This window comes from Apteryx mantelli, chromosome 13 (genome assembly GCF_036417845.1).
Source record: "Apteryx mantelli isolate bAptMan1 chromosome 13, bAptMan1.hap1, whole genome shotgun sequence".
In the NCBI taxonomy this organism is placed as follows: Eukaryota; Metazoa; Chordata; class Aves; order Apterygiformes; family Apterygidae; genus Apteryx; species Apteryx mantelli.
The window spans coordinates 25,036,963-25,106,263 of NC_089990.1; the positions used below are offsets into that span (position 1 = coordinate 25,036,963).

Genomic DNA, 69,301 nt, shown 5'->3' on the forward strand with positions numbered 1-69,301 from the left:
CTGAGACAAGTGGGAGGGTGGGAAGAGAAGGGAGAATAGCAACCTCCTGGTGAGTTATTGACCGCAGCATCTCTGAAGAGGAAGGCTGGGAACCAGAATGAATTTGCAAAGCAGAAAAGTTTAAAGACACTGTCAAAGGAAGGGTCTGGGGCAGAGCCTCCAGCAGTTTTTATGACATTTTTTTGCTACAGGAACATGGATCTGGTCCCCTGACCCTGCACAGACATCAGTATGAGCCATATCAGAGGATGGTGTGAGACTCCTTTAGATCTAAGATAATCCCTCCCTTCTCTCCCCATATGTGGTTTCTGGTAGTGAGCGGCTGCCCTGGAACATGGGGTTTGACATCCCTCCTGCAGTGCTGTCCTGACAGCTCACGCTGTCCCCACTGTCGCTGCTGTTTCTGTTAGTCCTCAGCTGTTACCTGTGACAACTAGCTCAAGTCTGATCACAGCTCCTATTAATTGGCATTTTGGATTGTTTTTATTCCTGCTCTCAGTTTGAATCTGCCACCTTTTAATCCCTGGAACGTCCTTAGGGTCCTGTCCTAAAACATGGGGACAGAAGCAGCTCCCAAGAGTCCCATTCTCCGCTCTGATTTTAGAGGCTTTCAGCATGTCCTCTCCCATGACAGCTGATACCACCAAGGATCTGGACAATGAGACACATTTCTGTGAGAAGCAGTTTTCTCTGTTGCTAACACCAACTGAACCTGCTCTGAGAGTCTTAGTCACCTGTTGCAGATATCCACCTTGGGGAAGCCCTCATCCCTATCAGTCTCAGCAAATCACTTATAATTTCTCATTGTTTTCCCCTTCTACTTCTCCTGCAGATCCCCAACATCACAAAAGGGTGGGGAGTTAGTTGTCTTCCTTCCCCTCCTCAAAAAAGTGTTTTCATAGATGCGTACAAACACACACACACAAATGTTAACACAAACAAAATAGCTAAATCTGGAGCCTGAAGTACTTAGTTAAAAATTTCCATTTTAAAATAACAAGGATAGCCTGGCGCTCTTTTCTAGACATGCTGCCCATCCACCTCCAGGTCTAACCAACTCTGATTCTGCCTTTGCAGACAGTCTAACAATTAACCACTGTGAATCAGTCCGGAAGCAGGCAGTGGAGAGGAGTATATCCCAGAGCAAGGCTGAAGATGTCTGATCTTTTCTGATGCTATTAGCCAAGCTTGGGCACAGGGGGAGGGAAAATTCATCTTCAGTTAAAGATGATGCAGGAGAAAAAAGGGGGATAAAGAGAACATATGATTCCCCTGATTAAATCAGCCAGAATCAATGAGGTGCTGGTGCCTTCTAATTTTTAGATTCACAGATTTTAGGGCCAGAAGGGACCATGATGTTCATCTAGCCTGACAGTCTGTATTATGTAAAAGCCACTTGAAGCCAGACAGTGCCACTAGCTTTTTAGAAGCAACAGCAAGCGCTGGGGAAGTTATTAAAAGACTGTGATTCTCCTAGGGTGGAAGGGAAGTGTGGCCAGCTCCCACACACACACGCTTTGGTAAAGAGCAGACCAGGTACATCCACCCCATTGGTCACAAGCTGAACAGACAGCAGCTCTGGGGGAAAGAAAAGACATAATTTCCCATTTATGTCATGCAGTTCCTTTGCCTTGCAAACAGGGATAAGCAAGCAGAAAAGAAGAAACCCTTTTTTGTGTGTGTTTTCCTTTTGATTCTTCCCTAGCATCTCTGGAAAGAAAACATTGTGCAAGCATTCTGGCCCAAAGACCTCTCTTGGCTGCTTTACTGTAAAACCCCACTCTGCTAACATCGTTTGCGCTGATGCAGTTTCATGGCAGTTGGAGCTGAACCTGACCGGCCATGAGAGCCAGATCCTGAGCTCCTTATTCAGCCTGCAACATGAAGGTGTAGTCATTGACTGCAATGTGAGTTTTTCTCTGAAGATGGAGCCAGGCAGCATAAAACATCAATAAGGAGCTCAGGATGTGTCCCTTTAATGAGCTGAGATTGTAACACACTGATGGAGTTTGCCAGAAGCTGCCCATTCTGTTAGAAGGAGTAGATCCTGCTGGAAAAGTGTTAAGTGGGTCCTGCTGACTCATTGATGCAGATGGCTCCATCCCCGCGCGGATGGCGGGGAGGCAGGAGGTGCTGTCTCAGGGGAGAGCAGCTAGCGCAGGGGCTGAGCAAAGCAGACGAAGGAGCCCTGGCAGCACCCGAGCGGGGCTGAGCTGGGTAACCCTTGCATGTAAACACAGCCAGGGGATGAATGCAAAAGCAACTACATTTTCCCTGTGCCCGGTTGGGTATATCGAGCAGCTGGCCCAAAGCTTTGCCCAAAGCTCAAGGATGTCTTGGTACTCTCTTGGCGCTCTCCTGAATACAAACATCAACAGGCTCCACGTGGTTCTGTGGGGACTGTTCTTCTACAGAAAACATGTTTGGCACTACATGGTCCCCTACCAAAATTCACATTGCCCTCCCAGCAGAGAAGTCAAGGTGCAGCACAAAGACATGACTTGAACAACAAATGCCGAGCCAAATGTGCAGTGCAGAGAACCTCACCCCAGGCCTAAATCAAACACCTAATCAGCCAGGCCTCCAGCTTGCGTTCAAGTACCACGGGTTGGGGAAAGCCAGAAGGTGAGCTGGTTATATGGCTAGAGATATCGGGAGACCTGTATATACAAGTGTTTCCTGCTCAGAAATTGTTAACTCCATCTTCCAGTTTCCTGGCACCGTGGCCAGGACTGGCATATGCCTGGGCATGCATTCTGCTCAAAGTGCGGGCAGCCAGCTCGGGAACTGAAGTCATTGCATCGTATCAGCCTGCTGGCTGTGTGGGGCCCTCCTTTCGGCAGATGAAGAATGCGGAATTGAAGTTAGCCAGCAGCAGGCAGACTCCCCCAACCCGCCATGCCGAGAGGCCTCACGCCTGCTGCGGGGGCTCCACTGCTGGCAGTGAGTGAAGAGATTTGCTCATTCCTCTCCAGAGCTTCTGGGTCACCAATCCAGAAGCCCCGTGGACCTTAGTCTGCTAGGAAAGTTGAGCAGCCACAGCTGTCCTGGATGAGAAAAGCAGAACAGCCAGGATGAGGGACCCAGGAATGTTTCCTAGTCTAGAAAGAGGCTCTCTTTGGTGAGCGATGCTCCTCACATCAAGCAGGCTTGAGGTCTACATGGAGCGCCATAGGTGGATGCCCCTAGTGCTGACGCCCAGCACCCAGCCGCTTTCCACCACTCTAGCTCACTGGGACACCCAGTTCCCCAGCAAGGTGATTCCCCTGTGCCAGCCCTGCTGGGCACTCTGCTCCCTGCTAGCACCCGACACATCAGCAATGTGTCCTTACCCAGCCAACACCCATTGCCAGACCCACTGGGGAACAAAGCACACAAGGACTTCCCCTCTGATCCATCTCCTCACAGCCTCCACTGATCCCCAGGTCCCTAATGTGCTCTCCTGCCCCTAAACACCCCCTGCAAGCCCATGCAACTCTGGTTCTTCCTGCCAGGCCTGAGCTAGCATCCTTAGGACATTTAACCTGTCTCTGTGGGGCACGTTCAACCCTGGGCTCCCTGGGACATGATGCTCCCATGACAGTCTCTTTTCTGTGCTCGTGTGGCCGTGCCCGTACTGCCAGCTCTTTCCCTGGCTCCTAAGCCCCGCAATCCCTGTGACACCTCTCCACCATCCGGATCTTCTCCAGGAACAGTCACCGCCTGCCGTTTCAGGACTTTCCAGAGAGCCACTGCATGTATCAGGCAATCCTCCTGCAGATGCACAGGGACAGCTAGATGTGCTCAGCTCTCTGCACGCATGATGTGGAGCTGGTCCATACACCCATCAGCAGATCTTCCACTTCTTGCTCCCCACCAAGCTCAGAGCAGCACCGAGCTTCCCAGGTACCTGATTGAGCCTCTGCTCCTTGCCTGGTTAATACCCTTCCCACTCCAAATCAAGCCCTCTCTTGCCCGGTTGAGCAAGATTCATTCCCCAGTTACAGTGGGGGGGAGGCAGTTTTCCCCAATTTCTTTGCTTTCAGCACTTTGAGTTCCAGTTTCAATGTCACTTTAACTCGAGTGCGTGTGTGTGCAGGGGAGAAAGGCTTGGTATTAAATTGCCAATCTGGTCACATGTTGCCTGAGATTTGGCCGTAGCTAAGCAGCACCACCCCCGCATTCACTTTTTTGGCTGGTGACTCCTCTGCTCCGCGTAAAGCAGAGCTGGCGAAGAATAGGAGAAACCGGAGGGGGAAAAAAAAAAAAAAGACGAGTCATTGTGAATGTCAGGAGCTCCTCAGCTGCGGGTGTGACAACGATCCTCCCCCTCTAAACTCACTCCGGGTGAGAGCCAAAGAGAGAGGATTTCATGAGGATCTGGTAGCAAGCTATTTTCAGAGCTGACATCCTACCCACTGCTAAAAATAGCTGGTCCCCTCCATACAAACCAGGGTTTCTTTTCTGTTAAACTTTAATAAACCTCAGCAATGCTCAGACCTTGCTTTCTCCCCACATTTTGCTCCCTTGCTTGCTCCGCTCTTCTTTCATCCATTTCTTTCCCCCTTTGCCATCCCTCATTTCCCTCTGCCCATGTTTTCTCTCCATTTTCCTCCCACCCCTCAGCCCTCTCTCCTGGTCACCTCTACCAGCTCCCAGAGAACGGAGTGGAGATATTGCTGCTGCAGGGCTGGGAGGAGAAGAGGGCTCTGGCAGGGCTGGCAGCAAGGGAACGCTCAGGCTGAGTGCCCTGCACCGCACTCCTGACAACTGGTCCAAGTGCCTCGCAACTGGTGTTGGCCGACAGCCTGCCAAGTCCAGGAGAAGGTCCCTGGCCCTCCCGGCCCTGGGACTCAGCACCTTCCAGGGCAGGCAGCCAAGTGAGCAGCAAAGGCAGCTGCCAGTCTCACATCCTGCTCAAAAGTAAGGTCTTATGAGCAGAGATGGGGAGATGGGAGCTTCGGGAGGCAGGGCGGACGGCAAGGACTTCAGACCTGGCTTTGCACTGCCTGTGCTGTCCCCAGCACAAGCTGGGGCTACTGTCCCCAGCTGATCTGCTGCCAGGCAAAAAACAAGGAGCTCAAGCCTCCTTCCAGGAACCTGGCAGCCTGGCACCGCTCCCAGAAACTTGCCCAAGCACCCCAAAAGGAGGCACTAGCTGCAGCTCCACAGAAGGGTGCAAGAGCATAGTTGGAGCCCAGGGCAGAGCCAACCCAGCCCACTTCCCCATCAAGCAGCCCTGCTGTGCTGCACCCCACAGAGCAAGTCTTTGCCACCATACGGAAGTTGCAGGCAGGACCTTTGTTTTGGTCTACGGCACTTTCAGCTCCTAGTTGGGGGTCCTGGCCTCGGAGATGCAAAGCTGGCTGCACCGAGTGGGATGTGCGTGTGTGCCGGGGGCACTGGCAGGGTGCAGGAGGCAGGGGCCCAGGCCCTGCAGCAGGTGTATGGTGTTGAGAGCACCTGGCCATAGACATTGGAGAACTGGCCAGCGACAGCAAACAGCCCACTCATCCCACCGCAGCCTTATCGGTGCTCAGGGAGCCAAGGGCACCCGGCTGGGCCTGTCTCTGAAGGTTGACAGCAGGAAGTTTTGCCCACCCTTGGAGACCGGAGTCAGCATTTACCCGCAGTCACCTCTAAGAGGACTCCTAAAAACAACACCTAGCCTAAAAAACTTGTCCCTCCCCAAGGCCCTTGAAGTCACTACTGCTGGCCCTTATCTCTCTGGGAACTGTTCATAATTCCCTACCTTCATTAGTACTGCTACCTTGGAGGTATTTATAGCAAGCAAGCCTATACTCACCTCCAGTCTTTTTTAAAGACAATACACATTTAACTCCTTCCAATGTTCTTCCTCCTTGTTACTCCAATCCAGCCTGGCAGTCCAGATCCTCACTGCTGAAGTCCAAGTTGGGGATAACCAAACTGCAGAGCCTTTCCCCATTTGGTGCACATGCCTTCCCTGGCTCATTCTCAGATCTTCTGCCTCTCTTTGGCCCTCAGCAGAGGACACAGCCATTCTGGTCTCCATCACTCCTGTGATGGAGCAGCGGGTTAGTTAACAGCCACCTGTCCCAGCTGAGGAGGACTGGAAGGGCTGGACACTATCACTGCCATGCCATGGGGATGCTTTGGGCTGTATATGGAACTTGCCAGCAAACACACCTGCAGCAGAAAACCTGGATGTGGAAGTACCTAAGGGGGCAGGGTGTGAGATGTTCATTGGATCTGGGTCCATTTAAAATTGCTCTCGTCTGGCATGCAAGCACTGAAATCCCTATGTGACTGTACTGGAGGACTTCACTGCCTTAGTGGGGATTATTAGGTAAACCCATAACCAGTTGAACATAACCAGACGGCCTGCTGGGTTCTCCCCAATCGCACGAAAGAGCCACCCACTGTGCAGGGAATGGATCCATCCCTGCCAGCCCTGAGCATCCCTTGCATTTGGGCACCGCATTGCAGGGCAGCCTTGTACCAGCGAGGGCAGGGCTGAGAGCACTGAACAGTCTGGACTGGAGGGGCACTGGCAGAGCCAAGTCGGGGCCAGGCTGGCATGCCGAAGGGAATGACGGGCAGCAGGGCAGGTACACGGGGCCGGTGCTGCTGAAAGCCCCATGGCAAGTGGGGGCAGGCTCGGAGCAGGTGCAAAGCTGAGGGCAGAGGAAGTTCGCAGGCTGCCTCCCCACTTAGGCAGCTCTCAGGTCCAGCCGCAGGCATAAATATCACCTGAATCCCCAAATCTGTTAATGGAGCAACCCAAAGCATCTTTTCCCTGCTGCTCAGGGCCTGGCTCTGCCTCGCCTCCCCATGCAGGGCTGCATGGGGCTGCCCCTTGCCCGCACCTCCTTGCTGCTCAGCTCCCCTCCCGGCGCAGGGGCTTTACGGTGGCTCAGCACTGTGCCCATTAGAGGGAACAGCTCGCTGCGCTCACCTTCTCCCTCTGCCTTGTGCTGGGTGTGTGCTGGCCTTTAAGAGGCCCTGGCTGCCTGCCAGACAGCCATTTCCTGGTAATCTAATAGCTGCAGCAGATGAACTGAAAATGCATTTCCTGCCACCATGCTGTAAAACTTTTATTAATGTAAGGAGAGAATGCATCGCTGGCTTGCGTTGCACGGGGCTGTGCGGGGCTGCCAGGGCGGAGGGGAGGGTGAGTGATGGCAAAGCAGCCAGGGCCGGGGGGGAGACAGGGAGCGCGGAGCAGCAGCGATGCCCTGGCAGCGCAGGAAGGGCTGGCGCAGGTGGAGGTCAGGGCTTCTGGCGGCAGAGCCGCTTTGGCGGAGGCGACGGCTGCGTCTCCAGCCTGCAGCATCAGGACCTGTGTGCTAGCAGGGAGCATGGGGGGATGTGTGAGCCTCATGACAGCAGAGGGGAGCTGGGGGTCCTAGAGGTGGGGTAAGCAAGACCCATAAGAAACCCCAGCCCACTTGTTTCGATGTGTAGCAGGTAGGCGAAGCAGTGCACCTCAGGTCTGGTGCTGAGTCCACATCTCTCAGGCCAGAGATCCCCTGGGGGCACGTGCCAGAGGGAAATAGAGGCCAGGCTGGGATTACTCTGATATTGAGCCTTTGGTCCAGCTCTGGCTTCAAAGCCTTACTGGAACCCCAGGCCCAGCCTGTCTCAGCAATGCCTTCTTCTGCCACCCACAGCCGTGCGGCAGAGGGAAGCACAGGCAGGACACACTAACTGTTGGGCCCACGGGGCTCGGGACAGGGATGGGTCCAGGCTCCCTCTCAGCCCGTCTCAGGCAGCTCATCGTGCTCCCTCACTGGGCTCAAGGACGTGACCTGGCTGCTCACTGTTGGGACCCCAGGGATAATTCCCTGGCAGTGTCTCACTGCCATCCACAGTCATCTGCCAACTCCCTGCCCATCTCGACAGCTGGTCAGCTGGGCCTCCCCTCTGGCAAGCAAGGGATCGAGGGGACTTGTTTTTATACTTTCTCCCCATGGCTTTCGTCCAGTTTTGCTGATCGTAAGCCATCCTGTGTGGAGAAGCTGGATAGGGCTGTCAGCATCAATAATTTCCCCCTTGCCTTGCTGTTCAAGCCCAGCTGTGCTTGCCAGGCTGCAGCCCACTGGATTCCCTAGCTCCCATTCAAGTGGGGAAAGAAAATCTTGCAGTTAGAGCTTTGCAGCTACAGGATTTGCAAAGCCGGGTATCACTCATAAGGAAACTGAGGCACAATCAAAGGAAGTGCCTCCTCTGGAGGTAAAAGTGGGATGCAGTCCCCCAGCGGTTCCCCAAGGCAAAGGACAGCCACAGGTGGATTTTGCTCAGCACTCCTGACCCCACCTTGATGGCTCTCTCCAGCCACCAGAGAACTGTGTCCTTGAAAGCCACCTGAGACAGGCCCATCTACAGTCACTGCTTGACAGATTGGTCAAGACCCACTTGCTGGGCAGGAGACTCTTTTTTGGGGCATCCTCCCTCTCCCATCTTGCTCTCAGCCCCAGCATAGCACTCACACAGCGTGCTCAAAGCAGTGCCGTGCTGTGGTTTTCCTTGTGCCTGGCCTCCCCACACAGTCAGCCCCAGGATCTGCCATCCCCAGCTGCACCTAGCAGAGGCTAAGTGCACCCTGAATCTCTGCAAGGGACAGCTGGTGGTGTTGGTCCGTCTCCAGCGTGCCCCTTCCCCCAGTGCAGCAGCAAGTTTTATGGTGCGATGAGCTACGTGCTGGAAAGTAGCTCCCCGAGGCATCTGCAGCCACAAGGATCTCAGCCAGCAAACACAGTGCGAAGGGGACTGAGGCAAGGTGAGACGAGCTGGCGTGCCCTAGCAGATGGGCAGATCAGTGGGAGACCTGCCACAGATTCCCTGCCTGCCCTCGATACAGCATTTAATCTACCTTGTGCCTCCACTTACGGTCTGGGTTGACTCCTGCCCATCTGGGAAAGGGACATCCCAGTAAAAATCCCCCATTAACTTTAAGGTGCAATGCTCCCAGGTAAGGAACAGCCTGCACCGAGCGCTAAATCCTTTGACATTGCCTAGAGAGCAACCCTAGCATGAGGCTTCCAAGCCAGCCCAGCACCGTGTGAGATGGGCCAATAGCTGTTAAACACCAGGACAATCACAGCCCTTCTCTGTGATATCAGGAGATATTGCAGCAGAAGTTCCCTGCTCTGGGGCAGGTTCAGAGCACAGCTGCCCCACACCTATGCTGTGGAGGATTCTGGACGTCCAGTTCCCTCTGCCATCAACAGATGAAGGTGTGCTGGGAAAGGGCAGAGGAGGCCATGCTGCCACAGAGATGGGAGGCCATGGGCTCTCCATCCCCAGAAGAGACAGGCGATGAAACCAGCTGGTGAGAAGAGGGCTGTTAAATAGACTCCTAGTCTATTTAACTCTAGGAGTCTATTAGACTCCTAGATGCCTAGTTACGGGCATCATTTTGTCTATTTGTTATCACTGGAGAAGCTTCTTGGCCCCTCTCCTCCTTCTCCCCATTCATGGACACACAAATGCTGAGTTTGCTAGTCAGCACAGCAGAGGAAGCAGAAATCTCTGTTAGGGAGGAGGGCAGGAGCAAGGCACAAGAGCTGGGATGTGCATGTCCTCAAGTTTCTATTTTGGCAGCAGCTGGTTTGTTCAGGAACCCAGATGCTCTTTGCTGCCTCTCACAGCAGAGGTCTGTGCCCCACCTGTGCCAAATGCCCAGGCATGGGTGCGTGGCCACTTGCCAAGGGCAGGTGGCATCCTCTGGCAGCAGGGGATGGGGACAATAGCTCTCTTCATGACTTTTTATAGATTTTTCCAAATCAATTGAGAGTTGTGCCAAGCGGAATCCACAGCCTTCATGGGGCAGGGTTTGGAAAGGATCCACGGGGGCCAGCAGCAGGCTCAGCATCCCCTTCAAGATCCCCCCCAGCACATTGCCCCCATTCACCTAGGCCCAAACAGATCCAGCCTGCCAAAAATCCTGAACCAGCCCTGCATGTTGTCACCAACCCAGAGCATCCACCTTGCAGGTGGGTTGAGGGCATCTGAGCAGCTTTGCTGCTGGGAAGCATCCGTCCAGGGCAACCGCGTCCTGCCTCCTTGTCCCCAGCTCACGAGCAGCCCCTATGCCAGAAGGGAGCCTGGAGCCCTGGGGCCAGGGAGCTGAAGACATATGTGCAGCCCTTTTACCACTTGGAGCCTGCTCCCTGCGCAAAGGCAGAGCTAAATTGGAAAAACACACACAATGACCTCTTGTGGAATGTAGTATGAATATTTGATAGGTCTAATGTAATCATATCCAATCGATAAAGGCAGGAATATCTCTCCCCCCTCCTACGCTCTCACTCTGCCCTGTCCCTTCCTCTCTTTTCCTCTCTCTCCCTCACTCTCTCTTTCATTAATGCATTCTCCATTTTACATTATTTATTAACTTCCTTCCTTTTTTTTATTTAGAAAAAATAAATTAAATAACAGTGGTTATCTGGAGGCTTGGACCCTCCTGCCTAAGCGCTTTCAGGCCAGGCAGAAACTTTTCTGACCTTCCCTCACTTTCTTTCCATTCTCTGTTGAAACAGAGAGGCTCTACCCCATGGCTGTGGCCCCCTGACACCCCTGTCCTCTGCCTGTTCCCCAACACACACTGCCTCTTGGCTGTGCCAGGAACTGGACTGCGGGTGACTGTCTGCAATCCCAGGACAACGCTGGCAGGACTCACCAGGACTGGCTCACCCAGTCCATCTCTCTGTTCCAAAGTTTTTGCTTGAGCTCCTCCGGGCAGATGTTTGTTCAATATGTTCTTAAAACCCTCCAGGTGAGCAGGGCGACCACGGAAGCCCACAGCCTTTGGCACCTGGAGCCAGGACCTCTGAGCGATGCTGGGGGGAGAGGATACAGGCCCTACCCAGAGACATGCCCCAGTTGCCCAGAGCCGTTTCACAAGTCAGGCTCCCAGGGCCAAGCTCAGCTCTGGTTGCAGGTGAAAACAGGTTTCTCCCTCCTGCAGGAGAGAAATTCACCCTGTATTAGCCAGATGGATGCAGCCCATGGAGATGGCCCTTGTCATGCCCTGAGGACAGAGGTGCTGCCCTGCATACAGCCATGCACAAAGCAGGAGCAAGTCCTTCTCCTGGCCTGGATGAATTTGGAGCTTTTCTTGGGGCAGGGTCCAGTGGTAGGAGGTGGCAGTAACTCCTCCCATGCTGGCAAGCATAGCTGGGTGCTATCGCAGTGAAAGGTGACAGCGGGGAGCTGGGTGGCCTCTTTGTGCCATGCAACAGTTTGCTGGAGACATGACAATGCAGGGAGACAGGTTTGAGCACTCACTGGCTCCAGTACCAGTGCTGGTGAACATGAGCTCTGTTCCACAAGGACAGGGACACGCTTGTTTCCAGGGACTCTGCAAATCCCATAAGCAGGGATTCATAGGCAAATAGCCCCCTCTTAGGCATGAATCTCTCCTTTCCTACCAGCCCAATGTGGTCGTGAGAGTGGATTGGCACCTGGGTCTGTCTAATGCAGTGTCTTTGTCAGATCAGTCCCCCTCTGTCTTCCTGGCCTTGCTGCAATGGAGCAGCAGCAGGTCCCCAAGGACAGCATGGAGCTGGATACCTGGTTCTCCTTCCTTAAGAGAACTGGGCTGCGTTTGCGTGATGTGGGGCACTGGGCAGGCTGTAGACAGTGAAGTGGGGAGAGTAGAGGTGGTCAGACCCCTGGTGAGCTAATGGTCTGCTCTAGGATCTCAGGACTGGACTCACAAAGTCAGCTCATCTGTCCCTCACCGTGGAAAAAGCATCTTCTAAGACAGGCTTGGGGCCTGATCTGCAAGATAGGCAGATGCTAGTGTCCCTCAGCCACACATACCCCAGGTCTGGGCTGGGGCTGAGACAGCACAGCAAAACAAGGAGGTGTCTGCCACTGGGAGCTCCCATATCCCACACCACCTGCACCAAAGCCAGGGTTAACTCCATCCCCCCTCAGACTCATATATGGGCAGTGCATCACTTACGTCATTGCCCATGGGATTTAAACCATGGGAACCTTGCCGGGAGGGTCGCCATATCCCCTCTCAGCATGGACATAGGGCCTGGTTGGGGAGCAGGACCTGTGGGGACAGGACTAGGGAAGTCACACAGTGGCGACTGCATTTTGTGATTGCTGATTTGACTGGGGCTGTACTAGGGATTGCAGCAGCCCAGGCACAAGTGGGATGGAGGAGAAATGGGACAACAGCTCTGCAGTGGTGACTGCAACCACAGGCCTTCCTCTGGCCTCATGCCTGGGTGAGCCTTGCACAACCCCCCCCAAGACCACAGTCTCCTTGGGGCAGCTCCCTTGGGGATGGCCATAAAGGCTCTGGAACAGCTGGGAAGTGAACCCAGGCATCAAGCACAGCACACCATGACAGAGCTGCAGAGAGGACTCAGGAGTCCTGACTCCCTGCCCCCTCATGCCCTACCCACTAGGCTCCACTGCCCTCCAAGGTGTCCTTGGTCCCAAGGCATGATGCCCCAACCTCCAGTTCCCCCTCAGCTCCCCTGACTCCCACCTCCTCCAGGCTACTTGCCAGGGTGCTGTGCACCGATGGCCTCTGTGGGGATGAGCATGCCAGCATGTTGGTAGGCCCAAGAACTCATTGCTGGCTTTGCAGCGACAGTGTGGGAGGAGGCAGTGAACAATTTTTGGCTACAAGGCTCACGACAATAATGCAGTGTTATGTTTTCCTTCTTGCATTTCTTCATCACTTGGAGAGAAGGTAAGCAAGAGCAACCCTTGCAAGGGGGCTCCAGCCCCATCATTCTCTTGGCAATGGCTCTCAGGATGTTCACTTCAGCCTGGCATACTGACTGAATCAGGAGCTCCCCATGGTAAGGGCCACAGCCTTAACATTATTTGCTGAAACCCATGGGGTTGTAATGCTGAAACATTTGTGAGGCTCTGAATGCCTTTCAATATGTTAAACTCCCTTTGTTGGAGGCAGCCGAGTGCTTCGACTTACAGATGCTTAGAGTGGAAAGCCCCTAAAGGTGCTGGCAAAGGTAACCAAGACAAAAACACTTGTTAGGAGGAGCCCGAAATTCCCTCTACAGGGCTGTGCTCTCCCCGGGGTTACTTCCAGGGCTTCCCAGAGAAGCTGGGAACATCATGGTGATCTGGAGGATACCCCACCTCTGCTCCTGGCCCATGTTGCCCTAGGAGGGCACGAGCTGAGCATGAGTGCTTGCCTGGACGGAGCAGACTCCTCTTTCTGTCTGCATGCCGGATACCTCATAACACTGAGGCCCCCCCAGGGCCATTTATTAGGACAAAGAGACCCCAAGGAGAAGGACAAGGGGCAACAACAGCCCCGGCACTGAGAGTCTGAGGAACAGACCACTCTCATTCTGTGATGGCTGGGAATGGGCTGCACCTTGATTTCCTCCTGGGCCTGCCCTGAGCCAGCACCAGGAGGCCATCGAAAGGCTGGGGGACAGCCAGGTCCAGCTGCATGGACAGTGGGAAAGTTGTCACGGCCAGGGGGAGGGGGGGCAGTGGAGCCCCTTGGCAGCCAATGCAGCAAACCTGGGGCGAAGGGCATCCCTGGAGAGTGGGGGATCAGGCAGAGGGGTGAACCTAGGGTCACCCAGAGGGGGACTGAGCAAGGGGGCTAGCAGGCAAACTTTTTGGAGTCATGCTCCTTTCAGCACAGGCTGAGAAACCCCTGCCTTGGAATAGCGCAACCAGCTGCAAGGGAAGATCAGGCTGGGCAGCCTCCCCAGCCTGACAACACACCACCCGGTTCATCCCTTGCCAGTCCCTGGTGTTAGAGGTGGAGGGCATCAGGATGTCCCATGCTTGGGAGAGCAGCAGGAGCCCTCTGCCCTGCAGGGGCAGCCTTCAGCCAGCCCCACTGGGTTGCCCAGAGCAGATCGCCCAGATAACGTCTTCTCCTCCACCAGTACCGGACCACAGCAGGACCCAGTGTAGGGACACACGTGGCAGAGCTGGCCACCTTGCAAGGAGAGACCATACTGTTCAGTTGGGTGGTTTTGAGCAGAGGAGCCCCACTACATGAGTGTGTCCTCTCCCAATGGCTGTGCTGCTCTGGGGTCCCAGCTGAGCTGGAGAGCCCCCAGCACAAGGGACCTGGGCCTGGCTGTTGGTAGTGGGGTGCTGCTGCATCCCGTGCAGGAGCCATGGGTCATCTGCTTACCACAAGGACATAGGGCACAGGTCCTAAAGGGGCTCTGACCCTCAGTTTGGTCAGCCAGGCGGGAGCAAAGAGCCCAAGACAGACAGAGTCCCTGAGATGCTGGGTATGACATGTTCAGCCTCTGCACAGCTGCTGCCTGACTCACCCCACCTTCCCCCATTCGCCCCTGCAGGAGGCTGAGCTGCTAATCTCCCCTTCCCCTGTCCTTCCCCAAATATCTGCTCTGAAAGGGCAGGAGGAGCATCTACCCACGGCATGTTGAGCAGCCAGCTGGGGCTATTTTTGCTATATAAACACTCACCTTTCCCCTATCCTTTCCATGGGGCGACACAAGAAGCCTCAGATGCTGTCCCATCCCTGCAGCATAGGTGTTTCCTCCCTCCAGAGACAGCACCTTTCCCCAGAGGTCCCATGTGAGACTCAGAGTTTTATTTCAGGGTCTTTACAACCTCTTTCCTGTCCATCTTTCCTTGGAAGCCCCAGCTGCTGTGTCTGGCTTAAAACCTTTGGTTTACGTGGGTCATCAGAGGTAGGTCAGGATGGATTCTCTCCTCTGCACTGATCAGGTTGATAGGGACTGGTAGAACATTTCGCTGAGCCTCTTCAAATTAAACATCTATTCCGTGCTTCTTTGTGATCAAAGCCCTTGGCTCTGCCTGGCCATCTTCATCCCCAGGCCTGGATAGCCTGCAGCCTTTTCCATGAGAAGAGGCTGTGACAGCATCCTGGAAAATGATCTGCTGCTTCACAGTTCAGGGTGCTCACGTTCCCTGTTGCTGTGCTGGCATCCCATTGCAGCTCAGCTCTCTGTCCCCCAGGCTGCTGGGGACACCCAAGTACCTTCAAACACAGTGTGCAGCCACGCTGCCAGGCCCTGTGGGATCAGGGAGTCACCAGGTTAGCTGAAATCTAGGGAGATAACAGAAAGTTTCTGCCTTAAATAGTGCACTGTCAAATACACAAGTGATACCGGAGCCCGTTCTTGCAAGCAGGTGTAAGTTTTACATTCAAGGAAATGATTTGTCCTTGTCTGTGCTAGTCAGGGCCAGCCACTCCTTCCTTTCTGGTGTACAGCACCATGCACATGTTCACAGCACTCAGGAAATTAAGTTGGTTCATGGAAGTCCCAAACAAATTCCCAGCTGGACTATGTGACCCCTGTCCTGTTTTCCCCTTCCAATAGGCATGTTGGCTTGCTCCTGGTCTGCATCAATTAGGGAAGGATCCTTCCTTCTCCCATGCTGAACAATTTGCTGTGAGACGTGGGAGAACCCCAGGGCATGGGTGCAGAAGGAGTCCAGCTGCAGCTTTCTCCTTGTTGGGGATCTCATGTTGGATGTAGCTTCTCTCCCACCCCTAGTGTCCCTGGGCAACTCAGACATGTGGGATCTCAGCTGGGAATGGGCTTGAGGAATTTATGGGCTCCCTGAGAAAGCATTTCTGGATCAATTTGGGTCCATTTGGAGAGAGCAAAGGACTAGTCTGCCCCTAAGCCAGGGATGCAGGTTTCCTGCTTCCCCTCTGAAGGGGTTCCTAAAGTGCCCCATGGAGAGGGTGCATCCAGCTGCATTTCCCTTCTGCCGTCACTTGTTGATCAGGGGCACTTGGGGCATGGGGAAGGGATGATTTTTCCAGAACTGCCCAGGTGTCCTGGCAGGCTCAGGAAGCTGGACGCAGCACTGATGGAGACCTCAGGGGCCACAACAGCTCTCCCCTGCCCAGCTCTAACATCACCCTCATGCCCAGCTTGTAGACTGGTAGCACTGCCATTGCATGTGTCCCACTGCCTGGCCCTGTCTCTCACTCTCCTCGCAGCCTCGTCTCGCGCCTGGATTTTGCTGAACCAGGAAAATCAATAGTGGCTGTCTGCTGATGGACAGAACAAGGGGGATGAAATGGAGGAGGAGCAGGGGTTGAGGCGAGGGTGAAAACAGAGGAGCACAGCAGCCCAGGGCAGAGGGACTCACTGGGCTCCGAGAGAGATACAGCAGCAGGCACGTGGCAGGCGAAGGCTTGAACAGGGGAGACCTATTGGGATTTGTCTCCCATCTCCAGAGGGTCTGGAGGATTCACCCTCTTGATGCTGCCCCCTCCTCCTCACACTCCCTGGCAGAGACCAGGCTGCCTTAGACACACGGGAACCGACAGACTCTGCTTTAATGCGAATCACTTATTGACCCTGCAGAGCCAAGGGCGGAGGAAGATTGAAAGGAGGAAGTGTAGGGAAAGAGCTCCAATTAGCAGCATCAAAGCTATATATTATCCTCTGGAACGAGTGCCTGGGCCAGCAGGCAGCAAGCCAGCATGGTGGCTGCTGCTCCTCCTGGTACCAGGGGTGACCTGGCCTTGCACAGAACCCAGGGACCCTCAGATCATCCCCACTCAGTCCCCAGGAAAGACACCCATGCCCACCACCCTTCTGCATCCTCCTTCACAGCAAGAGGCTGCTGTGGCTCAGGTAGGCCACCTTGCCAAACACACAGGGCCTTGAGGAGGGAGCCAGAGCTGGGGAAACTCCTGCCTAGTGGCTACTGGGATCATGGAAAAGGCAAGTGACATCATGCTGAAGGACAAGCAGAGAATCCCTGCCTTTCCAGCCCCTCATATTCCCCTTGCTGGATCCAGGTTCTAATGGTGGTGTTCCTGTTTGGGCAATGCCCCCGTCCCCAGTTTCCTGGGCACTGAGAGCTCCTAGGGTACTGGAAGAGATAAGGAAAACAAGTGAAATTTGCTGGGAGCCCAGGGAAAATCTCAGTGGCAGAGGAGTAAGAGCCCCAAGAGTGGTCAGGATGTGGGGCCCAGTGCAGGAGTTTTGGGAACTACCTGCTTTGCCTTTGCTAGGAGGGAGAAGTGCAGGTCCCACCTCTCTTGCACAAAGACATCAGCAGGATTGGGTGGTGACAGGGGACACCCACATTTCCTACCACTCTCTCCCAAGGACGGGACACCAAAGCACCTGGGTATCTTCAGGGCCCCTCTACTGCTGCAGAGAAAAGATCCTTGGAAGCAAATTTTGTATCCCTACCACAGAAACCCCCAGGTTGCATTCTTGCCCCAGCATTTTCCACCTTGCTTGTCACTGCAGTGACAGGTAGTACCTCCAGTGTTTTCCCTCCAAGGGTCCCAAATGAGCTTCACAGAGAATTATCTCCCCAGCTCTACCAAACGTGTCCCCACTGCCAGAGAGACTGGGTTGCGAGGCAGGGACTCACCTCACCCAGAGCCAGTCCAATGTCCCTGGCCAGATGCTTTTCCTAAGGGAGCTTCAGGGCAGGTGCTTCATGAGCTGAACGTGCCTGTATTGCACTTTTCCCTTTTCTTGGAACCGAGTCTCTGCCCTTGACAGGGTGCAGGGAGTGAGGGGAACACAAAGCCAGGCAGCTCTGCCAAGCGAGCTACCCCCCCACCCATCACTCAGCTGTGGCACATATTCAATACCCCATAAATACTTGCCTATTATAAGCTGTGTCGAACGTATATTCCAGCTCAGAGGAAAGGGAGACTTCATAACCTAATGGCTTGTATCGAGAGCTGTGGGATGAGTTCCTGACAGATTGCTCAGACCCGTGAGCAGCCCCTCCTCCTCTGTCTGGAGTTTATAATGATCCTGGCACGTTTGAATCCAGGACATCACCTGAGCAGCCCGAGCGGGACCTGCTGGCCATGCAGCCTGGACGGAGGCTGAGTCAGACAAAGAGCACCTCCTTCAGCTCATCCGGTACTGCAGGGCCCTGCAAGGGCAGCTGGCTGCCAGCGCAAACCACAGGCTGCGCTGCTCCCTGCTCCCACTGCCCTCGCTCAGGAGGGCTGAGGAGGAGGAGGAAGAGGAGGAAGGTCTGTTAGAAGGGCACACCTCTGACCCTGTCCACCTCAACACTTGCATTAATTTGCATCCCTGCTAGGGAGATTTTCCCCAGAGGGAAATTCTTGCTATAAAGAGAGCTACAGTCACAGCTGGCTCCTCTACTGCCTTTCAGATATGATGGGTTCACCAAAAAATTAGATCCCATCTTGCCACATTGGCACTGAGGTGGAAAAGGGTCTCTTAACCACCACACTGCTGGCGCACAGGGCTCCTGCATACCCCCAGCCAGGATCCTTCATGGGGCCTCCTCCTCCTTGGTCCCATAAGCCAGGGGCAACTTGGCCAGTCTGACCTATGGGTCAGGTACTCTGGCCTAACAGGTCCCAGAGAGGGAATACACTGGGAAAGCCTTGGGAGAGAGCCCCACCTTCTCGCTCACCCATTGCTCACAAGGCCAGGTGTGTCCCTGCGCCATGCACCCAGACACACCAGATATGTCCCTGTGTCACCCAGCCTGTCTTACCAACACATCCTCAGGTCACATGCCCTGACATGCAAAGTCTCACAGCTTCAAGAAGACATAAGTGAAGGATGAGGGATCTGGGGCTGGGGGGGTCTCCCGGATTATAGGGACATGCTCTCCTTGCAGACATCAGCTCATCTTCCTCTGAGAAAGGTCCAGTGAGCCAGACACAGCCGATAGCTTGGGGGATCCCTGCACTTTCTGCCTAGTCACCAACCCAGCTCAGGCCCTGGTGGCTCCTGCAAGCCAAGAAGAGTCCTGCTAGTGAAGCCCTGCACTAACCACTGGGCTCCCTAGCCACTGAGAAAGGCCTGAAGGCCTCTGTTATAATACCGCTTCTGCCAGGATGACATTTCCACCACCTTCCTATGCTTCCACTCACTTCCCAGGTATGGGGGAGACGCTGGTGACAAACAACCCAGCAGCCAGATGCTGTCTGAGGGGGGAGCAGAGGAGTCAAGGCAGCTGGCAGCATGCAGCCCCCAGGCCAAGCCTATCACAGAGAAATGGTGATGTAAGGCCAGAGGAAGCAGGGTCCTGGCCTTTCCCAGGCTCTGCCGTGCTCCACGCTCCGGTTCCCTGCCAGTTTATCAGCCACTGGAGTGAGACCAAGGGAACATCGGCCAGTATAGAACAAATAAACATCCGAGTTTGGGCTTCCTTCCTTCCTTCAAATAACCCCCCAAAGGGGGGAGGGGAATTAAATTAAATTAAAAAAAAAAATGAAACAAGGAAAATAAATAAGCATTTGTGTTTCCATGGGGATGCAATGCATTCTTGGGAGTGGGAGTTTGGCCTCAGGGAGAAGTAACTCCAGAGTAGCAAAGACCCATTCTGGGAGAAAAGCCCTGAGAGCCTCCAGTCAGTGCTGCAGACAGACCACCTCTGAGCCTAGTCCACAACCCCCCAGAGGGACTGGGTGTCTTTCCCTTGACTTCAGTAGCCCTTGGATCAAGTGCTGTGCAGGCAGCTGCACGTTGCTTGCAGTCAGGAACACTGCTACATCAGGAGTTTTGCTTTGGTTTTTAGCCTGCTTTCTTAACAAGGCTGTGTGCTCTGTGTTTGCCTGGTGGGCTCTGTTCCCCAATCACTCTGAAATCCACTGACCAATATCACTTGCATGAGACAGACATTTAAAGGTGAGTTTAATCCTAATAAGGCCCATGAAGAGAGAGTTCAGAAGAGCAAGGGTGGCTCAACACCTTATTAGATACCAGCAAATCCATCTGGACTCAACTTCTAAACACACAGCCATATTTCACTGGTTCTACTGTTCATAGCCTATTTAGAGGGGAAATCTAAGTGCGTAGAGGTTGTTTTGCTTTTTCGGCTGCTTTGTTACAACAGCCTTGCAGTAGGGGTAGGTTAGGGCCAGCCAACAACAGGAGCTCCAGTCCATGGACCCTTCTCTCTTTGACCTTTCTAAAGGGTTTTCTTGATGTTCCTCCAATCTTGCTGTGCTGTGCTGTGCCATTCATGATGGGTTGTGTTGAGTTGGGCTAGGTTGCATCATTCAGGTTGGGTTGTGTCATTCATTTTGTGTTGTGTTGGCTTGGGATGGGTTCCATCACTCATTCAGGTTGAGTTGTGTCAGGTTGTGTCATTCATATTGTGTTGGGTTGAATTGGGCTGGGGTGCATCATTCAGGCTGGGTTGAGTTGGGCTGGATTGTGACATTCAGGTTGGACTGGTTGTCCACCAAAACAGTTCCTATACTCACACTGAACTTCTTCAGAATTTCGGTTCTGCAAAACACTTCCAGGAATATTTCCTATCTGCTTTGCCATTCTTTGTTCTTGCTGCTCTTGTGGAAACTGCGGCGTTTCCTATATACAATGAATTCCCTGTTCCGACCTGCGGAAATATCCACAAATTTTGCTAGCGCAGAAGCCACATGCAGAGAGAAACCTACCATTTCCCCAACATCCTCCAGGAAATCTGGTATTCCAGGAATGCCTCAGGCCCCGCTGTAACCAACGTACAGCACTTCCAGCCTGCTAGTAACGTCAGGCTCGGGTAAAGAGCTCCATCACTGCCAAGAAAGTCAGTGCTGAGGTAAGAGCAAGGATGCCCCACGTCCTGCACATCACAGAAAGTGCCGTGCCATTTGCCATCAGGACTGGCAATGCAACCTCCAAGAAATCCAGTGACCAGGGAAGAAATACTGATTTCTTGCATGCCAAGTTATCAGAGGGGGGTTGAGCCAAAAGGAGGATACATCTGTAGGATATGGAGTCACTTTCCTACCCTCATGATGATGTGCTTCTGATCTCAGAAATCAGTAGTGCTGGAGCTGCAGGCAGGGACTGCCAGGGCCTTTCCCAGGCAGAGGGCTAATTCTGTATCCTTGAGGCCGGATGTGATATCTCGTCACCAGCACCCGACAGAGAAGGAAAGGGTATTGTGTGGGCTGTTGCTTTTTTTAAAACTGTTTGTGACCCAAGGACCAGAATGTGAACGAGAGCCATTGCTGGAGGAAGGAGGGGAGGGGGAACAGAAAATTCCCAGGTCCCGACTCTTGCTGGGAAATCCCCAGAAAGCTCCCAGGCATTTGCTTTCCCAGAACAGAAGATCCTACACCCCAGGCCACACAGCAGGTGCGTATCCGGAGCACCAGGCACCCAAGGGAGACGGCAGCCAGCCAACACACCTCCGATGGGGGCCGCGACCCCCTTGCAGCTGCAGCGCAGCCTGTCCCTGCCCCGCAAGCCCGCACAATGGACACAAATACGTGAGGGACTGCAGTGGATACGTACCAGCTGCCTCCAGTGCACAGATGCAGAGCAGGGAAAAGCCCATGCACCATGTTGTGGACGTGCAACACAGGCTTAGCTCTGCTGGGCACAGGGATACAAGGGGGACCACAACCTCAGAGACCACGCTCCACTCCCTGAGAGGTGGCTGGCCTGAGAAATAATCCTACAAGCCATGAACCGTGGGACATCCTGATGCTGCTGCACTGCCCATCCCAAATGTAGCCAACAAAGACACCATGAGAGAGGTACCTTCCCTCCCTAGAGCCCCCAATCTCTCTGAGACACCTGGACGATAACTCTACAGCTGATTCATTATTTACTTGTACTTCCTTGCATCCATCATTCATGTCAGGAACATGCCTGGATACTGCAGACTCCTGGGCAAGTCCCTGTTCAGCTCAGTGGCTGTGTCAGAGCTGCTGAGAGCGCCAAGGCAAGGTGGGAGAGAGGCCAGGGCTTCCTGCCAGGACCATGGCATGTGGAAGAAGGAGCAGGTGTTTGGGACAGATGACAGGCAGTGCCCAAATGCGAGGAACACAGAGCTGGTCATCGTCCGCAGACAGTGCAGTCACTGCCTCCTCCAGGGAATCAGCATCCGAACACACACGTGCTCTGGCATCCCAAGAAAGGCCTGCAACAAATTCTCATGGAGGCCGAGATGCCTCTGCCATGAGCTCACCGAGTGACTAACTTGTTTATCTCCTCTGGGAGCTGCACCAAGTTTTTGGGAAGCAGCAGATCTCTGTCAGCTCCTCTGCCGGTTCCAGGCACCTCCCCCCATCCCCTTCCTGAAAGACACTCTTGAAAAATAGAAAGCTAAAACGACACACCGCTGTATCCCCTCTGCAAAGCCAATCATGGCAAACTGCTGCCTCTCTTTACTGCATCCTGTCAGATTAGCATTCCAAATAGCTCCACTGCTCTGCAACGGCAGGAAAGAGGGAAGGATTCAAAGGCCTGAATTTCAGAAATTCACACATGGGAATTATAGTGCATGCATGCACAATGCACATACTGTGCTGGGAAAATGGGGGCAAACGTAAACAAGTGTTTACCCTTGGCCGGGAAAGCTAACAAACACCTGGTTTGTCTACACAGGCAGGTAGGTAGGGCAGGTAGGCGAGAGGCACAACTGAGGTCTCACCACATTTCGTCTCCAGCACATGAGACAGGGTTGCTGTCTTCCACTGTCTGGGGATATGGCTAATATCCTAGAATGACTGTGGGCAGATATGCAGCACTTCTGAGGTCACGGTGCTCAGCATTGCCATGGACATGGCACGTTTCTGTCTCTGACACGTCATGTCGGATGTGGCCTGGTGATTGCAGGGCCATCAGTCAGTCCGCTTTGAGGAGGTTCTGCCATCCCCACTGGACATTAGTGCTGCCAAGGCAGTTAGTCCCAAGCTGACGGAGTGACTGTTCCTCACATGTTTGGGGAGAACCTGAGACCACCCGCAGTGAGGAAGGGGTGGGTTGCTGCTCAACACTACTCACCCTCTACAGGAACACAGAGGAGACATGGACAACTCCTGACTGGAAGGCGGTGGAGGGGGGAGATACAGGGGAGGGACTATCCACCACCTTACAGAGCATCGTGTTAAAGCACGTGACTGGTGGGTTAAAACTGTTCTCACGGGAAACTACACCTCCTAGCGCTCCAGTGCCGCCATCCAGCCTTTACCCGCCACAGGAGAAGATAAGCAGGGCCCCATCTCCCCCACGCGCGCGACCCGCCTCACGGGCCATCAGCGCCACCCACGCGCCCCAGCTTTCAGGTCCTGCGCACCAGAGCCGTCGAAACACCCAAAGGCAAGCGGGTGCCACCCTCCTGCCCTGCTCTGAAGACGCTTCGTGCTGGAAAAACACGAAGTACCTGGGACCAGAACTGCTGCTCACCAGGGGCCCCCCAGCGTCCCACGGCGGCAGCCGTCGCCGACGCTCATCGCGTTAAGCCCTAAAAGACTGTGCGCGCCGCCGGGCCGCCCCCGCGGCAGCCACCGGCGGCACTGGCAGGCCAGGCCCGGCCGCCGGCTCAGGGCGCAGCCGGGCCGGGGCCGGGGCTGAGGCTCAGCTCAGCTCGGCTCGGCTCGGCTCGGCTTGACCCGGCCCGCCCGGGGCCGCGCGAGCCACTGCGCCCCCCGCCGCCGTGACACAGGGCCGCAGTGCGCAGGCGTCACCCCCCCCCAAGACCCTCTGTGCTACAGCGCTTCTCTCTATGGTTAGGAGGCCAACCTTTCCCTCCACGAGCCCGCTCGGTGGGGGCTCTCTATGGTGAAAACGAAAGAGCCTCTTTCCGCTCCCATCCGCGGCACTCTTTGCAAGTTCCACCTACTCTATGGTAGGAGCCTCTCTCTATAGACCGTTACTTCCTCTCTATGGACTTTTCTTTTGGCCGCTCTTGCCCTCTCCATGCTTTCAGGTGCCCGGCCCGGCTAAGCCCCACTCTATGGTGTGCGGCGCTCTGCCCGGCACTACCCCTCTATGGTGTGCGGCGCTCTGTACGACAGCCTCCCAGTTCTTTATGGCGGCCTGGGTTGGGCAGCGCCTTCTCCAGCCGCCTACGGTGGGGGCGCTCTGCCCCTCCGCACGCTGCCTGCTGTGCGCGGCGCCCGGCCCGACAGCCTAGGCACAATAGACAGTTTCTCATGCAGAGAGCTCTCTATGGTGGGCGGCGCTCTGCCCGGAGCAGCCCTCTCTCTATGGTCGGGCCCCGCCTCGGGGCGGGCCGCGCCGCCGTCGGGGCGCGGAGCCGCTCGCCGCGGTGTCCCGGCGCCGGCGGCTGCCAGGTGGGTCCCTCCCTCCCATCCCCCGGTGCCGGCCCGCCGCAGCGCCCGGCGGAGCCCGCTCCCGGCGCGGCACGAGGGCCCGGCCCCGCGGCGGGAGCCAGCCTCGGCCCCGGGCCCGGCCGGGCCTTCCCGGCGGTGGCGGGGCCGCGCCGGGAGCCGGCCCGCAGCGGCCGCCGGCGCCTGCGGGGAGCCCCGGGGCCGCGCTGGAGCCCTTGCGGGGCTCGGGCCCAGCCGGGCGGTGCAGGAGGGGGCCTGGGGGCGCCCGGAGTCCCCGGGAGCCGGCCCAGCCCAGGGACGGGCGCGACGCGGCTCATCGCGGTTGTTCTTTGCTCCTCTTCCCCGCACGGCCGCTAAAACCACTGGCCCGGCAGGCGCTCCGTTTTGCCTTCAGTGCACAGCCCTTTCCTTACCCTCAAAATGCTAATCCTTAAGGCCCCTTCCAAAGCCTCCTCTGATGAAGAGTTTAGCCCCAGTCTCCGTGGGTTTGGAGCACGGTAAAACTGTTCACGTAGAAGCTGTGAACGTGGGCTACATCGCAGCTGCTCTGCTGCTCTTCTGGAGTTGGACTTGGAGGAGTGCTGTGTGTACCGTTTGGTGTGGAGACCCGTGGGAGCTGCTGGAGTTCTTGTCCAGGTTGTTCTGCACGTTAGCAGAAGGACTGAAGGAACGGGAGAGGTTGCTCCCTGTCTCCCTCAGCTCTCTGGGGTGGTTTTAACACAATCTTGCTGTCAAACTAGATATGGCCATGCTTGCTTGTTGCTCTGGACCTTACTTGCTAGCCTGGGTTTTGGGGATGAGCTTTGGACTTGGAACTTTCCGAACAGTTGGGTGAATGCAGGCAAGGCTACTTTCTGAGCTAATAGATAACTGTTGATATGTAAAATGGGTTGGCTGGACAAGCAGTTGTTGGTGCGTATCTGGCTTATACGGCTTTTAATTAAATGGGCAGTTTTCTCCAGATAATTTCAGCCAAGTGATTGCTGTGGAGAGGTAGTGAAGATCTAACAAGACTTCTCTAGTCTGCTTCCACACTGCTTAAATCCAAAATAATGTTATTTTTCAAACACAGAGAACACCATTCCTGCAGGTGTGACCAGGACTTGTGGACAGTTCTCTGTGTAGGACAGGTCTGGTGGAGAGAGACATTTCTTCCTCCCCTCTCTGGAGCAAGTTGTACCATTGGCAAGGAGGGATGCTGGGGTGGGTGCACTGGGTTGGTGAGGGACAAATGCTCTCTCTGATGGTGCCCTCCTCGATGTGACCAATTCCAGCGACTGCACTTGTTACAAAGCTGTAATGGAAGTAGTCTCTGTTGGCACAATGGGAAAGGAGCTGTTCCTCCCTGTTTGTGCTGTCTTTCACCTGCGCAAGGCAGCGTTAAGTAATGCTGAGCACACCCCAGGATTGAACATGGCCAGCATCTGAGAGAAGCAACCTTGTCTAGGGAAGGGGAGCTTACAATCTCGAACAAGCCATGTTTCAGCATGCGTGCCCTTCCCAGCACCAGCCAGGGCTGCTGGTGTGCGGTGCCCTGATTGAACTTCTCCTGGGTTGTTTCTGATAAGGGAACTGTACCAGAAACTGAGAATAGAGTGCGAAATGTAAATTATTTTTTTTTGTATTTAAAAGATCTGCAAGACCCTTATTAAGAGCTTTCAGTTCCTTGGGTAGCATCGACTTCCTGAAGTATGTGCAGCAGTAAAGTTATAAAAAGCTTTCAAGCAATGTTTTTGGCCCTGTAGATGCAGGTGATGGGAAGATGAACCAGGCAAAAACTGTGAACTCATGAAGCCACAACGGTTTGTAATTTTGGAGCGCCCTGGACATGTTTGAAGCTTAGCTCTGTCTTTCCCTCACCTTCGGCCTATGCTAGCACATTCTCAGGTAACATTAGTTGACCCAGAGTTCAGACAGGTATTAATATGTCAGATGCCTTTAATCTGTGAATCAAAGTTTGCAGCCATGTATGTCTCAAGGGTAGTTCACGGGCAGAGTAGTTCTCTCTCCCTCCCTGGTAGGTGGCCATCCCTCCCTTCCCTGGAGAGCCGGCTGGCCCTGCTCAGCCTGGGCAGGACTGAGAGCAAAGCAAATGAAGTGAAAGTAGGCTGATATAGTAAGAGAAGTTTACTGCAGTAAGTATCCATGCAGGGGGCATACCAAGGGGGTCAGCTGCTTTGCTGGAAAAGGGAATTAGAGGATGGACTGTGCCTACTTCTGAACAGCTGTGCAGCCTGGGAAGAGGAAGCTTGAGGAAGATGAGGAAAATGTGAGTAAGTTTGTGGGAAGGGGGCCTGGAGTCAGGTGGCTGGTGTTAAACATTGGGTGAGCAGATAATTACCTTCGTTTCTAGGAAAATGAAATAGCTGTGAAGCTGGCAGTGTCTGTGATGTCTTTATTAGCTACTTAATTTAACTGAAAACTCTGTTGCTGGGAAGGGCTGGAAGGGAAATCTGATGGCTGAGATCTAACATTATTGTCTGCTGCAGCAGTGCAGCGTGGTGGAGGCTGGAGTCTTTCTCAGCAGGGGATAACCGCTCTGCCTCTTGTGTCTTTTGTAATTAATAGGTAAGCCATGTGAACTTGGGTCTTTAAACCCTTAGCTCCACCAACAAACAAGCGTTCCTGTATTCGAGATGCCTGTCATCCCAGGGGACTGAGGAGCTCTTGGCCTGCCACTGGGGTTTTGTCACCTGGGTTACCTTAGTTCTCTCATCTAATACCGGTGCAGCCCTCTCAAGGCAGCAGCTCCTTCTCAGCCTTTACAGCGATCCTTGTTTTATCAGTGTTATCTTCATTCAAATAGTGGCACTGCTTGATATTTGGGTACATTTTCTAAAGCTGATAGCAGTGTCAGATTAAAAATAAGCTGTAGTCAGGAGACCAGCAGGAAGCGTGTCCCTGTCTGGGATTCGCAGACAAAGTACTGCTCAAGCTGCCTTGAAGAATAGTTTATTTTCTCTTTCTCTCTCTCTTTTTTCTTTTTTTTTTGGTAGCTTATGTTTAAGGCTTGCTGAGCTACTGAAATCTTCATGTTTCTTATCTTTGTAGGTCATGGATCAGAAACCTCTGTTTTAGCTGGATGCTTATAGCAAAGAAAAAGGATGAATGAGTGTAAGCCAGTCAATGTTTTGAAATAATAAAAAATACTTGTATTTTTCAATTGGCAAATAAGAAAAAAGTCTGAAAAACAGGCTGGATATGCTCTCACAGAGTGGTGAGACGTGTCTGTCCACAGCATTAACTGTTACAGCATCAGAGCAGCTTTCCTAACACTGGCAGACCAGTATCTGCATGTTCTTGGAAGGTCTTTGCTTGGAGCTGGATTAAAGACCACAGATTTTTGTAGTTTCTCTTTCTGTATATACTTTTACTGATTAAAATGTTTGGATAGTAATTTTTTCAGCTCAATATATTTTTTTTCTTGCTCAAAGTGGGAATTGTGGCTTTTTATCAAAGAGCTTAAATAGTGTTGTTTACTGCAAATGCATCTTGTATCATCAGTGAGACAAGCTGCTGAAGGGTGAGGGGGAAGTCTTCTGGACAGACAAACCCTTCATGAGGCCCACTCTTCCTTCCTCTTCCTCTCACAGCATGTTGCTTTTCTTTATTGTCTCTTACGGTATTCTTAAAATCACAATATATTTGAATTTTCTCCATTTCCCTCCTGCGCCTGCTGCTCTGTTTCTCCTGTTCACCCTGTCACCTCTGTCGTGGGTTCTGTAGATGCTCCTGTTTTTCACTCATCATATTGTGGACTACTGGATAAGATGAGCCATGCATAAGATGTATTCTTGTATTATATCTACATGGGATTTAGTCTTGCCTCAACAGAGGGGCAGGATTGATGAGTGAAGCTCTCTCCTATCTCAAAGTCCACTTGAGTTTACCTGAAGGGCAGTTTAGTGTCGCCATCTTCTTGCCTCCTCTTTTTGAATTTCAAGGGAAATTTTGTCTTGGAGCCTCTCGCAGCTGCTGCATTTCATTGGTGTCTAGGTAAGCTGTGTGAAAGTGTAAAGGTAAGGTAAATATGAGGACTGGGAGGAAGAGGTAACTTCAGTTAACTAATTCTAGCCAGGAGAGAGCTGTTAGCTTTGATTATTCAAGAACAAAGGCAAAATGTAAATCCTATCTAAGTATATAGATTTTAGGTTTTCAGCTCCTTTTAGTTTTAGTATCTCTTGGAAAGATGTAGCTTAAGGGTTTGCTGTGAACTGTTTATTGTGATGCCTGTCTCCAGCAAGAGCAGCAGAAAAGCAAGAGTTCTCATTGATTAGATTAAATAGCCAGGTCACTTGCATTACCTGTGTTTATTCTCTGGCAGATTTTGCTATTGGAAGAGGAGGGAGATAAAAGGAACATGTGCAGACAGAGATAACTACTTCTAGAGCTGCCCAAGGCAGTGGCCACTCTCTAAATGGGTTTGTAGATGAGCTTTTCTTATCAGTTCTGTGTCATGTACAGTCGTGTGTGTGTAGATATCAGATGTGTATGCAAACAAGCTTGCTTGGCTCCCCCTCTCTCACTCTCTTCCCCCCCCATCTCTCTTTTGGTTGAATTTATGGTATCCTTAAAAGGTCCAAAAGCCAAAATGGACTGACTTTTCATTCATCCGTCTTTCATTTTGCAAATCAAATGTTGTTTTTATGGACAAAAGGGTTTGCATGAATATGCAAAAAGCCTGGTGCTAGACCAGATCCCATATGTGGGCTTTTCTGACCATCTGTGGCTTGACTTCAGGAAGGATGTTAACCAGAGCCCAGCTTTTTGTCAGGCCATGTGCATTTAACAGCAAAATAAAATGAAGCCAACTTTCTTCTCTAAAAAGCATGTCAAGCAGAGCAGGGATATACATATATATGTGTATAAATATGTATACATACATATCTATATATTTACATAGCAAATCTGTGGGTGTTTTAGCTGTATCTCTTAGAGTGATGGGTTTACTCTTGTGTAATACATAAGAACTGATATTAAATATGGAAGTACATCTTGTTGACAAAATCATCTTATCCAAAATGAGTGAATTCTGCATCTGTCTGGTAATCCAGTCTTGTATGAAAACAAAGCTAAGGAGCAGTATTTCTAAATGGTTCTAGATAGCCTTAAGCTTTGTGAGTGATAACACTCATTCAATGAGTTAAATCATTCATATTTATCTGGTTGCTAAAAATGCTATATATGAATGATTTAACTATATTACTAATATAACTATATATAACTAATATAACTATATAACTAATAATTACTAATATAACCATATTGCACAGGCTGGCTTTGTAAACCCATAATAATCAACTCATGGTTTTCTGCAGGTGCTCTTGCAGATTTGCTTCATGGAGTTTTTATTAAGTTTCTGTATCAAATTTGGCTAATTCTTTTTTCCTGTACTATACCTATAAGTTTTCAGTGCTCTGGGTGTTTGGAAAGCATTCTCCCAGAGCTTAGCATTGGCACAACTAAATCCTAAATTGTTTCTACAAAAACTGATGTTCCTGCTGGCTAGAGACCACCAAAGAGAAAAGCAGATTTTTTTTTTTTGTCTGTCTTCAGATTCACTGTAATTCTGGCTAAAGCTACATAAGTTCTTCAGTGACCCAGTTTCTCTGCCTGTAGTGAGAACGCCATAGTCTTTCAGGATGTCAGCAGCTCAGTCAGCATCTATAAAGATTTTTACAGGCTTCATAGCAGTATTTGAAGTGTGAAGTCAGTCATGTCAGCAGAAATCTCAGTTACTGCAGGTGCTAGGCGGTGAGCAAGGAGCTTCCAGTGCCCCCGCTCCTGGTATGAGGAGTTAAACATCAGCTTCTGATCTGAAACCAGCAGGTTTGCAGAACAGCCCGATCCCCTGCAGCCTGCTGCGGAGGAATTACTGCGTTTTTAGCAACCACGGAAACTGGAGCCTTCTGACTTGAAATTCTTCTGTAGCTCTAAAACTGTAAAGGACTCGTACGCGGCGTGTGGCTTAGCACCTTGCAGAGCTCTATACTGCTGATATACCTGCGTCTTAATCTCCAACCACATTCTTTTTGTAAAAGTTTTTCCATTTTTTTCTTAGGGCTGGCAGCTGTCAGTCTGTATTTTTCTTTCTCCTTAGCAGACTGACACCTCTGTGCTGATTTTATTCTTACCAGCGTTTGGGATCTCTGCGCTAAGTAGACTATGAAGTAGAGAGGTAGGTGGGACAGACAAGACACTAGTGTCCATAACCTTCAGATAAGAAAATGAAGTTCACAGAACTAGAATAAGAAGTTCTTTCTATGCCTGCATCTCATTCAGTGATACTGTTTTTCTGTGTATGCCAGAATAAAGCACTGTTAAAATCCTGCTGGGTTTAGACCTGACCTCCAGAATCTAATAAACATGACAGGGCATTTAAAGTGTAGCTTCGTATCTTAAAACTTGTAGAGATTTTGCCCTTGCTCTTTGTACTGAAGAATCATTACAAATCTCACTCTAGAAATCACTTTCTAATCTCTAATTTAAGACTAACTATTGCTGATTTCTCTTCCATGCCCATCATGTCCTTCAGCATAAGAAGAGAACTTCCTCCTTCTCACTATTTTACATGCTTTCCTAGATCTGACCTAATTACTGGATTCCTCGAGTTTTTATTTCTCTAACCAAGGTCACTGTTCTCTGCTTTCCCTGATCACTTTAGCACTGTCCAGGAATGGTGAATTCAGATTGGGATGGGCAGAGAGGGGACAAGACTTGCAGCCAGATAAGGTCTTGTCAGCATTTTGCACAATAACACTGAATACACAGCTGTCTGTTCTGGAAATGCTTTGCCTGATAAATCCTCGGATCTCATTTGTTTCTTCTCAGGACCATTTTCTGTCTGTGGATTGTATCAGTCACAAAATAAGCAACACACCCTTGTCTCTCTTCTCCACCTTTTCCCAACTAACATGCTTGGATTGGATTAGCTTGTTTGTTTAAAAAAAACCTCATTGACCCTCTGATCATTAATTCCCTGTTACTTCCATTGCACGCAGTTCTTGAGGGCAGCCAATTTTCACTTGCAACTTTGTGGTCCTCCTGGTTATTGATGATGTCTGCAAAAATGTCTGCTGCAGCTGATCTAAATGAGAGTGAAGCACCCAGTTTTGTGGCTCTGGCTGCTTAGTCAGCGTGGGTTACAGGCACTGGAAAAATCTTGGCAACGTGTCTCATTGCATTCCCATTAGGAGGAGGTCAAAATGGTTCTGTTACTCAGACGTGGCATTAAAGGTGTCTAATATGAGATTCTCCAAAGCTGCATTGCGTTTAGTAATTTTCATGTCCAAAAGGTGCTTGGGAGATAGGTGACTTGCTACTCTGGCCAGACTGCCTGTCACCGTGCTCATTTCTCTTCTTTCTCTTCAACGGACTTGTTCTCACTTGCCTCTTTTGTCAGTAAATTACAAATTGTGCAGGACAATACCAGCTTTCCCATAAGTGTTTTCAGTGTCTCATGTAAAAGAGTGCTGGGATCGAGACCTGGATACGATGTAGTAATACAACTGAGTCACCTCGTTCTTTCCCCTCTCTCTTGGACGCTCAGGATGTGGTGCTGGAGGCTGACAGGTCTGTTCAACGTGCCGTGCCGGCTGAGTAGAAGCACTAGCCATCGCTCAGCGTGGCTGCCCGGGTACAGAAAGATCTTCTCTGCTGCTGCAGCTCGCTGGCATCACACCGCCCCAGAGTCTCTGAATTGTGTCTGGCAGTTACACGGTGATCACCTAGGTAGGTGTGTATGTGTGTGTCTGCTTTTGAGTCTGGGGAGAGGAGAAAGGTGTGTGTGTGTGTGTGCGCGCATGCGTATGTGGTTTGGGTTTTTTTTTTGGGGGGGGGGGGTTGTTTTTTTTCCCCCTGTGTTTCCCAGTAGTGATTCTCTTGTGAAATGACCTGTGTTTGCCACCAGTGCAAAAGAAGAATGCGTGTTAGAGTCTGTGTTTTATGTTTTCTTTGGGAATTCCCATAGGCAGGACAGAGCAGGCTTCTCCTCCAGCAGTAAATGTTTCAGGACAAATGAGGCAATGCTAAATCAGAATCAAACCAAGGGATTCCTGAACTCTAATTGTGTCTGTACCTTGTCCTGTCAGTCAGCAGTTTTCTGTGCAATGCTCAGGCTGTGACTCGCAGATGGGATGGCTAATCTGATGTGTCCCCAGCTCTCTGCCTTGCTCTAGTTGTGAAGTGACTTCAGAAATACTCAAGTGTCCCAGGCAAACCAAAGTCAGTACAGGCTTTCCTTAAAACACTGATCTGTGATGCAGAGCAGGTTTGCAAGCAGCCCAGCTGGATGGCATGAGCAGTGGGAGGTAAGAGGGCACGGAAGCTTTTTCAGTGCAAATCATACCCCTCTGTGAGATTACTTAAGAAATGAGCAAGGCGGTTAAGTGTTTAAGTGTGAAGCAAACCAGCAAGTCAGCTGTAAATGTTGTCTAATGATAATTTCAGTCCTCTCTTTTTTGGAGGAAAGTTAACAACTGAGGCACATGTTTTACCATGGCCTGTTTGGTACCTGCACATATCCAGTATCTTCCTGGATAATATCTGCTGAGGAGATATTGGTAGCCTAAGGAAGTCCTTTATAAGCATATATCTAAAGGGAGTTGCTCAGTGTTGTATCGAACACAGGGGCCCAACTCTGAGCAGGACTAGAGCAGGAAGGGCTCTCCTATTGCCTGTGCTGGCTCTGACACACTTCCGAAGGGCTTGGGTATTCCTAAATTGTCCCAGGATGGAAGAAAGAGGAGAGACTACAGGCCCAGCTAAACGGCTATTAGGGCTTGGTGTCAAGGTCTAAATGATATCTGTAACGTTTGTATAGTTTGGATGTTGGTATGATTATGTGGTTGATTCTTCCTGTGCTGGGGTCTAAAACTACATGGAGGCAGAGACCTTGTTATGCAGAGCAGTTGCTAGACAGTTCTGAATTTACTGCTTACTGAAAAGAGAAGATAGACATAGGTATGTGACCAGCGTGTTTTCAGCTGCCCTGCTTCCCATTGTGGGATGAGATTGCCTGTAAACTTGGTGGCAGGGGAGACCATGGTGAGACCACTGACAGCCAAGCGTTCTACGAAATCCCTGCCACTTCAGGTATTTGGCCTGGTCTTCGTAACAGGATGAACTAGCTTAATTTATGCAAAGAGGGGTTAAGTCTAACAAACTCTGCGTTGCTTGTAAGTGAAATTGTAACTTGTGGGCTCTCAGCTTCAGTTCTTTGTCTTGTTATTTCTCACTGTTGAGACCAATGAGTCTGTCATTCTTTCCCAGAGCTCAGGTATGCGAACACGCTGATGCGCTTTGATTTTGTTTGGCTGCGGGACCACTGCCGTTCAGCTTCCTGCTACAATACCAAGACTAACCAGCGCAGCTTGGATACAGCTAGCGTGGACCTGGGCATCAAACCCAAGGCTGTCCGAGTGGATGAGACCACACTCTTCCTCACATGTAAGTAGCAAAATGCCTGTACTCTGGGAGTTTTGTGGAGCACCAGTCCTGGTCAGAGGGAGTCTTGTTAGTGGATCCCACCCTTAAGCTTGCTGAGAGAGAACAGCCTTATCTCTAGATCAGTAGCTGTTTTGGGAAGAGACCTAGCTGTAAGCAGATCTTAAACAGTGCTGTTTTGAGCAGTGCCGTTATTGTAAACGTGCCTCAGTCTTATATTTGTGTCTGTTTTCTTCCCCCTGTGCCCCATTCTGGGTAGAGATATTTCTATCTTCAATGTCTGGGTAGTTTATTGGTTTGTTTGAAAAAGGCAGCAATGCAGATAGCGAACAGATCAGTCAAGAAATGGTTGGTTTTCTTAACCCTGTCCTTCTTGAACTGGTGTCCCTGATCAGAATTCACATCATCTGTCTTTTTTCCTTTGTTTCGAGCTGCTTTCTTCCTTCTGCTGTGAGGAATGATTGTATGCTTCCTTCTTTTGAAGTTCAGTAGTTTATTTATAATTATGGGCTTGTCTTTGAGTGCTTTACCTCTCTGTGGAGTCTTGTCACTAGAAAACAAAACCACTACCACTGAAGCTGAAACACTTAACTCTGGATTTGGAATTGTAACAATGGCAGTATTTTTAGGGTTTATAGCCTTAACCAGATAATATCGCTATGTTGTGTGGCAGGGTGCAAAAAGACTGTCACTAGGCAAAATTAAAAGGGTGAGGACTTTCCTAGACTGATGGTTACAATGGCCATGATCTCAGGCTGTTCATTATGACCCCAGTGACTGAAACTCTTCTCCTTTGTCAAAGGGCCGGATGGGCATGTGACACGGTATGGGCTGGAGTGGCTGGTGAAGAACAGCTACGAGGGGCAGAAGCAGCAGGTCATGCATCCACGGATTCTCTGGAATGCAGAAATCTACAAGCAATCCCAGATCCCATCCATCGACTGTCAGAGTTTCCTGGAGACAGACGAGGGGCTGAAGGAGTTCCTGCAAAACTTCCTGTTATATGGGATTGCTTTTGTAGAAAATGTCACTCCTACCAAAGAGGACACAGAAATCTTAGCAGAGAGGATCAGCTTGATTAGGTAAACAGGGGTGCCCCAAGAAAGCCACTGGCAGCTCTCTAGGAGAGCCATCAAGAGTGGACTTCTGTTTCGCTCTTGTTTGGAAAGATACTGTCCTCGCATCCTGTACATTATGCAGTGTGAGCTGGTTTGCAAAGAAAGGGTCTGGACCTCATACTGTCTCTGGCCAGTCCATTTGAACTGAGATGGAGTATTGCGCTGTGGGATCTGACCTCTTAGGAGGAGGACCTCATAGGATGACATTTGTGGAAACGGGACTATGCATAGAAAAGAGTGACTGAAGGAAGTGGCCTGTCTGGGAAGACTTGAGCTTTGCAAGGGCAGACATTTCCTGTTATGATTTGAAAGGTTAGGAGGGCAGCCCTGGCCCTGGGAGCCAGGGAGGTCAAAAACAACTTGTAGCTCTCACTGAAGAAAAATACTGGTTTCTTCTGTGATTGTTTAAAACGTACCAATAGCATGGCAAGCCTGGTTTTGAGTTTCATGTTTCCTCCAAGCCACAGAAACAGCTTAACTTGCCTTGGGCCTTTAGAAGAGGAGGGATTTTTATTAATGAATAGCCCCCCAAAAAGAAACGAGGGGCTCCAGGGTGTGTCCAGCCAGCTCTTTTCTCCAGATACTGACCCTCATCCTGTAGCCTCCAAGTGCTGTTTATTCCTCACAGACCCTTGTCTTCTGTCTGCTTCCTTCCCTGCACCTTGTAGGAGGATGTGAGTGAAAGCTGAGGATCCTAAGAACAGGAACGGGGAACATTAGGCACCTTAGGGGAGGGCAAAAGAAAGGGGAACCTTCTTGGTACTCTGGTAACTCCTAATGTCACTCAGTGGTTTCCTTGATTTGGCTGGGCTAATGTTCAGTGTGGAAAGATGATCTGTATGTTCTGAGGAGAATGGAGACTCATTGCCATCAGTCTTAACAGAGGAGAGGGAGGAATTGAATGCCAGAGGAGGCCTTAGAAGCACCATCTCTTGACATTACAACGTGAATTTTGTTAAGTTGGCGTGCTGTGCGGTTATAATTTACTGTGTATGTATTCTACATAGGATGGAAGAGAATAACCTCGGATGCCAGAGAGGATCTGTTTTACTGCCACAATAATCCCTACAGCAATTTGTGATAACTGCCCACCTCTTTTGTAGGGAGACCATTTATGGTAGAATGTGGTACTTTACCTCTGACTTCTCTCGGGGAGACACCGCCTACACCAAGCTGGCTCTGGATCGTCACACTGACACTACCTACTTCCAGGAGCCCTGCGGGTATGTGCTTTTACTGGTTTGCAAGAGTGATTCACAGTGCTGCGGTTTCTAGCAGCAGTAGCTTAATTGTCTCTAGCATCACTGATAAGATCTACCAGTCGCACAGTAATTCTGGATCCTGTTTGATTCCTGTAGAGCAGTGTATTCTGTAGATCACTTTTTCCTATGCTTTTAACTTCTAGTTCTTCCAGAATGCAGGCTAAAAAGGACTTGGTTGCTAGATAGCTGGCTTCTTGTTTCTGCTGCTGGGGTGTAAGTAGCCTTTATAGCCGCAGAGGAGTCTCAGTTATGTAGTCATTTTTATGCTATCCTTTTAATGTTTATTTGACAATCTCTTCTGAAATCACCCTCCTCAGTCTCCTAGGTGACACATAGCATTGGTCTTCACAGAAATAAGCAGTTGATTTGTTTTGGGGTACAGATGGCAGTCACAGCTCTAACAGGCACAGCTCTTCCTGCAGCAAGCGCCCCTTGTCAGCTGTTACACAAAGTTGCTGCAGGAGTTTGCTTAACCTTAATGGTGCTGACTTGGGGGACGCCCTCCTCACCCGCTTCAGCACCATCTGTTCTACTGGCTGAGCAGTTGCCTCCAGGGAAGGAGGGAGACTAGGTCATGTTGGCACGGCCCTGCAGTCGCTTTCTGCCCTCCCAAACTTTATGAATGGTATTGACTTATGTGCTGTCTTCACAGATGCTCTGTGTAATCACTCCACTTCAGTCGAACTGGTTGGGATTTGCTTTTTGGCAGCGGTGCAGCCCTGTAGCTAGTTAGAAACCAGGCTACTCCAGCCCTTCAACATCCACACTTGTCTGTGTTTTTAAAGGTTGTATCTATGGCATTGTTGTGAGTGAACAGCTGACTGTTTGCAGACCCCGTGTGCTTTGATGGCCTGTGCAGTGTTACCTGCTTGGCTGGCTGACTTTAGGAATTTTCTCACAAAATCTACCCCAAACTGAGTAAGAAAATCATTGGCAATAAAAGCCCGTTTGAAGGTTGAAGTTCTGATTACACTGCTCAGCTAATGAGCTCTATAGTTCCTCTACTATTTTTTACCTCTCTTTTCCATGTGGAGTTTCCCCTTCTTTCAGATAGGTGTATTCTTATCTGCAGCTGGCCAAAGTGTATCAAGCAACGGCAATGGGGACTAAGCTAGCAGGACTAACTGTTAGTGCTTGCAGTCCTGCAGAACTGTACTTGTGTGGGAAGAACATGAGTTTCTGGTTTTCCTGAGCCCCCATCTCTGCCAGAAAGCTCCTTTTCCCAGGCAGTTTCAGAAGACTTGCTTCTGAAATACTTGAAACAGTATTTGACCTGCTTCTAAAGGAAATGAAGTGGCTTTCAAGCAAGAGATGTTCATTTGAATGTCTTCTTTCCCCCACCACTTTGGCTGAAATCAGCCAAATCTTCCAAGGCTCAAAGAAACTAAATTACTGCAAAGGGTGGAGGAAAGAAACTCCCGCAGAACTGCCCAAGGTATGGGGAAGACTGCAGTGCTACATTACTCATCAAGCACCAAAGAATCCTCCTTCGGAAGATACCTTTTCAGTGCCCCAGACTGCAGGAAGAGGCTATCATCTTTGAGGCACAGTATGACGAAGGCTTGGGCATCCTTTGCTCCACCACTCATGGACTGACTTGCTAAAGCTGTTCTGAAACTACTGTGGGTATGAGGGATGGATAAAGCCCAGGTGAAAGAGTGCAGGCCCAAGCAAGGCTGGATCTGGGAGGTCCTGCCGCATCATTTGCCATGTGACTGGGTTAGGAGGCTCCAAAGGGAGGTCAGGAGATAAAGATGTCCCAGAGTGTCCAGTTTGGTTATCCGACAAGTGAAATTGCTACCTTGTGAAAACTGGCAGTAGGTGGCTCAATGCAACTGCTGGGCATTTGTCTCTAACAGTATAACATCTGGCACACTTGGGTGAAAGGAAAGAAGGAGGATCTTCAGAAACATAACAGAAGGGCACAAGTTGTTTAGCTGTGCTGGACAGCTTTCCATGAAGTATCAAGGGGAGGGATGTCCCTGTATGCTTCTCACCCGGTACTCCTCTGCTCCAGGCTTGCCAAGGGGTCTTTAACATGTGCCTCTGGGGAATTCTTCTGACTTCCTGGAGGAGACCATTGTAGAGATGCCTCTACATGAGGGTTGCCCTGGACTCCGCCTGTAGTTGCTGCAGATTTCGTTAGTATCAGTATTGCCTGACCCAAGGGAAGGGCTTTGTGCCTCTAATTAGACTCTTAGAATGCAGTGGTGGGAGACTTCAGGGAAAATGCACCCATTTCTCAAGTGGAGCCATAGATTTGCATTCCCTGTACTTCCAGAGTTTCTTTAATGCTCCTCTTGTTCTGAGATGTTCTAGGGAGGTTAGTTTTGTGCTTTTGACCCTCTACATCCTGCTGCCTAGATGGATTTGTGTGCCACAGGCCCAATCCTGCACAACTGGAAGTCTCCAAGACTCAAGTCACTTGATTTGGGAGGCAGTAAGATTCAGCCCTCTCTTCAGAAGGCCATTCTGGAAGACAGCTGGGCTTACCCAGGAACTGGGAGAGTATGAACTTCATCCCTCTCCAAAAAAAACAAACAACAACAACAGCCTTGGGGATTGTTTTCCTCGTATCACTCTGGGAATAATTTGTAATACCTCAGAGTAGCTTGATCCTGACAGAAATTTCTGTAGTAACTCAGTACTGTAGCATCTCGGTCCTGGTCGTAACCCTGACTGACTGCCCCTCGTTCCTGTTTGAAAGCAAGTAAAATTAATCTTGGAGTTATGGAAAGCGATTGTTCTGAAGAAAATTGAGTAGTTTTTTGCACTAGGCATTAACTCTAACAGCCCCTCGTAATCTAAGCATGTAAAGCAATTTAGCTTGTTCTGTGTCCAGGCCAACTCTTGGTGAGAGAAGCTGCGTAGCCGCCAACCCAGGAGTTAGCCAGCCCTGCCAAGGGGCAGTGTGTACTAATGCAGTGCCATACCCAAGCTGATCATGCTGTCTGGCTTCTAGACCAGCAGGCGGTTCAACTTTGGGCAGGTATTGGGATGTTCTGAGGACTTGGATGTGTATCTGTTTGTGTAGACCTGGCCTAAGCAAAATGCCTGTGACTGGGCTTGAAGAAAGAGCAGGTACAACCGTTTGCAGCTGGGCTGTCTCTGTTTCCTGGCAGGTCTTGGTGAAATGAAAGGTCCTACAAAAGAGTCTGTCACAACTGGCAGAGAGGGGTGAGCCATCCCTCTACCTCTGTTGTGACCTGTAGGTACTGCATTCTCTCCACGGGACAGAGAGCCAACAGGTTTTCTCTTGTGCTTTCACCCACGCAGCATCCAAGTGTTTCACTGTCTCAAGCATGAAGGGACAGGTGGGCGGACGCTGCTGGTGGATGGTTTCTACGCAGCGGACCAGGTTCTCCAGCAAGCCCCCGATCAGTTTGAGCTGCTCAGCAAGGTGCCGTTGAAGCATGAGTACGTTGAGAACGTGGGAGGCTGTCACAACCACATGATTGGAGTCGGGCCAGTCCTCAATGTCTATCCCTGGAACAACGAGCTTTATCTGATCAGGTAATGTGAATGCGAGGCTTTTTGTTTATGGGGAAGAGAGACATTAGTGGTTTTCCAGAAAATATCCATGTACTTCTGAGGGAGAGGGTCAGAAATGACAAAAACACCCTGCAGTTCCTCCTGGACTGTATGTTGCTGCTTTTGAGGAAGAGACAATCACCAACACAGAAACAGGTGTCACTGCTGAGTTTTGATTTTGCTCCTGTCATCCTCCCTTCTGCTCTCTGCCACACAGAAGGGCTTAGACTTCTGCCATCTTGCCTCTACCACAAGCTGTGGCCAAGGTTTCTGTCTGAAAAAGCACAGTTGACTAGAAGAGGTGTGCGTGTCATGCTGCTGTCCTGTGTGGTGGTCTCAGCCACTTCTGTTTCCTTCTGCTGCATGCCATATCTCGGACACTCTCGCACATGAGTGCTCCGTGCTGACAGCTGGGAGGGTGTCCACTCAGGGGGGCAGCTCCAGAGACTCTTAGAGCCTCTCTCTGCTCAGTTGGTCAAAACAGCTTGAATCTGTCCAAGCTAGGAGACTGTTGCATTAAAACACAGCACGCATTTTGTGTAATAGCGATACCCTTAGATCTGGGTATGAGCAAATGCCCGTCTGGCTGTTGGCCATCTGGGCCTCCTTAGGCAGACACTGTGAGACCTAGGCCCGATCCTGCCCTATTTGAAGTCTCCAAGGTTCCCGCCACTTTATTTGAGAGGTGGTAGGATTCAGCTGTCTTCTCAAAAAGTCTCTCTGGAAACTAGCCTGGCATACAAGTAACTGGGAGAGTGCAAGCTGGTCCCTCTCCAAAGGAAGCTTGGTCTGTTTTCTGAAGCTCTGGCTTGGCTTAGAGCAGGAGGCTGTCCAGCACTCTGCTCTTCTTCTGCACAATGATCAGTCATGTTCACTGCTGCATCTGTAGCACCAGCTAGTGTAAGTTGCTGGCACCTTAATGGGTTATTGGTTGACCAGAGTGCAAGCTGCTGGATTGTGTGGGCTCCAGTTCTCTTGGGGAGAGAAGTTTTTAGTACCGTGAGTTAGTGAGAAGGGTTAAGGGCAGGGTTTCCCAAACCAAGAATGTATACCTCTCGCCAGCCTACAGGTCACTGACAATTCCACGTCCTGTGTTTTTTTGCTGCTTTTTTTTCTCCACCACTGAGAAGGACAGTGCAGGGCATTCTTCCATCAAAAACCAGCAAGAATTGTTTTATACTTGACCGTAAACTCCTCCTGGCTCAAATGCTGTGTAATCTCCTTCCAGTCCTGTACTCACAGCAGAACCTCCCTAGTTCTCTCTGGAGCCTCCCTTAAAATCCTGGCTGATCCTACAGGCTCCCAGTGTTCCCTCCAATACTTGTCTGTGCTGTGCTCGTGGAGCCACATGGACGGTCTCTTCTCTCGTCTTTGCTTCTAGATACAATAACTACGACCGTGCAGTCATCAACACAGTGCCTTATGATGTTGCGCATCGCTGGTACACTGCTCATCGCACACTCACCACAGAACTCAGAAGGCCGGAAAACGAGCTGTGGGTCAAGCTAAAGCCAGGCAAGGTAGGACTTGGGGTTGGGAGGCCTATGTGTGTTTGGCACAGGGAGGGAGTCAGGGTGCTCCATTGGTTGTGCAAGGCTGTTGCCTCTGGACTGGGGTTGGGCTAAGGCTAATACTTCAGGCAAGTTCCCTGTGCTGCAGTACCCCTCTTTTACAGCTGTTTTAAGGTGCTTTGTATTACAGTACTGGCATCTGTTGTGTGTATTCTCACTGCCATGAAAGGATATGAGCTTCCAGTCAAGGTAAAAATAATTAGTTCAAAATCAGTCTCAGAGGAAAGTTAGCCAAGAGTGGGAGAGAGGAGTAAGATCTTTCCGGTCAGTGAAATGAAGACCCTCAAAAGCGAAGAGACTGGAAGAACTTAATGTTGAGCCTCTGACTTTTTCCAGAAGTAGAAAAGCTGCCTTCTTTTTTATTTTTATTTATTTATTTTTTTTACGAATACATGAAGGGCACATGAGAACAGCTGGATTTATTTCTGTTCTGAGGCTGTATTTGAACCTTTCCATTGCCAATGAATCACAAGAGACCTAGACTCCCTTTGCTGTCCCAGAAATGTTACAGGTGCCTTAGCCACATCCTTGTGACTGAAAGGAAAAAAAAAGCCTGCCCTGGATTTGAAAGGCTGGTGCTGGATGCAGGTTTGGAGGAGGTTGAAGAACTAGGGCTGCAGTGATGGCTTCTTCCTTCAGCTGTACTTGCTTGAAAGGGCTTTTATTCCTGTAGGGTCTTGATTCAGTCTGAACCCAGAGCCCCCAAAATGAAAAAGTCCAGCAGGGAAGATGATCACATCAAAGAGCCCCTAGAGCCTCCCTGTTCTCAAGGATGCCTGGGGGAGAAGTGATGGCACAGCCCAAGAAAGGGAACAGTGACATTTTAAGGCTGACGATGGGCAGTTTCTGTTGCTGGTGAACTATAACTCAGCGTCTCCAGCAGAAAAGCAGAGTGCTCTCTGCAAGTTGTTGAGGAAGGAGGGCCACACGCACAGTGATGTATCCCCTACTTGCCCTTTCAGTCTCAGGGGGTCTCTAGCTGCAGGACCTGTCTTGTCAGAGGGAGTATCTGAGTCTGTTTGCTCTCGCCCTCCCCTCAAACTTGGCATATCACTCTGAGTGCAATGGTTGTCCCTGTTTTGACAGCCTTTTCTCTTCCCATGCAGGCTCTGTTCATAGATAACTGGCGTGTCCTGCATGGACGGGAAGCGTTCACGGGATATCGCCAGCTCTGTGGCTGCTACCTGACAAGAGATGATGTGCTGAACACTGCGCGCTTACTGGGACTGCAAGCGTAGCCCAAACTACCTGCTGTGGAGAGGCAGCAAAACTTCCAGCACCGCTGTGCTGGTGCATTACCGCAACAAAAACGTTGTGCATGCCTCAAACACCTCCACCCTCTCCAAGCAGTTCTCTGTGCCTAGTCAGGAGAGGGAGTAGGTGGAAGCCAAAGGTTATGGGAAGTTTATGTGACTGTATTCTGCCTTTGACAGAGCACGGACTGCTTTTGTTGTCCATACGCCATGCCTGGTCTTTCTACCTGGCCCAGCCTGACTCAGCTCTGCTAAGTCAGAGTTAATCACACTGTGGGGAAGTCTTCCCAGCACATGCTGCTGTGAAGCACTCCTCTAATCAAGTGCCTTCAGGGTTTGAAATCTTTGGATTTTTCCCTGTTGTTCAGTCTTTTTGTCAGCTGGCATTTCCAGGTTGGGCATAGTAACACAGAACGGCTTTTTCTGGAGTCTTGCCTTACCCTAGGTTGGACTTTATCCCTTCTAGACAAAATGAGAATCTGTTATCCCTATTTGAAAAGATGAAAACGCCGCTCTCCTACCTGAGGAGTATTGGTGTATTTCAGTGATTTCCTTCTTCTTAAACACCCTGCATACCCCTGTAACAGTCACTGATACAAGCCATGGTACTTGAGGGATGGCCTGGCCAAAGAAGCTGGTATGGTTGGGATGTCTCTGAAGAGGTTCAGGCTGGAAGGAAAAGGGGAAGTGGTGAGATCTGAATGGTGGGAAGGAGAGCTGGCTGTGTTAAATGAGAACTGTGTTTCCCACGTTTATGTCCAGTGTCCTTCTGCCTGTTGTACCGTGCTCTCATCAAGGGTGAAGGCTCAACTGCTTCAGCGTTTGCTTACAGATTTCCCACTGTGCCGCCTCTTTCACCTTTTCTGAAGAAAGAATTTGTTTTAAAGTATCTTTGCACTGGCTGCTGGCTGAGGCGGATTTTCACCAGATTTTGTTATGCAGAGGTAGTTAACACAAAGGTGCCTTTCAGCTCCAGGAAGCAGGAAGGATAAACTGCAGTGTGTGTCACAATAAAGGGCCACAGTGTAAGGAACAAAAGGAAATCCTTTATCATTGCTAGAAACCTTTGAATTTGAGAACCAAAAGGGGATTTTAGGTCTTGTTTATTTGTCATTCTTCCTTATCTTTGGGGATGTTCACTCTCCTCTGCCTGGACCGTAAAAGTGGGCTGGTTCCTGTCGCTCCTGGCTTTTCTGTTCAAGCAAGATGCTGTTGCGTCTAAGGTGCAAGTGCAGTATGGATGCATATGTGCTAACCTTGCTGCCTTCATTTAATCTAAATATTGAATGTATAGATCCTAGTGGTAAGAGACACCCTTAAAAGCATCTGTTCATGTGGACTGAGCTCCCTGATACTGTCTTCTGCAGCGTTCCCTGTCTGCAGTGAGACCGCAGCAAACATCTGGAGTTGCAGGGGGTTTCTGAGGCAAGGCTTGGTGTGAAGCTGTGGATCAGTAGCTACGTGAGGAAGTGAAACAGTAGCAATGACAGCAGGTAATGCAAGTGGGATGGAGCTGGCTTCTTCTCAGGTATGTTTCCCAAGGCCTAAGAACAAGGAGCAGTTGGAGTATTGGCAGCCTCGGGCAGGATCTTGGGTTTTCCTCTAGGCTGAGCCAATGGATTCCTCAAGCAGTCTGCAGAATATAGTATTTCTGTTATTTTCTTTCTCTATCAAAGAAAACATTTGGTTATAGATTCTCTTCATATGCCAGTTATGCCAACATAACGTGCATGTGAAAAGTTTTGTAGATCTTCCTTAATCATGTTAAAGTAGCAAAACTCTGCAGTTACATATGCAATTCCTCCTGCAGCTCAGCTCAGACACACTTGAGTTGTTTCACCCTGTGCTTTTTTGCCCCACTGTCAGCTCACAAAATGGCCTCGAGAGCCAGGGAAGGGATGGTGACAGAAACCAACCTCTGTGATAATTGACACAGAAGGGAGCAAAGGAGCCTGATCAGTCTTTTAAAAAGCCGGGCAGTGGAACCCTGAAACTTTTTCAAAAGATTTGAATGTGTCAAGGGTTCCTGTGTTCTTCTCACCTCCTCATGCCCCCAGGATACTAGGGAATGGGAGAAAGCACTTGATACCCTTAGTCACTGATACCAGCTTTGCTGCCTTCTGCTCTGGGGATCTCCACTCCTATCAGCCGCAAGCCAGAATTCTGCCACTACTCGGAGATGGAGCATGCAGGACTGGCTAGCACAAGGGAGACCTAACCAAAGGGTATCGGCAAGAGATTGAAGTGACATAGGTGCCTTTCTGACAAGCAGCATGGTTGGTCTAGCCCTATACACCACTGAGCAAAGTGGGTGTGCATCTGCCAAGGGCTGTGGCCTTAAGACCCCAAACTCCTCTTCTGAGCCAACTCCAGGCCCATACACTCCTCGAGGTGATTGTGTAATGCGTTTTGGGGAGGTTGTTCACCATGAATGTATAAGAAGCACCTTTCCTCATAGGTGTTATTCACTTTACTTTAACCGCCCAACAGTAACATGTGGAGTGGAGAGGGTTTTGCTTAATCTTGTGCTCCACCTTTCCACACTTCTCAGGTGGGTTGAATCCTAAGCAACTTATGAGTGTCAAAAACTTATTTTTAGAAACAAGACTTCTTGGCAGTTGCCATCTCTCTGATACAGGGGTCACTGTGCCATATTATGGAGCACATTGTTTGCTGCAAAGATCTCGGAACTGTTTTGTAATCAAGCTTTGTCAGTTCTTTCAGCCAATAAATGAACTGCTTCCTTCTCCCTCCCTATAGGGTGGGGATCCAGTATATGCTTTTTTAAGACACATCTCCAAAAGTAGGGTAGGAAATGAAGTAGGTGTTAATATCGTTCAATAAATGAGCTCTAAATTAAAAAATCCAGTGGACAGATTAACCTATTTAAAGCCACCGTGAACTTTAAAATAAGTCTGTATTACCCCTCAAAAGGTGGGACAGATCAGAGGAGCACTTAATTCATGTCTCCACTGACTTCCTATACCACTAGATTTTAGAAGATTTGTAAAATATTGCCTTTACATGTTACAAGTCAATTGTTCTAAAGAGAAGGTTCTCGTTGTTCATTCTTTCACTGGCCACACGATGGCAGAAGACACAAAGAACGATGCAAAGAAGATGCAAAAGAAGATCAGGGATTGCTGTTCAAAAGCCCAGTAGGTCACTATGAACATTTCCAAAGAGCCACAGGACGTGGTCTGAATCATGAAAAATGGGGAGTAGATAGGTGAGTGGGTTCCTGTGAGGACACAGAGGGGATCTGAGGGCGCACAGAGGAGTTGAAGAATATCTGATGGTGCAAAGAGGGGAATGGAGCTGATCTGAGAGCATATGTAGGGCAACGGAGGTGGTCTGAGGGTGCACAGAGGAGAATGGAGCTGTCTTGAAGGCGTGAGGGGTAAGGAAACTGATCTGAGCGCTCGTGTAGGGGAATGGAGCTTGTCTGATGGCACCCAAAGTAGAAAGGTCATCTGAGGGCTCTTGGAGGACAGTGTGTGCCCTACTGACCTTGGTTTCCCTCTGTGTGCATCTGGGAGTCCCTCTGTTCCTGCCCATGTGTGTCCCAGGGACTACAGTTTGGTTCTCTTTGCTACTGTGGGCCTTCTTTTCCTATCCTTCTGTGCCCTGAACTACTCAGTTTTCTTCTGCCATGTGCGCCCACGGAGCTTTGGTTCCCTCCATATGCCTTCCATTTGTCCTCTGGTGCCCTCAGAGCCCTTGGCGTGGTGTTTTGTCTCCTCAGGATCACTCCCGTTGCCCTCTGGTGTGGTCAGGACTGCTTCGTCTCCTCTTGGGTGTGCGGTGGAGCCCTCGATTCATCTTTTGGTGCTCCCCAGAATCTTCTGTTTGTCTTTCAGTGCCACCAAAGTCCCTTCATTTACCTGCTGGTCCCATCAGGATCCTCCCCCGCCCCTGCCCCCAGTTTTCCCTCTGGTGTGCCCTGGTGCTTTTGGGTGAGCCTCAGAACCATCCATTTGGGGTCTTATGCCCTCCGGATCTTTCCCTTTGCTCTCTGGTGTGCCTTAGAGCTTTCTGTTTTCCTTCTGCTGTGTTTCAGAGCCCTCTGCTCACCTGCTGCTCTCAGGATTGCTCTGTTTTACCTGCTGGTGCAACCCTAGAGCCTTCTGTTCGCCTTTTGGTGCATCTCAGGGCCCTCAGTTTGCCCTTTGGTCCCTTCAGGACCTCTCCATTAGCCCTCTAGTGCATCCAGGAGTCCTTCAGAGGCCTTTAAAGTGCAGCAGAGGGAAAACAGAGGACTTTGGAGCACCCTGAAAGGCAAATGGAGGGATTCAGAGGGCAAACAGGCAGCCCAGGGGGTGCACGGAAAGGAAAAATGAGGGATCTTGGTGCACAAAAGGGAAAGAAGGGGTCTTGAGGGATAGGAGGGGATAAGAGAGCAAACAGAGGGCCTTGAGACACCCTGGAGGGCAAACATGTTGCCCCAGACAGCCAGGCCTGGGACTCTGTCACCTGAGGAGGGAGCGAAGCAGAAGGGACCCAGCTCCTGCTCTGTGGGATGCAGCGCGAGGCAGCGCAGCTGGCAGGAGGCAGCGATGCTGCTGCATGGGGACCTTCCCTGCCTGTCTGCAAACGAGTTCACAACCCCAGAGTGCTTGGGTCTTTCCCCCGCCTCGCTGTCCTCCAGCATCACACCCCATCTGTTGGGCACCCTCCAACCCTGACAAGCACGGCGGGGGGACTGTGTATCAGTGCCTTGTCTCACGGCCCCGACCCAGGGCTTGCTATGTCCGTGAGAGCAAGCACGTCACTGGTCAGAGGGCACAGCTCTTCAGTCGCCCCTGCCTCCTGCCAGCATCCTTGCTCTCCTTCTTTATCACTTCCAGGTTCTTCTGCCTCCAGCTGCCTGGAGTTGTGGAGAGATAGGGAGGAAATGCTGAAGTGCCTCCGGACTTTTCCCACAAGCAGAGGAAGGGTAACCATGGAGGTCGCCACACGGGCTGTGCCCGCGTTGCCTGGCCAGGTGTCCTGGGGCCTGCTGCCGGGCTCTTGGAGGGCTGCTGCCGGTGCAGAGCTGCTCCCCTCCAGCCCTCCCGCACCTCACCGCATCCCCTCAGTGGCCTGGTCCTGCTCGCCTGTCTCTTGCGCTGTCTCTTGCTCTCACAACAGTCAGAAAAAGGCCAGAAGCTCAGATTTCTGCACTCCGCCTGCACCCTCTGCAGAGCCACCAGCAGCAAGGTTGTGGCGTGGCGCCTGGGCGTTTTCTGCAGCAAATGTGCGCTGGCAGGGAACAACAAGGTGAGGGGACACCCGGCAGGTGTGACGAAGGTGGAAAGGCCAGCCAGGAGCAGACGCAGCAGTCACCAGCGGGTCGAGGGAGGTGGTCCTGCCCCTCTACTTGGCACTGGTGAGACCACACCTGGAGCGCTGCGTCTAGTGCGAGAGAGATGTGGACGTTCTGGAGCGAGTCCAGCGAAGGGCTAGTAAGATATTAAAGGGCTGGAGCATCTGTCATGCAAGGCGAGGCGGAGAGAACTGGTGTCCAACCTGTGCATTAGTTCAGGGATACACGCTGTTAAAATATTAGTTGCATTCCTCACAGCACTTTCATAAAAAATAAGCTGCCTTCATCCCATTCAATAATAATCTGGGAAAAAGAGAAGCTGGGAAAAAGGGGGGAAAAAAGGACATATCTAGTTCTCACAATCCTTCAGACAATACTTCCCTCAATTATAAACTAGACAAAGTGCCTAAAACACTTTTTTATATTAAAAAATACTTCTGCATTTGCCATACTGGAAATTTTTTTTAGCTAAGCTGGAAAACATTTACATTTTTTAGCTTTACTCCTGATTTCTTTCATTGTTGGTTACATGAAAATATAGGTGCCACTTTAATAGGTTCCTTGTTTTCATCTCTCAGGTAAGTAAATTGAAAAGGTATTAACTCAAATTTAGTTGAACTAAAAACTTGAGTTCAAACAAAAACTAAAAGGATCAGAACAACAGGAGCAGAGCTGCCACAGAAATGGAGCAATATGAATTTACAGAAAAACGAGGCTGAAGCAAGTTAATATTTGGCAAGTATCTCATTTTTCTAAAAAAGACAGAGGAAGCAAGAGAAATTCCTTACTATTAACCTCCAGTAGGAGCGGAAGAGTGGACTGCTGTTTATAGAATGTGAAATATTAAAACTAACTTGCAGACCGCACAGTAAACCTTACAGTAGCAGTCCGTCTTGAGGAGGGGAAGTCTGGCAAGACACTATTGATGAAATCAGGATTGCTTCCTTAGTCCGACGATATCCTAAGCAGTGTTAGCGCATTGCCTGGGGAACAGCTGAAACACTAACATCCCTTCCGTAGTCTTCCACGTGCTTAAATACTGTTTTAAAACGATCCTTGATGTTAACCAAAGCAGCGCTTACTAGCAGTTAAAAAAGGAGACCGTTTTGTTAAAAAGGGCGTAGGATCCGTACCAAAGGGAATGACTAATGTTGCCATGAAAAATTGATTCAAGGTCTTGCCAGGGCAGAAGGCTGCTCAGCTAGCTGTTCTGGCGGTTTGTGTCCTTTGTGTCCTCTATAAGGTGTTAATTTGATAAAACGAAAGACGTAGATTTAAAGATATCTGTTATCTGTTATGCCCAAGCAACCTGCAGAAATGAGAAATCCAAAGACTAAGGTTTTCTTTGGGAAGCAGTTGTCCAGCATGCTTTTAAAAACTTAGGGCTATTTTCACAGTTATTTGCAAAAATAGTTGGAAGTAAGAGTGCTGCTTTGTGCGCTTGAAAAAATAAAACCTGAGAACTGTATTTAAAAGTATCCTTTATGTTTAAAGCATTATGTACTGTACCAATTCATCTCAGTTAAATGTTATCTTTACACTTGACTGAGATTATCATAGCCACGTCAATCCTGTTGAAAGCACACACAGAAAAAGGCAGTTACTTCAATTATTGCCGACATGATTTACTACTGCTATCTTTTCCCAGTACAACTCACAATGAAGAACATAACGGCCACATCAAAAAAACCCTGTTTTTCCCACTGTTCATATCTACTTCCCTAACAGCAAAGTTTAGTCATGCTTTTGCAGAAGCAAAAGATAGGATATAGCAATAACCTGCCGATACAGATTGGCCGGCAAGAGGAAACGGCCTTGAACACAACTCGTTCCTACAGTTAAATTTACTGCTTATTGTTCAGAGCTGCCGTTTCTGATAACCCTCTAGTCTAGACTTTGTCTGTGACTGTGCCCAGCACAAATGTATCAGAGAAAGATCCCAGTTTACTACTCGAGGCAAATCTAAGACAAGCATTCAGTTAAAACAGGTCTCATTCTGATCTCTGATAGTAACAAACCTTCTTAAGCCCTGAACTCTCGTATTTATGTAAACAGTCCACCCCATTTCTTAGAATTTTCCAAAGCTCTTAACATTGACATCCTGCATCCAAAACGATGGAATCCTTTTTTGACATGTATTATTCCAGGTGAGAGCATTTGCACTGGTTCATTCATAGGTGCTTCATGAGAGCGTTATATTTTCTGTTTATTACCAGTTCTGCTACTCACACATCCTTACACCTCGTGATCTACAGAGGCACTGCGAGCAGATTTTTTTCTTTAATAACCCACAGCAACACAGATGTTTCTCTTGTGAGCCGACAGTTAATTTAGATTAGGAACATGAGAGTAATCTCTCTCCAATGGCCCTTCGCATCTGTCAGATTTTATCAGGCATCTCTTTTCTGTTCACCTGGTTCTTTTAGATCTTCAATGACCTCATCAGTCATTAACCACAGAAATTACATGTCATTTACAAATATTGCTACACTGCTAATGGAAAATACCCATTTCCAGTTCATTGTTATTCATTAACTGTTTTGTAATACTTAGAGCCTTGGGTGTGGAACGGGATAAATATGTTAAATAAGGGACCCGAGCAAATTATCAGCTTGTTCCCCTCCAACAATTTTAATAGATTTAAGAAAAAAAAGGAAAACTTTAATGAACTCACCAGGGTCTTATCCTTGCAGAAGACACCCTGCTTGTAGAATCCTACCATGACCTTCCAATTTATTTTTCTGCTGTTATTTCATGCCAACCCATCTACCAGATACATACAGTTAGACTAACTAGTAATTAATCCCTTGCAGTATCTCTAAAACCTTTGGAAATACACCGCAGCGGTGGCCCTGGGGAGACCAGGCCAGCAAAGCACTCTCCCCTCTATGCAGCACTTGTAGCCAGCTCCTGTGTGGTCCAGCCCAAAGAGACAAAGGGGTTTTATGCAAAAATAGCCACCAGGATTCACCCTAAAAATACTCCCCCCCCCAATCAGTTTTTGTTCACAGAAGAGTCAAACCTTACTCCCTCTTGCAGGCATGCAATTTTATCAGAAATTTTATCAGTTTACAGAAAATGCTGAAGGCCAAAAGCTTTTGTGGCCAGTGTTTCAGAGGCTCCTGTCTGGAATCCCATTTGGTCTCTGCAGTGCCGCGTTATGCGAGGCCTGGCCTGATCTAGTTTTGGTTTTGCTGTTTATATTTACCTCCTACGGGACCGATCCTCAGAGAAATAGAGGCAGAGAATTCTCATTAAGAAGATTTAGATGAAGAATTTGAGGTTGAAAGCACTAGAAAGGAAGAAAGCACAAGCTTTAAGAGGCAGCAAGAAGTGAAAAGCTGCTACTAAGCAGAAGATAAGATATGAAATAAAGGGAAAACTTCCAAAAAGTTCAAAGGTGCATTCTACCAAAATCTTTGCTTTTTCAAGCCCAAATTCAGGAAACAATCCCCATCCAGAGTCGATTGAGGACACTTTCAAATGTAAATCACGTAAATCACAGTGAAATGTAAGCAAAACGTTTATTATCAATGTTTGCTGAGACTTCAGTATAAAACAGGCGCAATTGTGAAAGAAACAAAGGGCAAGTAATTCGAACACAGAAAAAGAGTACTAACCTTTTATTCTGCACCATTCTCGTTTATAAAGGAATTCTAATTCTAAAACGAATGAAAGCCTGGATGTAATACTGCATTTGTAAACCAGAAAAAATAGTTTTGACCTAAAGAGCATTGCAGCCTTCCTTTAACAACACATATTTATAATACTACAATTTTACTCACAAGGCATCCTCTTGTGTAGTTGTTTACAATACAAAAGTTGTGAAAGATTTGTGAAAGAAGGGATAACTCCATATGAAGAAAGACATTAAGCTTTCCCCCAACTTTGACTGCACACAGCATCTTTGGAAGATGCCTATTCCACCATGAAGTCAGTTTCTCTCTTCAGCTTTTAAATGTAATGATAAATTGCAAATAACAACAACAACAAAAAAACAGTTGTAAGCATAACTCTGTTAATAGGACTGAAGTTCAATAAATTAAACCCTCTGATAAAGATATGATAAGAGCAAGTGAATAATAGGACATAAGCCTGGATTTCACAGCCAACATTGAAGTCAAACATGCTCCACTGATTCAGCGGTGTATGCAGGTAAACTAAAAACTAATTCCTAGCACTTCAATGTTTAAGTATTCTTTCTGCAAATTATTGCATCTGTTGTTAGTTTGCAGTGATTCATCACTCCTCATTTCTAAAGATTTATCAAATGGCATTAAGTGCCAGGAAGAGTGTTGCCAGCAGGTCGAGGGAGGTGATTCTCCCCCTCTACTCAGCCCTGGTGAGGCCACATCTAGAGTACTGCGTCCAGTTCTGGGCTCCCCAGTACAAGAGGGATGTGGCACTACTGGAGCAAGTCCAGTGAAGGGCTACAAAGATGATTAGGGGACTGGAGCATCTCTCTTATGAGGAAAGGCTGAGAGAGCTGGGCCTGTTTAGCCTAGAGAAGAGAAGGCTGAGAGGAGATCTTATCAACGTGTACAAGTATCTGAAGGGAGGGTGTCGAGAGGATGGGACCAGACTCTTTTCAGTGGTGCCGAGCGGCAGGACACGAGGCAACGGGCACAAACTGAAACATAGACGCTTCCATCTTAACATGAGGAAAAACTTTTTCACTGTGAGGCTGACAGAGCACTGGACCAGGTTGCCCAGAGAGGTTGTGGAGTCTCCTTCTCTGGAGATATTCAAAACGCGCCTGGATGCAATCCTGGGCAATGTGCTCTAGGTGACCCTGCTTGAGCAGGGGGGTTGGACTAGATGATCTCCAGAGGTCCCTTCCAACCTCAGCGATTCTGTGATTCTGTGATTCTGTGAAAGCATTTCTTATTGCTGTTGAACCTGTTCTCCTGCTGCTGCTTCTCCATAACCTGTGTCGACCTGACCCTTCCAACACCAGCACCATGTGGAATCTCCTGTCGACCAGGATGAACCTTTCCAGCAGCCAGGAGGGCTGGCGAAGGTGATGGGTTGCGAACCATCACATCAGCTGACAGCGCAGAGCTTAACATGGCATTGCAAGGGGTGCTGCTAGCAGGATTGTAGGACAGAGAAAGCTGCTTGTTGCTTTAGCTTGTTTTGATAACCTGCCGTGAAAAATCCTCTTGTCTGGCTGTCCTGGCACAGTGCAGCCTTAGCACTGAAAAAGTATCCTGGGATATGAGGGGTGGGAGTATCAGACACAATTCCTATGTAGGTGGCTGGTGCTGGGCTGAAATAGCTCTGAGAAGAGTGCTTCGTGGGGACATGGCCTGGGCGACCCTGAGCAGGCTTTCTAAGTGCCAAAGTTTTAATTGTGGGTTTCTTACAGCCCTAATAGCCGGGAGATGGGGGTGAGGGGGTGTCTCCCTCTTTAAACAGACAAAGCTCAGTGCGGCACTGCTGGATAGTCCCACTGTGGGTTTGATAAGCGGTGGGTTTCTCTCTTTTGCATAGCATGAGTCCAGCGCCACTGTCTACAGTACTCACATGACATGCCAAATGCTGGAGGCCAAAACTTACAACTTGGATGCATGCGGAGCAATCCAGTGTCTCCTTATGCAAACTTTCAAGTGATTCTTCTCTTGTGGGCAGCGTCAAAAGCCACAAACGTGCAATGTGCCTTACAAAGGAGCTGAAGACCTATGGAGAAGTCAGAAACTGGCTGGAGAGCAACAAAAGCAGGCGGGAAGGAGCCCCTGGAGCTTGATCACCTTCTCCCAGGTATTGTGTTCAAACCAACTTCAAACCAACAAATCCTTGAAATCAGCTCAGTTTGGGTGTGCCCGGACAAGCTGCAGTCAGACCACTGGGCTGCAGTGTGGGCATGTGAAATTTCTGCTAGAGTTCCGTTTTTACAGTGCTAGAGGAGCTACTGTTTCCTTTGCTCTGCCAAAGTGAAGTATTCATAGTAGCTGGGTTGTGCCTAATCCACATCGGTGAAAGCAGTGTATTCTGCCCTCCTGGCAACATCTGCTTTGTTACTTTGACTGTAAACACACTCTGTATACACATGAACCGTGAGCCCCCTCCAGCTTTTTAACTCCTGGCAACTTCACCTTGTTTGTTATTCTGAAAGGCCATTCAGGTCACCTGTGCCCTGATCGGGGTACATCCATGGGTGCATTGCAAAAGGATGTGGTTACAACCTGACAAGATTTTCTGTGTGAGATTTTCTGTTTAACACTGCCAGAGTCGATCCTCCCCAAAGAGCCACCGCACCAATGTTAACCTGTAAAACGGCAGCCTCTGCTGCACTTCCACTCATGTCCAGGGATGACTTCTGCGTTTTGAAATGATCCAAAGTGCAACTTTATCGAGGTATAAAAAGCAAACAAAACCTGTTGCCTGCTTTGCTGCTACTTGGCTCCTTAACTCGTGAGTGGCCCTGCTCAGCTCGTACCTCATGTCTGTGACTGAGTGCATTTCTGAGAAAGAGGCTCACTGAGTTTGCACAGCTTGTTATTGCTTGAGTTCACACGCACATCTCTGGCAGGAATGAACCTGCTCTAATGGTTAGTGCAAACGACGCCTTGCCTGTCCTTGCTTTCGTCCGCAGGACTGGCAGCAAGATGGACAGACAACGTAGTTGGTCAAGAAGAAACTTTCCTGACTGTCGAGAGAGATTCCCAGGCAATGGCACACGGGCTCTCTCCAAGCTGTACCCAACCCAGATCGTTTTATGGTTTCAGTACCCTCTTGCGCCCTAACTCTAGTACCCCCATGCTCTTTGTAGAGGCCCTGGTAAACTAAGCTGCAGGTAGGCTGTTTCTTTTACTATATGACAGATGTGTGAGGGGTGGGGAAAGCACCTGGAAATGGCCCCGAGGGGGAAATCTGGATCTTGCCTAACAAACTTCATTTGTCATGACATGAATGTGGAATTCACCTCCATCAGAAGACATGCAAGGACAGGATATTGCTATAGATGCTGAGTCTGGGCACTGCAGAGCAGGAAATGGTGACCTGAAGAAAAGGGGTCTAACCTTTTTATAGCACACCTGGAGAAACCGCAGCTTCCTGCCTTGTGGCCAGAACTAGCTTTTCTTCCTCGTTTTGTGCTTGCATCGTTAAATCTACTACTTGAAAACAGCTATAATCTGGGAAGAAAGTTCCTCATACAAATGAAGGAAAAGGAACAAAGGGAGATTTTAGTATTTAAAAAACTGCAAATGACAAGTCTTTATTAAGTAGTAATTAAATTAGCTGAACTAGTTACAGAATCTTGAAGGTCCTTGACTTTCAATTTTCTGAGAAAAGTAAAAACCCAGGAAAAAATACCTTTCCTTTAAGGAGGGGAAAAAACTCTGGGAAATTCTTTTCTGACCCTCTGCAGCAATCACAGAAATGACCAAGAGAGAAAGTTAAAAAAAAGAAAGAAAAAAACCCCTCCAAACTATCAAAATTCACTCACTGTGTAACAAAGCCAAAAATGCAACTAAATTCAGTGTGGTGCAAGACAAGGGTGAGCAAGACTCAGCAAGTCACAAAGCTGAAAGACACATTCCTGTTCATAAACAGGAATGTTTTATACTATGATCCCTTTAATCTAGCCAGTCAGATCTACTAGAGACACTTCTCGTACAAGCACCCACATGCCTGCACTTTCCAGGACCTTCTCTGTTGCTGTCAAAAACCTGAGATCTGGGAGAGGCACTTGGAGGAAAGCTAGCCTTGACCACTGTTTTTTGCCAAGCTAGGTTTCATCCGGGTCCTCCCCAGTCTGTCCCACCAAAGGGCCACACTCAGCAGGTCTCGGGGGTCTAGGAGCACCAGCAGCGCTGTGACCTTTTCCCCATCCTGGGCGCTTGGCCGCCTGTGCCCAAGGCCAGCTCTGACGTGGTGCAGCTGTAACCTGGGATCACATAGATGTGGAAACAGCTCAGTGTGAGAGTGAGTCTATTGGTGGTGGGGTCTCTTTCCTTAGCTTGGGAATTGCATTTAAGCTCAGGCATGTGGGAGCTATGTTGCATGTATGCCTGTGCCTGGCCTTGCTGGTCCTGACCTGCCTTGTAACTATGGTCTTGCCTGGCAAGCTGGAATTGCAGCAAACCCTGGCTGTTGTCACATCACCTGCTCTGCTTGCCTTGCTTGGGTACTGCGGGCCAGGGTCCTTGGTGGTGAGGGCTCTCCCCTGCCTGCTTTGCTGTCATCCCCAGCTTGCCTTTCCATATGGAGCAGCCTGCTCTTACACCGGGCAAGGACCTCTTGGAGCAGCAACGGTTTCCTTTGCTTGTTGCACTGCAGCAAGAGCTTTGCCAGTTTAATTCAGCTGAAGTCCCCCTTGGCTGCTGAAATGGGAGATCCTATCCTTTCAGCAACGGCTCCCAGACCAAGGAACTAGCATCCGGGTACATATATCTGAGCAACAAATCAGGCTGAGGAACTGATGTACCTAAAATGTAACCCAAACAAAAGCATAAGGATGTTGTCATCCAAAGCAGTTCCCTGATGCTTGGGAAAGGTAGCTCACTCTGTCTGTTGTCAGTCTGCCATCAGGTAGGTTCCTTGAAGGAGAGGGGAGGATGCGGGCTGCTTCCTTACCCTGATCACTGCACTTTTAGGCAAACAGACCCCTCAGGGTGGGCAGATTGTGACTCACTTGAGAACAATTCAGCACACTCAGCTGGGAGAGCCTCCTGCAGAGAGAAAGTAGGAGCTTCAAGCAGAGAGCCTGAAGCACAAGCAGCAGGATCAAGGGTCTCAGAAATGGTGGAAAGAGCCGGACTTCACCTAGGATCTAAAGGGAGCTCTGTGGAGTTTGCTGAAACCCAGAAAGCTAAGGCTGCTAGAGAAAGAGCAAGGCTGGAGGAATGGACCTGCCATTGCAAGGATGGAGCAGGCAGCAGGGAGAGCTAACTTTTATGATGTTTTGCCCAATACATCAGACTTTAATAGCTTCCTTGTTCTTGTTTATGGTCAAAACTGAAATGCTTGCTTAAGAACAAGGTTTAGACAACAAAGGCTGACCCAAAGTCCTATCAAAAAAACCAAAACAAGTTGTACTAAAAAAGTAGCTATGCAAGAAAGACAGAAGGTATACCACTTAAAAAACAAGACACGTAATATATAAAAGAAATGTATTACTAAAAATCAGTAGGATGCAAGTTATCAAAGTACTTTTGTGAATATATATCTATAAATCGGTCCCTTCAAGCCAGAGGACAAAGTGCCAGTGGGCAGGCTGGGTGGAGGGTGTATGTTCCTGCACCATCTCTTGCTCTGGATCTGTCTGGACTCATCCTTGAGCAGATTCATCTCACTAAACGAACAGAAAGCTGAGCCAGCAAAAAAAGAAGCAGCTAATTTTCTCCTGGATTAATGAGCTGAGTAAGCTGAGCTTAGCGTTTCGTGAATACCAGAGTCAGTGTGAAGGAAGGGGCAGAAGGAGGTTACAGGTCAACATTTCTCACTTCCCCTTAGTGTCTTCATTGCTTCAGTTCAGCATAAGCTGCGCTGAGGAGCCCCTTCTTTCCCACATACATCACTCAGTCCTGCCTCTTCTTTTGTGTAGGTTGCAGCATTCATACTGCTGGCTGATGGACAGAAGCATGGAAAGGCTCTACTGTAAGTCACTGATTCTTGGATGTCTTTTTTGGGCCAGAATGAGTCTCAGCTGGATCTATTCAGGTCGCTGGTGCATGAATTCTGGTGTTGGGGGCAGCAAGGGGGCAGGAGCCAGTGGCGGTAAGGAGGAATTGCCTCTCCTGGAGCTGAGCCAACGGTGGTGAGGGCTAGCAATTGCCAACAGCAGGGAGTTAGAAGAGAGAAGGGAGGACCTTAGCTGCAGGCAGCAATGTGGACAGATGGGAGAGAGCATGGTATGACAACTTACACTATTTCTAGTGCAAGCAGGGCCTGTGCGGGCTGCGTCTATCAAAGCTCTGCCTCATGTTCTTCATCTTTGCAACTCTGAATTCAAAAAGGAGAAAAACAGTGAGAGAGTGTTTGAAATGTGCCTTGTGAATGAACTACTACTGCACATCTTTTCTGCTCTAAATAAATAACATGCAGGCATTGCAATGATACTGTGGCTTTCCCATAAACATGCACGTGTCTTAATAAACATATCAGACTCCTTCCCCATTCAACTCCTTTCTGCTGCTTGGGGATCACAGACTAAGGATCCTCCCCATGCAGTGATGGGAGATGGCTCTGAGGTGGGAAGGCTTGTTTCTGTCCTATTCTAATAACCCGATGTTATATATTTCTTAAAACAGCATACCGGTATACTGTGCTTTCACAAAACCTCTCTGATACTACTTCAGAGTAACAGCGAGAGTTGGATATTCGACACCCTTGTGTTTCTAAAGGAGTTTAGTAAGAGAAGAGACCCTTGTTTGTCCCATTTCTACAGCACTCTAAAACCCCATGCTCCAGAGCTTCTGCTAGTTGTATTCGGGAACCGGGAAGAGATTCTTGAGTTGGAACCTACTGGTCTGATTCACTGGACATTTTACTTCTTGGCATTGCCTAGAGCAATTCAGTGAAGGCAGAACATCCGATGGGATGGTTGGAGATTTGAGGGCCAGGGGGGAGCTTTTCTGAGAAACACAGTTTAAATGCTTCTTTTCTGGCATGTAGAAATACTCTTAAAATCTCCCAGGTCTTGACCACATACAGGTTGGGATCAGACTCCTGCTATATCGAACCAATAGTAGTCTTGGTAGTATGGCAGCGTCTGTGTGTATGTGTGCATGGATGTTCTTCACACCCTTCTAGACCAAGTGTCCACCATATGGACATGCTGATGCCTTCACAGCTTATTACAGTTGCTCACACCAGGAGCTGATTCGCTCAATTTGATAATTTTCTCCTTTACTGTTTCCATTTTGTGTAGTGTTTTAGAAGTGGATGTATCTTTCATTTTAACTAAGATTGCCTGTCTCTAAAGAACAACGTTTATCCCTGCAGCCATGCCTTTGAATTCTTTATGGCATGAATTTTTTGTGACTGCCAGAACCAGTGAAGTTGCAAGGTGAGACCAGTCAGTCTTTTTTCAATTATGCACTTTGATTTTATCTGCTAACTTGTCTCCTCTTGGACTGTTGACCGTTAAGATTTCCCATTCCCACATCTTACCGATAAGTCTGAAGAGCAAAGAGATACTTCCTGGATGTTTTCGGATTGAAGTTAGCTGAAGATGTACAGTTGTCTTCGTGAATGGTGTTCCCAAGTAAATGACTTGGCAGAACCAGACAAAAATCTTGGCTGATAGCCTAGTATGTGGCTTGGTTGATAAATATGAGTTTATAAAAGAAATATTTTGCATTCTTTATACTGTGTTTTGAAGGGCTGAAAGCTGAAACAAATCCTGACTGACTGCTGGGGTTACAGAACATCAGTGAGGACACTTTCAAATTCTGGTAAAAAAACTTTGGGGAAAACTGTACCGTTAATTTCTGATGCCCTTCAACTTGCAGCTTTTTTTCTGGTGCTTCTTGGTACTTTATTTCCTGGTGACCTGAAAAATGCAGAGAAATTGTGGCCCATGATTGCTTTGTCTTAGCGTGGGGTCTGTTGGGTGGAAAATACCTATTACATGGAGTGAACAACAAGGTGTTTCTGGCGCGAGGGGGATACAAGAACCACAAAGCAAACGGTGAATTTCTTCCAAATGCCAGGCAAGCATTCTTCTGCTGTGATGCTGAAGAGAAGACTACTTTTTTTTTTAAATAAATAAAAGTTAATTGTAGTTGTTTTATTTCAACATTAGAATTGCCTCATTGTTCTAAGAGAAGGTATTTCATTGTGTCAGAAAAGTGAATGTATTCCATTTTGTTAGAATGTAGAGAACTGATTTTGCTGACTACAGACATCTCCATACTTGGTTATAAAGTCACTGCAAGCTGAAAGGCACTGCATGGACAAGGAGTCCTTATTATGAGAAGATCACCCACAGTCTTCACCTATAGCCATGCAAAAATGATCCTGCCTTCACATATAAAGCGATGGGCTCTGAGCTGACTGTTGCTGCTCAAGAAAAAGATCTTGGGGTTATGAGAGATTGTTTCACTGAGCAGCTCAGTGCTCAGCAGCAGTCAGAAAAAAAGCCAATCGGCAATTACAAATTATGAAGAAAGAAGTAAGGAACAGAACAAGGAATGTCATTCACTACCATATAAATCCATTGCTCTCCTGCATCTTAAATACCCATCTCAAAAAGACGATAGTAAATATAGAAAAAATTCCAAGGATGAACAAAGCTGCTCAAAAGTATGAAATGGCTCCTACAGGAGGAAAAACTAAAAATAGCCCCCTTCAGTCCAGAAAAGATCAGCTGAGGTAGTCATATGAAAGAGGTTTATAAATCCTGAAGAGTCTGGAGACACTGGCTATCAACTGGTTGTTCAATCTGCTTTCCAAGTAAAAGAAGCTAGTAGGAGCAGATACAGAAGAAGCCAAAAGAATTGGGTATTTGTGCAATTCCTTGCTGCAGGACATGGAGGATGCTAAAAGTTTACATAGATTCAAGGTGAAACGGAACTGTTTCATGGTAAAGTAATCCACTGAGGGTAAACAAATACATAAAAACATGTCATTCTTGGAGTGGGCGGAAATATCACTTATGCTTGGCCCATTCTAATAGTCTTCCCTAGGCAGCTGCTCTAAGCCCCAGAGACAGAGTATTGGGATAGACAGACCCTTAGTCTCATCCACTGTGGCTGCTGCTATGTTTGCTGATGTCTCCTTGCATCTCCCACACATCCCTTTTCCCCCCACACTGGAATCAGGGAGAGGGCGGGCAGGCAGGGCACGGCAGGGATGGGATCGGGAAGGAGGAGCCTTTTTGGACTACGTAGCAAGTCTGAGAACAGGCTCTAATGCTGGGAGGAGCTGAAGTTTTCAGAGCTCAGGGCAGTCTGTGGTGGGGCTCCCTGCAGAGGGGGGAATTTCCTGATCAGTGAAGAGGATATATATTTCACAATTAAACCCAAAGAGAGTTTCCAGGATAGCCGGTGTGGTAAACTCAGCATGCAGTCAAGGTGTGTGTGAGAGCCCACTTGGTATCCCATACTAACTCTCCTCCGCTCTACCTCTCCTAGTCCTCACAGCCTTCCCCTTACATGCATGCCCCACTCCCTGCACTCTCTGATTGCTGCTAAACTGGTCTGTACGTTTAATCCGGATGATACCCATGTGTTTTGTCCATTTATCCTTTTCCCATGTGCCCTCTGTGAGGATAGGCAAGTTTTGCATTCAGAGGTACGACTTGGGAGAGCAGTTATCTTTTTAGTCTGTCCCAGTGATAACAAGAGAATCATGGCTTTGGTTCATACTTACACCACACAAAGACGACTAGAAACACAAAGAGAGAAACAACAGACACGATAACTGTTGCTGCTGTCCAGTCAAAATCAGGTGAGCATCCTTTTCCTGGAGTCAAGAAGAAAGCAGGAATTAATGCCACCCTGGCCAGCTGCAAAGGTCTGCAGGGCTTTTCTGCAGCAAATAGGAATGTGTGGTGCCACTTGGACAGTTACACGGGGCTGTTAAAACCCTGCAGCTGACAGCTACAAAGTCTGAATTCTCTGCTGCAAAGCCTAAGCATGGTGGTTCCAGAACAACCCACAGCAGCACCATGTAAGCCCTGCAGGAAAAGGTGAGTCGGGGCCAGGACTGGTGGTGGAAGAGGAGGTGACCCGGGCTTCCTGTGACTGGGAGCCCCGAGTTTCAGCTTTGCAGGGAATTGGAAATCCCTCTTTTCTACTGGGTAGAAACTGCAATTGCCTGCAAGGTACCACTATCCTTATATAACTCAGGGAGTTTATGATGGAGCTTTCCGTTTAGGAAGCCAGGCAATGCAAGTTTGGGCATGGGAAAGAGGCAGTCTGACTTTGCTGATGCTGAATGTCCTCCAGCAGCAGGCTGGTGAGCAGCACGTTTAGCACCGTTCCTCCCAGAACAGCAGCATCCAAGACAATAGGGTTCCCTAGAAACAAGAAAAGCAGCATGACAGGTCCTGTGATATTTTGTTAGTGCCATTAAATGCTGATAAGAGGTAATTCTTCACAGGAGAGGGAAGACACCTTTATACATTTTGTTCCCTCTAGAATTTTTGGCTCCTCAGAATATTAACCCCAAAACAGAGGTGTGGCATTGAGTTTGTACAAAGACTGTTCAAACAGCAAAAGCTGAGCAATACCCTGCTTGCTAGAGAAGTGTGCATGCCCTCCAACGTGGCTGATATACGGGTGATGGTTGAAAGCAATCCAAGGGGCAGAAAGAGTCGTCTTGTTACCAAGTTCGCTACCCTCTGTGCTCTTGCTATGAGATCACAGATAAACAGGTGTGCAACATTCATGCATACTTACGTGGTTTTGCTTTAAATTTCTGCCACGTGCCTGGGGAAAGTGCTAAGATCACAGCTACTAATAACATTATGATGATTCCCACCACAAGGAAGAGCATTAGAAGAAAGGCTGGAGAGATGCCTGCAAGAAACAAGAAAAAAGAGGAATTGCCAACTGGAGACTTTGGGCTCTGTTCTGCAGGGATCCTCATGCACCCATGTACCAGAGCAGCCGCTGACCCATCAGAAAACCTCATGGAGGCACTGCAGCAAGGGTGCCAGCAGCATCTTGTTCTTTCGTTCTTTTACGTCTCTTTTAATGACCGCATTTGAACAGCTTTTTGATGCCACAGATGAACAAAGTTGAAAACCCTCATCTGTCTGTGAGTAGAAATGCCTCACATTAGCATGCCTGGCTGTCACACAGAGGAGAGATGCTGTGGGCTTAGCATGATGTGAAAGCTAACACTTCAGAAAAGGACTCAGGTGTGTGCCCATGCATAAACCTATACCTATTTTCTGTATACCTTTCCTTTGGTGACCCTTAGCCTGGATGTTTGCAATGCCATCTTTCTAAGCTTGTGTCTTTGGTAACTCTCCGTATCAACATTCCATCACGATGTTGGCAACAGCCAAGGAAAGGCAACGGCTTTCCCCTCACCTGGTAAATGTACAAGTATGTGCTCTTCCTCCCTGCACCAAAGGTGCTCCCTTGGAGCTGATACATAGTACATAATCACTTTATTTCATTTGCTGCCTCGTAGTTGGATACTGGTACCTTTCCAAAGCAGCATGATTGTGATTTTTACCTTCCTCTTGTATCCAGAGACCACTGGCAATGGCCAGAAGAAGACAGGAGCCAAGTAGCAGCACAAGAAAGCCTACACAAGGCCACCTCCAGAACACTACTCCTAGGGAAGCAACACACATTAGACTGGTATTACCTATCTAGTAAAGCAAAATGTTTGGCATGAGATGAGACCATTGCATTTATCAAAGGGCTGAAGGCAGCCTCTGTCTCTGCGGCCAGTTTAATGTACTCTTGAACTGAAGCAGGGAATTTAAATAACTTTTATACATCCATAAGGGTGTGCAGCTTTTTCAAACCTTGACTTCTGTGGGAGTACTGGGCCCACACTCCACTTCCAGCACTCCACACAGCGCCGCATGCCTGGCAAAAGTAACGGAGACTTATCTTTTGACCCAGTGCTGTTCAACTGGTGGCAAGGCAGGCAAATAATATGAACAGCTGGTGTTTGTTACAGAAAGCTCACCTCATTTGAAGATGGCAAAAAAAAGGTCGATAGCAATATAGACCCACTGTGGGGTCTGCAGGAATTGAAGGAGATGGAATATTAACCCAAGTTTGAAGCGAGTTCATGCAGTTAAGGCTGGCCAGGGGGTGTCGGTATCAAAGGAAACCTGAAGCAGTGGGAGATGGGACTGTTTTACATGTCTTAGAGAAATGTGACAATATGAAAATGAGCACCCTGAGCTGTTCACAGAAGATGAGTAATGTACCTTATTGACTTCATCTGTTCTTACTTGCAAATTTCTTTGTCCACCTCCATTTTTTAACAGCAGCAACTAGGCAAATTATGAAATCTTGGCTAAAAACCTCTTTTCCAAGGCTGGAGGGAAAAGAATGAGACAACATACCAACTCTTTTTTTTCCTGATAGATAGTACAGAGGAAGGAGGCCCAGTGTGGCAGCCCAGGTGAAGAAGCTAGCAGCAGTAGACATTTGCTGTGCTTGCTTCAGAAAAGGTTTCAAACCTACAACAAAGAAAGAATTCAAGTTCTCACTGACAGACTCACAAATGGGAGATTGAAATGGTAGCCAGAAGCTAAAAGAAGACGGTGAAAGAAGGAGGACAATGGTGTTCAGTGAAGGATAAAAACTGAAATCCCACATTACGTGTTGCTGTAAATTGTTCAACTTCTAGGGGGTGGGGGGGAAGGAAAAGGAAACCAGCATGAATTAACTTAATCTGCCAGGGAAGTGGGGAGAAGAAGTTGTTTTCTCACCTGTCTGAAGACTTCACTCTAATACACCTAAGGAAAAGGCTGTTGATGTTCTGTGGTTCAAGCTGCGTATCCCTTACCGTCAATGATCAAGTCGAGGGAGGCTTCGTCCCAGCTTACTTCATTGCTGACATTGCAGGAGTAGGAGCCACAGTCTGATTTCTGCCCATTCTGTATCTGCAAAACTCTGAAGTCTTCAGAAAACACATAATGACCATCTGGGCAAAGCAGCTGCCCATTTTTCTTCCAAACAACATCTTTTACTGCGGCAAGATGCTCCACCGCACAAGATAATTGGATAGGTGTATCAGCCAGTTTTGAATCTGTCTGTAAGCCAGGTTTGGACACGGGGTCTAGGAGAAACAAGAGAGTTGGATACATTTACCTTTTCTCATAATATTTTAAAAGTCCAGGTTCCAAGACTAGGCACTTAACACCAACCTCTGTCACCTAAACTGAACCAAATCTGCTGATGTAGAGTGGCAGAAATACATATTAGCTGAAGACATCTTCTTGAATTGTAGTCTGCTGTACGCATTGACAGTCTATATTTATGCATTCAAATACATTACAGGAAATATACTAATATATATTTTGTTAACTATATGCTCAGGGCTTTCCTCATTAGAAACATTAGAATCACTCTTCATTTCTACTTAGGTCTGTATAAAGTACATTCAATGCAAATATTTCTGAAGCAGAGTGTTAGCTGCTCTTCTAGTATACAAAGCCATAAAAAAGTGCTTATGATAAGCCAGCCTGTGACAAGCCCAGCTGCTTCTCCAGAGCAGGAATGAGATCTGTTTTATGTTTCTTTGACTTTTAACAGCTATTCCAAGTGTCTGCTTTATTAAAATCTCTGCTTTCTCACTTACCTATAACTAGGAGGAGTATTTCTCTCACTAAAGTTTTCTTTAAGTTGACCGTGACCATGTAAGTACCGCTGTCATTCACTTGTGCGTTTCTCAGCTCAAGGGAGCCATTGGATGTATGGAATTGTACTCTGCCTTCATAGTGATCATAGATCACTATTTTTGAATCTGACTTGAAGTAATCCACAATTCCTTTCTGTGTCGGGCCTTTTTTGTACTCCCACTGCATGAACCATATGATCTCGGTGACATTTTTGAAGGTGAGCAGCACTGAAGAGCCCGTAGCTGCAAACAGCTGTTTTGAGGAGCCTGTGACTTTTGGAGCCTGTTGTAAGATCAGTAACAGCACTGAAAAGAGCAAAGAGAGGTAGATAGTTAGTCTTACACAGCACTTCATTTGGGGACCTGGGCTCAGGGAGTGAGAGCCTGCTGTACTGGGATATGGGTGTCAGTCTAGCAGGGATGAGAATCCCTAGCTGAGCCATCAGCTCTCGCCATCCATGCAGAGAGCAGTGCTGGGCTGGGACTACTGCCAGCACCGCAGAGCCGAGCATCTCAGCACTACAAGGCTGAGTTTGGGGAGGGATCTCTGGGCTTGAGATCTCATCCTGGTTCTGGATTTCTGAAATTTGGCACCATCTCCAGCTCCTCCAGCCCCTCAGTTTGGCCAGTGACGATGCTCCACAACACGTATATTGGTGCGCATGAGTAGGAGGGACTTCCACTGCTCCTGTTGCCCAGGCCTGGCTTAATCTTTGAAAGTGGAGCATTTGCTTGTGCAGTCCGGGGTTGAGCTCATCTTCAGATGAGATTATTTGCATGCCTACGTGAATGTTTAGGCAGGAAGAGTCTGAAATACACTTTGTGGGGGCCAGACAAGCTCTACATACTCAAGCACGGATGCTGCATTCTGAAAAGCTGTCTCTCACTGGAACATCAGGATCATCTGGAAGAATTTAAAACTGCAAAGAAGCAAACAAGTACAGACACTTGGTATGATCTGTTCAAGTCCATATACACCTCTTTTCTCCAGTTAAGTGCCTGTTCCGCTCACTGGTCCTTCCCAGACTGAGCTCCCACCATTTTCATGCACTAAGCTGGTAGATGTGCCAGGAGCATTATGTTTTCCCATTTAAGTGGATGAATATGTCTTTTCTCTGCGCATTAACCTATTTCTAGCTTCACACAGGGTTGGTTTACAGGTACCGCCAGTGTAACATTTGTATCTACACTCAACCTTTCAAATTCCCAGGCAGGCTGGCCAGGTCCTTTCTTTTTAGCTGATAATACACTGTTTTCAGAACAGCCTAAGGGACAGAAGAACTGAAGTTACAGCCTCACTGAGACTGCTCTTAGCACACCAACAGCAGTCCCACGTGTGTTTATTTAATTCTTCTGGCAGGACTTGAATGGCAGCAGCAAGGACAGATCTCAGGGGATTGTGACTGAAGTATCAGCTCATATCCCCACTAGAAAAACGGGAAAAGATCCATTTTCCTCAACCGCAGGCTTGAATCAAAAAGTTGAGCAAACAACATTGAGAAGGGAAACTAAAGAGCAAAAGAAAACAGCCAGGAGAGCAATCACTAGGTCCTAAAGGGAATCCCCCCCCCCCCCCCCCCCGAGGGGTGATCTTCCCCTCTGAGAGAGCAGGTGCCTGCTGCTTGGGCTACCTGGGCTAGCTGCCTGCCACGTTGCTCCTCTCCCACAAAGCACGCCGTGCCTTGTGCTAGTGTGGCTGGTGCCACTCTGCCCTTGGAGTGACTCCAGCAACCCCAGCTGCTTTGCTAACAGCTTTTTTTGTTGTTGTTTTAGCTCTTTGAACAGGCAGTGTACGGGCTGTTTCTCTGCTCCCAGGAGACTGCAGCAGCTTCTCCCTTCTCACCTGCTTTCCAAGGGACTCTGTGTAGCTCTCAGCTGTTGTCATCAGTGAGGACAAGCAATCCCACAGACACATTTAAACACTGCAGGATGGTCCTGCTGTACGCTCTGACAACTAAAACCTCTCGGCGTCATTCCCCTTCCTAGCAGAAATGCCTCGCAGCTATAGCACAACACAGGCAAACCAGCTACATCCCAGGCCTGACCAGTAGCCCTGTCTCTTCATGCTCCTTTGCCTCCACTGGATGCTATCAGACCCTCATCCCTTCTGGAATCCCTCTCCTCGCTCCAGGTATTCTCCGGGAGAGGGTTTCTTTTCAGTTGAGGTTTCAGCCTCCAGACTAATCTGAATACATATCAGCCAAAATTGCTCAAAATCCTTTCTCTACATCCCCTTAGTGCCTCTCTTCTAAAACTCCATCCTGCAAACTTGAATTCAAGTACCTAATACAATGATCAGCAAAAGCAACACCCAACCACCCTTTCTACCACCACAGGGCTTCTGCAGGCAGAATAAGGGGTCCTTCTTTGCCGAAGGAGAACTTCAGCTGAGCTGCGGACGTGCCCATCCTGTCATACCCAGAGAGAGGAACCGAAATGTTTATCAAATCCCATTTATTCTCTTCCTGTATTTTACTGTTTCTGCAAAGAAAGTTAGGTGGCTAGTCAGTCGTTTGCCAATAACTGAGTAGGTTTTTGTTTCCCTGTAGTTTTTTTGAGCCCCCTTTGCCTCTCAATTCTTTGGTAATCCTTTTCTGGGTTGTTGTTGTTGTTTTCTTTTTCTTTTTTTTCTTTTTTTTAAGAAACATAGATTTGCAATTTGCAATGCTATTTTACCTGAGGCCTGTCTTACCTGAGGCAGTCCCTGCCAGCTTGGTGCTCCTGCAAAGATACAGAAGAAGAAATGGGAGTTTCTGGAGGTTCACACTGCCCAAGGTCCGGTGAAACACAAAGATCATTCTGTTGAGAACGAGGCTTTGGCATGAAGGATAAAATCCTTGTTTGCTTTGAGAGCAATTGATGAAAATAACCACATTCTTTCCACCGGCTCTGCTCTCCACTGAGCGTGGTTAAAGTCAAAATCCCTACCTGAAGGCTGGAAAAAATGCTTCCTACAGCAGGTCCTGCTCTAAATGCAGCAGAGAAACAGCAAAGTAGAGCCATAAGCAGCAAAGTGGCTGGTTCTGCTTTGCTGGTGCAAGCGCAGCCCATGCTCTTGCATTGCTACAACAACTCAAAGACTCCTTCTTAACTCTTCAGGACTAATAAAATGTGCCAGTTCAAAACAAGCGTGGCTATCTGCTCTCAAGAGAGTGGTTCAACTGTCATGAAAAGACCTTTATGATAGCACTAAGGCAGCTTAAAAAGAGTTGAATTTCTCTGAAGTAAGAGAGATGAAAAAGAATGGCAAGAAACTTATGGCAAGAGACTTACATTTCTGCAGTACATCAGTCACTGCTGGAGTGAAGAGTTCATTCTTCTTTTACAACTGTGAGTATAAACTGGCAGGGAGTTCTTTCAGGACAGCATTTCTCCTCCTTTTTACACGCCCACATAGTTTTGTTTGGGCCTTCCAATACTCATGAGGGCCACCTATCAGCCAAACACCAGCTTGTCCATCTGCCTGCACAGGAGGTGTGATTTGTTCACTCCCTGCTCTCTGGGAGTTTGTCTCCCTGCTAGTAGCTCTGCAACCAGAGCAGAGAGAGGGCACCCGTCCCCTGCAGAGGTCTGACTGGCTTTTTGCGAGGATCTCCTGGGATGCGTGGGAGCTGTGTTCAAACCCTGGCGGGCTGAGGAGACGTCCAGCTCAGGCTCGACTTTATAGGCACTCTCAGCTTATACAGGGAGCAGGGAACAGGGAGCCCTGCCGTGACTGCTCTTCAGGACAATGTTTTTTCTGGGCATCTCACTTGTACCGTAAGTGCAGGTGGCGGCTGTGCTTCCCACGCACCTGGGTCCTTCGCTACCCTGTAGGCAAACAGATGATTCTGGATTTGTAGATGTGCCTCTCCCTCCCCTCTGGATGGGGGGGGTCACCATCTCCTACTTGCATGCTCTCCTCTCCCCTCGAGGCACAGGGACAGAGGTGGGAGGCAGCCAGCCCTTCCCCAGGACAGGGGGAGGCTGGAGCCTTCTCGAGGCTCCCTCTCTCCTGGGGAAGGGTCCCACTGCACCTACGGTCACCCACGCTTGCAGGGAGGAAGGCACAGCACCCTGGGAGCACTTCAGGCTGAGCTCGAACCCTGCTGGAGCCAAGCACAGCAAACACCCACGCACACCAGCATGGCATGATTGAACAGTACTGCTAGCCTTCAGCAAGGAGAAATGCATGTAAATAGGTTGGTAAATCAACAGTAGCTTAATTAGAGATATCCTAAGGCACAGATAGAAGAGGCAGCTGCTTTGCACCAACAATTATGGGACTGTGACAGGAAGGCAAGGTGGAGAATAAGAGAGGCAAGGGTAAATGGCAGAGCTCGTAGCCAGGAGTCTAAGGAAGACCCTTGGCTGCCTTCCTGTAGAAGCTGAGCACCCCCATTGCATGTTCTGCATGGAAAAAGCCAGAATAAGTTTGTCCAGCTTTTAACTTCTTCTTTGGTGTGTTACACTAGGAGAGCATGACATAAGGAAGGGGCTCCATAAGGAGCTGCTGCTCTGCCTTGTTTTTCTGAGTAGCCAACAGAGGTGCAGCAGGGGGAGACTCAAGCAGCTCTGTTCATA

General features: G+C 49.1%; 2 protein-coding genes and 1 long non-coding RNA gene across 8 annotated transcripts; 1 reads left to right on the top strand and 2 right to left on the bottom strand.

The window, feature by feature from the left end:
- Nucleotides 1-23,911: 23,911 nt before the first annotated feature.
- On the top strand, nt 23,912-42,436 carry TMLHE (trimethyllysine hydroxylase, epsilon). Of its 3 annotated transcripts, none has more exons than XM_067304439.1 (8): nt 23,912-23,989; nt 31,536-31,717; nt 33,257-33,433; nt 34,233-34,512; nt 35,652-35,771; nt 39,087-39,323; nt 40,723-40,861; nt 42,019-42,433. In XM_067304439.1, the coding sequence occupies exons 2-8, from the start codon at nt 31,537-31,539 to the stop codon at nt 42,148-42,150; spliced, it is 1,266 nt and encodes a 421-aa protein (XP_067160540.1). In that variant the 5' UTR covers nt 23,912-23,989; nt 31,536; the 3' UTR covers nt 42,151-42,433. The 3 variants fall into 3 exon arrangements, with proteins under 3 accessions (XP_067160540.1, XP_067160538.1, XP_067160539.1); XM_067304437.1 differs by lacking the exon at nt 23,912-23,989 and adding an exon at nt 24,334-24,622 and having other exon boundaries at nt 42,019-42,436; XM_067304438.1 differs by lacking the exon at nt 23,912-23,989 and adding an exon at nt 26,878-28,407 and having other exon boundaries at nt 42,019-42,432.
- A 14,710-nt stretch (nt 42,437-57,146) lies between these two features.
- On the bottom strand, nt 57,147-61,007 carry LOC136993265 (uncharacterized). The gene is made up of 4 exons (XR_010885512.1): nt 60,791-61,007; nt 58,900-58,970; nt 57,342-57,418; nt 57,147-57,240 (listed from the first exon to the last, which is right to left on the bottom strand). It is a non-coding gene; the product is annotated as an uncharacterized lncRNA (long non-coding RNA).
- Nucleotides 61,008-61,907: 900 nt separating this feature from the next.
- Nucleotides 61,908-68,093, bottom strand: LOC136993273 (CD48 antigen-like). 4 transcript variants are annotated; one of them, XM_067304114.1, is made up of 6 exons: nt 65,587-65,610; nt 64,700-65,044; nt 63,945-64,177; nt 63,828-63,854; nt 63,459-63,575; nt 62,462-62,710 (listed from the first exon to the last, which is right to left on the bottom strand). In XM_067304114.1, the coding sequence occupies exons 1-4, from the start codon at nt 65,603-65,605 to the stop codon at nt 63,846-63,848; spliced, it is 606 nt and encodes a 201-aa protein (XP_067160215.1). In that variant the 5' UTR covers nt 65,606-65,610; the 3' UTR covers nt 62,462-62,710; nt 63,459-63,575; nt 63,828-63,845. The 4 variants fall into 4 exon arrangements, 3 of the variants coding, with proteins under 3 accessions (XP_067160214.1, XP_067160215.1, XP_067160213.1); XM_067304113.1 differs by lacking the exon at nt 62,462-62,710 and adding an exon at nt 61,908-61,941 and having other exon boundaries at nt 63,828-64,177; XM_067304112.1 differs by having other exon boundaries at nt 63,828-64,177.
- Nucleotides 68,094-69,301: the final 1,208 nt, after the last annotated feature.

Bases quoted from the DNA above. Each gene is read 5' to 3' on its own strand.
- TMLHE (XM_067304437.1), top strand. From the start codon at position 24,444: ATGAAGAGTTTAGCCCCAGTCTCCGTGGGTTTGGAGCACGGTAAAACT. The intron at 31,718-33,256 runs GTAGGTGTGTAT...ATTCTTTCCCAG, and splicing joins GTTACACGGTGATCACCTAG to AGCTCAGGTATGCGAACACG. The intron at 33,434-34,232 runs GTAAGTAGCAAA...CCTTTGTCAAAG, and splicing joins GACCACACTCTTCCTCACAT to GGCCGGATGGGCATGTGACA.
- LOC136993273 (XM_067304113.1), bottom strand. The intron at 64,178-64,699 runs GTAAGTGAGAAA...TGTTTCTCCTAG, and splicing joins AATACTCCTCCTAGTTATAG to ACCCCGTGTCCAAACCTGGC.